This window comes from Enhydra lutris, unplaced genomic scaffold (assembly GCF_002288905.1).
Source record: "Enhydra lutris kenyoni isolate GAN:26980312 unplaced genomic scaffold, ASM228890v2 scaffoldscaffold88, whole genome shotgun sequence".
Taxonomy (NCBI): domain Eukaryota; kingdom Metazoa; phylum Chordata; class Mammalia; order Carnivora; family Mustelidae; genus Enhydra; species Enhydra lutris.
The window spans coordinates 2,181,357-2,251,089 of NW_019154172.1; the positions used below are offsets into that span (position 1 = coordinate 2,181,357).

A 69,733-nucleotide genomic window follows, 5' to 3' on the forward strand; every position below is an offset into this window, starting at 1 on the left:
GGTTAATCATCTAACTCTTTTTAAGGTTTTATTTATTTAATTGACAGAGAGAGAAACACAGCAAGAGAGGAAACACAAGCAGGGGGAATGGGAGAGGGAAAAGCAGGCTTCCCTAATGCAAGGCTTGATCCCAGATCTGGGGATTATGACCTGAGCTGAAGGCAGAGGCTTAATGACTGGGCCACCCAGATGCTCCAGCATCCAACTTTTGATTTCAGCTCAGGTCATGATCTCAGGGTTGTGAGATTGAGTCTGCATAAGGCTCTGCTCCGGGCATGGAGCCTGCCTAAGATTTTTTCTCTCCCTGTCCCTCTACCCCTCTACCACGCCTCTCCCCCTCTAAAAAAATAATAAAGGACTTAATAACTGTCTGTAGCTATAAAAAGTTCCTACTTAAAGTTTCAGCAGAGATGTTCCTGAAATCTTGTTTTGTTGTTGTTGGAAAATAAACAATTTCCTACTATAAAAAGTAGGGCTTTCCCATCCCTTTCCACAATGTTTCAAAAACTGGCCTTAAGGGGCGCCTGGGTGGCTCAGTTCCCTAAGTGTCTGACTTCCACTGGGGTCATGGTCTTGGGGTCCTGGGATCGAGCCCCATGTCCAGCTCCGCACTCAGCAGGGAGTCTACTTCTCCCTCTGTCCCCCCACCCCCGCTCATTCTCTCACTCTCTCTCAAATAAAACAATAAAATCTTATTTTATTTATTTGTCAGAGAGAGACAGAGTATAAGCAGGGGGAGCGGCAGGCAGAGGGAGAAGCAGGTTCCCCACTGAACAGTGAGCCTCATGCAGGATTCAATCCCAGGACCACCACCTGAGCCGAAGGCAGATGCTTAACTGACTGAGCCACCCAGGCATCTCTAAATAAATAAAATCTTAAAAAAAGAAAGAAAGAAAGAAAGGAAGGAAGGAAGGAAAGAAAGGGCCTTAAGGCTCTTGGGAATCCTCCCCTGGAAGGGAGGAATATGTGACACTTTAAACTCTAGGCTAAAGCAGGATCATCATCTCTTGACCCTTGCCTGACAGCAGATTGGGAGCCGGCCAGGAGTTATAGGACCTGACAGGTGGACTGGTGATTCCCCGCTCCAGACCAGTGGTGACAAATTCAAACTATCTTTGGCACTCTTGGCCACTTTCTCTGTTTATCTTTCGCTACTGTACTCCCGCTTTAACCTAGTTTATCAGCTTGCCCTCTCCTCATGATTCAAGCAAATTCCTGTATTTCTATTCTTCAACATACAATATTTTAGTCTTCAGAATGCTCTCTCCTCTTTTTTGTTCTGCTGGATCCTGCCCAATATCTCTTCTAATACTTGGTTTGCAGTATTTTTCAGAGATCTTCCACACATTCATTTGCCATATACTGAGTGGCTAGGCCTCCTGTATTAATTAATCATGCTACTTTTTTTTTTTAAGATTTTATTTGACAGAGAGAGAGAGATCACAAGTAGGCAGAGAGGCAGGCAGACAGGGGCGTGGGGGGGGGGGGGGGGGGGGAGACAGGCTTCCCGCTGAGCAGAGAGGCGGATGTGGGGCTCTATCTCAGGACCTTGAGATCATGACCTGAATGGAAGGCAGAGGCTTAACCCACTGAGCCACCCATGTGCCCCCCCCAATCATGCTACTACTTTTTATTCTGCCTCCCTTTCGCCTCCATGTATTTTTATTTTTTTAAAGATTTTATTTATTTGACAGAGATCACAAGATCACAAGTAGGCAGAGGGGCAAGTGGGGCGCGGGGGAGGGGGAGCAGGCTCCCTGCTGAGCACAGAGCCCAATGCAGGGCTGGATCCCAGGACCCTGGGATCATGACCTGAGCCGAAGGCAGAGGCTTTAACCTGCTGAGCCACCCAGGTGCCCTGCTTCAATGTATTCTTAAAATTTCTTCTTTAATTTCCTGATTATTCTGGAAATTCATTCTATTCTACCTTCCCATTAAACACAAAAGCAGGGATGCCTGCATGGTTCAGTCCGTTGAGCCGCTAACTTCAGCTCAGGCAATGATCCCAGAGTCCTGGGATCAAGTCCTGCTTCGGGCTCCTTGCTCCGCAGGGAGCCTGCTTCTCTCTCTGCCTCTGCCTGCCACTCTGCCAGCTTGTGTGCGCTCTCTCTCTCTCTCTGATAAATAAATAAATAAAATCTTTTAAAAAAAGCTGGATGTCATAACAACCTTGTCTTCAAAAAACAAAACACAAAAGCAGTGACCCTTTTCTTTCATCGTCCTATATTATTGTCCCAATAATAGTAATGTAGTGCTATGGTTGTAAAGTGCTATGGCAGTAATTTGTACTCCCTTTTAATCCTCACAAAACCCTGTAAAGTGTTAATATTCCTGGATCCACTTTGCAGACATAGAAACTGAGGTTCAAAGAGGTTACTTCAGTCCTCCTAAATCAAACAGACCTTAAGTAGCAGGGAAGGTGGCATCCAAGATCTGGGCTAGCCTCAGAAATCTAGCCTCAACGACAATATTAAGTAAGGCCCTATGAGGACTGGGACAGAGGTTCTGAGGGAGAGGGCTCCCAATCAATAATACCGACAAATACACAAAACCCAAACCACAGGTCCAGCTTCAGGGCGTGTTTTTATTTGTTTAGTTGCACATGGTTTGTTCTTGTTTGGAAGAAGGGGTTACGGTCACTCACCTCTCCCGACCTTGCTCTGGCTCTGCCCAGCCCCTCCCTGGAGGAACCGACGTCCGGAGGCTGGAAGCCAAAGCCTACCCAGGAAGGCGGTGACCTCGGAGGCAGGACCACGGCCTCGAGTCGCGCCGCTAACTGCGAAAGACTGACGCGATTGGACCGCGCCATTCCCAAAGCGATAAGGGGCGTAATCTTGGCAGCGTCCTTAAACATGAATAGGAAAAGGGTGGTGAGGGTAACCATCTTCCCCGCCCGCTCTCTTTCTCCGCTCCCCGCCGGGCCCGCCATCCCACAGCCTAATTTACTAAGAGAGTCTTGTGGAATAGAGGGAGGGGGAGAAAGCCACTCACAGCAATTACGGTAACTCGGTTGCTAACACAAACGGGCTCATTTCCATATAATTTGCATGTTCTGGTACTTATGGAAGTACCGGACGTGTCTGTACTTCCTTTCTAACAGGGCACCGGCACCCACCTACGGACCTGCCGCTCTCCGCTCTAGGACAGGAGCCCCTTTCCCTTATCCAGTAAATTTTACTACCTTCTCGGTTCCCTAGCCTCGCAAACACTACCTCTTAACCTCACGAACATTGGCCCCTCCTCCCATCCGTAGGATCCTCCCTTCGTCCTCCCTACCCAGCTTCCAAACGCGTCTTCCCCGCCCCCTTTTCTATTTCTGAACAGGCATGTTCCAGGCAGCTTACCCGACTCCTTAGATTGCTATGGGATTGGTAGGGTCCTGAGCGTCGGAGAAGCAGGAAGGCATATCCCAAGAAGGGTTGCTAGGACTCACAAGAAGAATTGAGCCCTCCTGGGATTTTTTTTATTTTTTTATTTTTTATTTATTTATTTTTTTTGGTGGGGGCGTCTCGCTTTTGCGGAGGGAAGGCGAGGAGGCTGGGCGGCCCGGTCCAACTTGAGGCAGTGCGAAGGCCCCCTCAGGCGGCGCCGAGGGCAGCCCCTAAGCCGGGGCCTGGCTCCGCCGCCGCGGCCGCTGTCAGGGAAGCGCAGGCGGCCAATGGAACCCGGGAGCGGCCGCTGCTGCTGAGGCGGCGGTGTCGGCAGCCCGACCCCGACCGCCCGCACCCCCTCCGTGGGGGGGGGTCCCCAGGAGGTAAGCGACCCCTACCCCGTTAGGCCTCCTGGCCCTGTGAATTGTGGGGGGGAGTCCCTCTCCCACCCTGTCCCGCGCAGCCTGCCCCCGCCCCCACACTTGGATTTGACTACAAAACTGCCCCCTCGGTGGCAGCTGCACCCCGGGTGCCTTCTCCACCCTTTCTCCTCAAGTGTAGGGTCTCCTCTGCTTTTTTGGCTTCCTCTTCTGTTTGGCTCCTCCCTCCGCCCCGGGATCTCCCCCTCATCCCTGTTGCCTCCGTCCCGAATTATTTTCTCCTAAGTCACTAGCCCTTTTCACATCAGGGTACCTCTTGTAATGTCCATTCTTCTTTGCCCTTCCTCGTTATCTGTGTACCTGCCCCAAACCTTTGCCACAGCCTTCGCCTTCATCCCTTTCCCTATTTTTGCCCCCTCTCCTCTTGTCTCCGTGCAGCGCCAGCACTGGATTCCCATTTCCCTGAGCTCTCTCTTCCCTGTGGCCCTCTATTCCTCTGTTTCTGATTCCATTACCTCACTGCCACCCACCCAGCTTCTAGCTTCCAAGAATTGCCTGTTCCCTCCCCTTAAGGAATCTCAGGCCCTCATTGTCATTCCCAAAGTAACATTGACACTGTACTTTGACCTTAATCCTTACCCTTCTCTAGAGTGCTTTATGATCCCTGTAACTTTCTTTTGCTTCCCTTTCCCCCGTCCTCAGTACCCCAACCTCTGGAGGTTTGTTCCTATAGAAAAGATCTGACAGTGCCTCTTCCCATTCAGGATTTCCATCTCTGGCACCTTCTCTCTTGAGTTTCAAGGATTTTGCTAATCCTGTGACCCTTGGTTCTGCTTTCCCTGTGGTCTTTATGTGTTTTCTGTCACATTCATTATCTCTACATACCACTTACTTCAGGATCAGCTAAACCTTGAACTAAGAAGAAAATATGTTGAGAGGATGGACAGGGGGAGGGGAAAGCCTCAGCTGTTTCACTCAGGCTTTTCTGGACAGAAGTGTGTTTCTGAAGGATGGAGTAAGTTTTGAAGTTTATATCAGATCACACTTTGTTGACTACCCAGGATCAGCCACTAGGAGGGATGAACAGGCCTGCATGGAAACTGTGAGATTGTGAGAAATTTTGTTTTGGATTATTTGATTTTAGGCTTGTCCTTAAGAGATCACTGAGTAGAGTGTCTTCCAGATCTACAAGGAGTCAATTTACTGTCTGTGGCTTACTGGAATAGTTTTGGTTGATTCCATAAGGGCTTAGGCCTAGGGTGGGGTTGGGAGTAACTGGAAAAAGAATATGAGACATTAGAAAGAGCTTGGACATTCAGAATCAGGACTCCTGGGTTCAGCATGTGACTTCCTCAGTTGACCTCTAGAGTGACCTTTTTGGGAGAAGGGCCCACTCTGTAGGCATCAGTGCAGTAATAGGCTACTTGTAGGATGTGGGTTGGGGGAAAATTGGACTTGGTTTATTTGTTTACACAATGTTCTGAGTTTCACAAAAGGCTTTCTTTTTTTTTTAAGATTGTATTTAGGGGCGCCTGGGTGGCTCAGTGGGTTAAAGCCTCTGCCTTTGGCTCAGGTCATGGTCCCAGGGTCCTGGGATCGAGCCCCGCATCGGGCCCTCTGCTCAGCAGGGAGCCTGCTTCCTCTTCTCTCTGCCTGCTTCTCTGTGATCTCCGTCTGTCAAATAAATAAATAAAATCTTTAAAAAAAAAAAAAAGATTGTATTTATTTACTTGACACAGAGAGAGAGAGAGATCACAAATAGGCAGAGAGGCAGGCAGAGAGAGGGGGAAGCAGGCTCCCCCCTGAGGACCCCGAGATCATGACCTGAGGCTAAGGCAGAGGCTTTAACCCACTGAGCCACCCAGGCGCCTGCAAAAGGCATTTCTTAGTAGTGGTTTAGCTGACCTGAGAGGTTTTCCTTCATTGTGATCTCTCTATTGGGTCTTTCTAGTTGACAGCTGTGGTAGTAAGGCCATTTGAAAGACAAGCTCCAGGCCTGCTTCCTTTGTCTGCCTTGCCTTTTTTCTCCACTACATGAAGTTGATGACCACCTGTGCTGTTCCTCTTGGACTTGATCCATAACTCCAGATTCTGTAGGTGGAAAGCATGTTTGTGGGAAAGCCTTTTGAGGAAAACGGCTGGAAAAGAGAACTTGGAGTGAAGTGGGGCTCAGGAAACTAGTTGCTCTCTGGTATGCCATGTCTCTCTTGGCCTGTGATAGTGAAGAGGGCATGTGAAGTTGCATTTATCTTCCAACTCTAGGTCTTTTTGGAAGTAATCATACTTCCTCTTCCCACTTCTCCCTTGTCTCTCTCTTAACTATTACCCAGGGTGCAGTCTCCTCATCCTCCTTTTTAGGAGCAGTTTCACTCCTTGGAAACATCCCCAAAGAGAAATTGTATTTCCCCTAGTTTCCCTGCTTCATTCTCAGAGCTGGGTCCACACTGCATGAGAACATGTTTGCTGAATGCCATCCAAAGCAGCAAATTGAGTTCTTTGATTTGGGGAAGAAGTTTGGGAGGAACCTTTCAGTAATTGGCATGAGACAAGAGAGGGCCTAGTCCAAGCACATTTGGGGCTTGCTGCAGGGAGGAACAGTTCAGAGCGAGGTGAATGCACAGGTTACTTTCTTTGCCATCTCTCTGTTTCAGCAGGGGCTCCCAGAGCTGGCTTGGGCTGTCTGACTGGATCTGCTTATACCAGCTCCCATGGCCCTGCATAGAGACTTCTCAGCTTGATTCAATATTGACTTAACTACCCTGAGACCACTGCCTTCCCTACCTTTCTGCTGCTAGCTCGAGACTGCCCTCTTCCCTGATGCCAGTCCCCCCACTGGAGCTTTGGGGAGGCATTCACGTGATTCCTGCTAGGACCTGAGCCTACTTCACTATTTGGCCCCAGGTTTTATGAGGAAAAAGTAGTACTTGATCTTCACTTTGTCCATTGAGGTCAAGGGGGAAAAATGAGCTGAGACCCTTTTAACAAAAGGTTTGAGTTAGACTTTGAGATATGAGGAGGAACTTCTCAACAGCTGAACAAGCAGCCTAAGGTGATGCGGTATCTCTTTGGAAGAGCAGCTTCTTTTTAAAAATTATCATCAAAGGTGGGGTGCCTGGCTGGCTCAGTTGGTGGAGCACACAACTCTTGATCTCTGATTTGTAAGTTCAAGCCCCACGATGAGTGTAGAGATTACTTAAAAAAATAAAATCTTCAAAAGAAAATTATTATTGAAGGCAAACATGCACTTGGTAATAAATCCAATGGTACCTAAGAGTTTATGGTGAAATCAGCAGTCCCTTTCCATTCTGCCCAGTCCCCCTTTAGAGTGAACATCTTAATTATCTCCATGTTTATTTCTGAAGGTTATCACCATAGCATTGGATAAAATGCTTGTGCCTCTATTTCTCGATTTTTTTTATTTATTGTTACAAAAGAAGATTGAACATTAGAGGATTTATACTTCTTGTTTATATAATTGTCATTATTATTTATTAGAAGCCCGTGTAATTTTAAATAACATGTGAACTTCTCTTTCTTTTCCATGAACTTGTAACAGTCTCTTTTAACTATCCACCTTGTAGGATGAAGATAGTGGCTTCACTATCCTTTTTTCCAACTCACACGATCCATCTCAAAGGGAGGAAAATTGAGCTTGCCTATCTGCTTGGAAATCAGATGATCTCTTAAGATAATTCCATGAAAGTACAGGAACCTTTAAAAACACGAGGATTTGTCTGAACCAGTTCATATTTTTCTAGTCCCCCAAGAAGGGAATGGTCATTAGCCTGGTGGGGGGATTGATTTGGGGCTTTCTGCTGTCTTGTCTCAGCAGAGACCAATCCAGGAAACCCTTTAATGGAGATCAGTGGGGGGTTGGAGGGCTCTTTGCCTGGAATCTTTTGAGGTGACGAGAAACAGCCAGGTTAAACGTCCCCTCTCCCTAGAGTTTTTGCAGACATTTACTTAAATGCTAAGTCATACAGAACACAAGCATGTACACCCTCTCTGTCCTCTATAGCCACTGCTGTGCTCAGCCCTGAACAGCCCCCTGATGCATGGATGAGGATTCCCTACATTACCCAATTAGCTGTGGAGCCCAGTCAGTGGTTAACACTCCTCCACTCCCACCCCAGTGCCTAGAAGCCAGCTGCTAGGCTGGGGTGGGGAAGGCTTCTAAGGGTTCCTTCATCATCCAATTGGAAGACCAGTTTAGGCTCCCCGTGTGAAATGTGGAGCCTCAGTTGTTTGAATGTTCTTGAGAGCATAGGAGCCATTTGATATTAAAGGTTTGGATTGTCGTCTTTTTTCCTGTTCTCTTGCAAGGGGAAGGGTGATGAATATAGGACCTCTTCCTTTTTTCTTTTGCTTTCTAGTCCTTTCGTTTTCTTTAGAATGGTTCCTTACCAAAACTATATTGTCTTTGCTTTTGAAAATGAATGAATTGATGTTGAAGATTGTATTAGGACTTAGGTGTTGAAGAATCCCTTTCCTATTTCTTATTGTCTAAATTGGCAAGTCAACACCTCCTCTCCCCATGACTTGTTTCAGATGTAGCCAATCCTTGAGGCTCAGGGATGCGAGGGAGGTCCAGCTCCAATTTGGTAGTTTCTAGTGGCAGAGCCACTAGAGAGGAGTCCAGCTTCCCTACATCTCTTGACACCATCTGGTTCCCTGGGGAATAAGGACTGTGAGATGGGGGTCTGTTCAGTGGAAGAGTCCCCTGAGTGCTGTGATGCGGGATTCCTGGCTAAGCTCTGGGATAAGAAATAATAATAATAATAATAATAATAATAATAATAATGGCATCCTTCCCTCCCCTCCTGGTGCCAGTAATAATCCCAGTAGTGATCAGTTGAGACAGGCATCTGCTGAGGATCCTTGGAGGTCTGAGGTGCTGTATATGGGAGGCTATCTGAACTTCATGTCCCTTGGAAGTTTTGAAAAGTTGATTTCAGGAGCTTTTGATAACTTGGAAGTCTCTGGAGTAGAGGGAAGGGGAAAGATTTGCCAAGCATAGAGACACTGAGGGAAAAATAAAAGCTGGTTGTGTAAAATGACTGAGGCTATCATGTGAGTTTTTCAGCAAACCTAAAAGGTGGTGGTCTCAGTTGAATTAGAATGACCCACTGGTACAGAGTGCTCTGCAGAGTTGTGGCAAGGAGTGGTTAAAGCTTTCTTATTATTTCTGTGTAACCTAAAGTTGGCGAGAAGAGACAGTTCCACATAAGCAGCCATGCTGGTTCTACTACTCAGAGGGCTCTGCCTAATTTTAGGAGAGAGCATGATGAACGAGTTGCCAAATTTTTACTGATACCAAGCTTAAGCTGCATCAGAGAAATTAAATTCAGGGATGCAAACTTCTTGTTTGACAGAGTGGGGAGAAAGATAAACTGAAGTAGCCTTTTTTGGTGATCTCTGAGAACAGAAGAATTCCCCATCTGTCTTCCTACAAGACTTTAGTAGTGACTGCTGGGAGGCAGGGAGCTAGACTATAGTATTGGCAGAGCAGAATAACTGACTTTTTTTTTTTTTTAAGATTTTATTTATTCATTTGACACAGAGAGAGAGAGAGCACAAGTAGTCAGAGCAGCAGACAGAGGGAAAGGGAGAAGCAGACTCTCTGCTGAGCAGAGAGCCTGATGCGGGGCTCGAACCCAGGACCCTGGGATCATGACCTGAGCCCAGGGCAGCCAGCCCCTTAACCAACTGAGCCACCCAGGTGCCCCTGAGATTAACTGACTCTTAACATTTCAGAGGTGCAAGAAGAGGCACTGGAAGGGTGGTGGTGGGAAATGGGGCTTCCCACAGTGATTAGAGAATTTGTATCTCAAGCGTCCTTTCACCAACCCAAAGTTATATGCACCCAGCCTTGCATCAAAGGCAGCGTCACTAATAGTTGGAAACTACCTGCATTTCAGCTCCACAGTAGATTCTGCCTTCCTCTTGCTCATGCTCTTGAGTTAATCTTAGACTCACTCTCATTTGTGTTTTTGTGAAAAGGCCTCTGAGCCTGCTGTTGACTATAGTCAGGCTCTGGAGCTGGGTTGATCTGACATCAACAATGTGCCTCTCCCAGTCTTTGCTTTGAAATTTCCTTCTGTTCTATTATTCTAATCCAAATTTGGTGGGGCTCAGGAGAATCATTCTAGGTGGGCAGTGGCTTTTGTCAGCAATGTTCTCTTACCCCAGAGAGGGATTCTTGGTGATGTGATTCCTGTTCGTCCCTGTTCTTTGGATGTTATAGACCCATGAGCTCTAGCTGAATTCTTTTTGCCTTCTCCCAGCCTTTCTAGTTCTTGGGCTGTGTGTATGGTAATGGAGAAAGTAGTGTTGGGGGTAGGAGAGGGGTGTCATGGGAGATTCTTAGACAACAAGTTTTTGGGAGATTCTTAGACAAGTGTAACTCTGATTGACTTATTTCCTTATAAACAGTGTATGTGTGTGCACACACACACTCGTACACATACACACTGTTTCCTGATTTGTTAGGTGATTAGGATTCACCTAATATTTATTGAGTACTACTGCGTGCCAAGGACTATGCTAGATCCTACACTCATGAAGTTTTCCCGCACAGCAGTAATAAGAAGTAGATGTGTTTTTCCCATTTTGCAGTTGAGGAAACAAACTCAGAAGATACATGGTTTGCATAAGTTTACACATCTGATAATGGCAGAGCTAGGATCTTGAATCCCAGCGCATTTGACTCCCAAGTTCAAGAGTTTATCCACTATAACTAACTGCTACAGCACAAGAGAAAGGGGAAATGACATCATGAAGCCAGACAAGCAAGAAATGGCACACTTCAGCGGGGGTGTTGATGGTTGTTTTAGAGCTGTTTTCTTCTCAGTGAAGCCTGGATGTTATTTGCTGGCCCTTATTCCTTGGGAACTTTGAGTATGAAGGGAAGGTAGGAAAGTATCTGTGTCTAGAAAAACACATCAGGACTTAGATACCGGGGGCATCTGGCTGGCTCAGTGGGAAGAGCATGGGACTCTTAATCTCAGGATCTTGAGTTCGATCGAGCCCCACATTGGGTGTAGAGATTACTTAAATAAAAATAAACCTTAAGGGGCGCCTGGGTGGCTCAGTGGTTAAAGCCTCTGCCTTCGGCTCAGGTCATGATCTCAGGGTCCTGGGATCGAGTCCCGCATCGAGCTCTCTGCAGGGAGCCTGCCTCCTCCTCCTGTCTCTCTCTGCCTGCCTCTCTGCCTACTTGTGATCTGTCAAATAAAAAAATAAAAAAATAATCTTAAAATAAATAAATAAATAAACCTTAAAGAAAAAAAGACTTTGATACCAAATGGAGATGAGATGCTTAGGACTTGTGTCTGGAGTGTTATAGGAGTAAGGAAATATGAGAGGAAAAAAGAAAGGTATTGGCAGGCATGTCAAGAGAAACACAAGACAACAAAGATAGAAAAGCATTTGAAGAGTGAGAGACAAGGGAATAAGACCAGAATTGCTTCCCAGTCTACCTGAAGAATTTGTAAACCTATGTAAATAACGTATAAAGCAGCATTTTGCAAATGCAAGTTAGTAACAGAGGCTAAACGGATAGCTAAGTGCAGAAGGAGGGGAGAGTACTGTGGTGATCAGCAGTGGAGGTAGTCAGGGAAGGCTTCCTGGGAGATGACTTCTCATCTGATTTTGAAGGAGTCTAAGAAGACAAAAGAGAGGAGGGGTCTGGGAAGGTTTCATGGTAGGTGAAAGGAAGACCGAAGGATGCACTACTAACCATTGTATGTATGTGTCTCCCTTTCTGTTCCTTTCTCCCTCCCTCCTATAGCTTGGAAGCTCGAAGTCTGGCTGTGGCCATGGGAGACATGGTGGTGGAACCTGCCCCCCTGAAGCCAACTTCTGAGCCCACTCCTAGCCCGCCAGGGAACAATGGGGGTTCCTTGCTAGGCGTCATCACAGAGGGGGTCGGGGAACTATCAGTGATTGACCCTGAGGTGGCCCAGAAGGCCTGCCAGGAGGTGCTGGAGCAAGTAAAGCTTTTGCATGGAGGCGTGGCCATATCTAACACAGATACCCCACTGGAGTTGGTCAATGGGGATGTTTTGGACAATGCAATCCGTTGCCTGGACGATCCACCTGCCCAGATAAGGGAGGAGGAAGATGAAATGGGGGCCACTGTGGCCTCAAGCACAGCCAAGGGAGCAAGGAGGCGGCGGCAGAACAACTCTGCCAAACAGTCCTGGCTGCTGAGGCTATTTGAGTCAAAACTATTTGACATCTCCATGGCCATTTCATACCTGTACAACTCCAAGGAGCCTGGAGTACAAGCCTACATTGGCAACCGGCTCTTCTGCTTTCGCAATGAGGATGTGGATTTCTATCTGCCCCAGTTGCTTAACATGTACATCCACATGGATGAGGACGTGGGTGACGCCATCAAGCCCTACATAGTCCATCGCTGCCGCCAGAGCATTAACTTTTCCCTCCAGTGTGCCCTGTTGCTTGGGGCCTACTCTTCAGACATGCACATTTCCACTCAGCGACACTCCCGTGGGACCAAGCTCCGGAAACTGATCCTCTCAGATGAGCTGAAGCCAGCTCACCGGAAGAGGGAGCTGCCCTCCTTGAGCCCAGCCCCTGACATGGGGCTGTCTCCCTCTAAGAGGACTCACCAGCGCTCTAAGTCCGATGCCACCGCCAGCATAAGTCTCAGCAGCAACCTGAAACGAACAGCCAGCAACCCTAAAGTGGAAAATGAGGATGAGGTAAAATGCCTGGGAGGGGCAGTGGGGCAAGATGGCATGGAGACAGATGTCTGACATACAATTCCTCTGTCCTTTTCTCTCCTTCCCTCTGTTTCATTTCACTGATAAAAGCATGGGATGTCAGAATGGAAAAAGACCTTAGAAATCATGTATCCCAACTGTCTCATTTTACAGAGGAAGAACTCAGAGACCTAGAGAGATAGAAGTGACTTGCCTCAGGTCATGTAGCTAACAGCAAGGCTGACAATCCTGACTCTGTCTAGTTGTTTTTACTCAACTTCACTGCCATTCCATTAACCACTTACTTACTGAGAACGGTGGCAGTTGACCTTGACTTGAGACCTGGGATATCTACCAGAACCTCTCAGAGTAGCAGCCATCAGGGAGGAAAAGGGATGGTGTGTGTGCTGGGGGGAGGGGTATAAATAGAGCCTTAACTTCATTCTCCTGGTCACTCCTCATAATCCTCTGCCCCACTTTCCAAAGATCCTGCTTTTTGTTGACTTAAGAATAAGGTTCCTTCCCTATCACTGAGGTATCTACAGAATGCCCTCATCCCTGCCTTCCCTCGGGGAAGGGATGTCTTAGCATTTGGGAGAAGCACAAAGGGAAGAGGGAACCAGTCTTGGTGTAGAGGAAATCTTGGGCATGTCCAGAATCTAGTCAGAGACCTGAAAGCCGGAAAGAAGAGGAGGCCACAGGAGCATTTGGGGGTATCCAGAGCAAGGAGGAGATAAGCACATCAGTAGGTTATGCCCACCTTCCATTCCATATCTGGACTGATAGCTTGGAAGTTGCCACTGGACAATTGTCAGTGACCTGGTGTCCCAAGCCAGACAATGATGCCCCAGTCCCCCCTCTGACTCACCACTGGCCCAGCTCTCATCCTGGCTGCCAGCCCAGCCTGGGAAAGAAGGGAGAAAAGAACAAGGAATTTGCACTTGTTGGAAAATGCATATTGCTGTGGTGGTGGCATCTACCCCATGGGGCACATAACCCACCTACGGTTTTGATACAATGGGACTTCTTTTCAGCTTCTTTGAATCTGAGTGACCAGGGAAGGGAAAAGCAGGACAGAGGGAAACTACAGAGCCTGCTTTCTGGGAAATTTCGGGTTTTGTTAGGATAATAATAGTGAAGCTAAAAGAGCTGACATGTATTGGGCCCCTCTTAAGTGCCAAGCATCCTGCCAAGTACTTAACATTTCATCCTCAACAGTCTTAAGAGACAGGGATTATTTTACCATTGAAGAGACAAGCTTAGAGAGGTGAGGTGATTTGCCCAGCATCCCTCAGCTGGGCCTCACCTCAGGTGTTGCTCTTAATCATTCAGCTGAGCCATCTTGCTTATTTCTCAGCATCTGCATTCCCTGGTCCTCAGCTGTCCACTTGGGGAAGAATGGCCTAAGCCCATCTAGGTTTCCACAATTCCCTGCACAGGCAGAAGAGCGCAGACGTTCTCAGAACCAAAATGGACCATTTTCTTTTCTGGTTGAGCTTGGCAGGGAAGTTCAGAGTCATGAGGGAGGTTGTTGCAGAACAAGAAGAATCATCCACATCTGGTGGGACTAAGGTCCTGAAGGGGTTGGGGGCCCCTTCTCTTGGGGTCAAACCTGTAGCAGTATATGTGTGAGCAGCTGCAAGTGAGTCCCTTGATGCCTCCTGTCAGGCATGGCTTTTCTCTATACTCACTTGGTAGTCGCCATCTTAGGACCAGAAAAGCTGAAGCCTCGGGCCTACTCTGTGCTGGTCCTTGGTCCCTCTTCCTTGGATCTAACTCCTTCCGAGGATGGGATTATAGGTGACTATGAGACACAGGTATTCTGTGAGCGCTAAATCCTCTGGGGTGGCTTCTCTGGCTGCCATTCTTCGCTGGCTCCTTATCATGGGTTATTAGATCCAGGAAAGGAAGGAGATACCAGATCCTAGGCATTCCTGGCTTATCTGATGCCAGCAGAATGAGATACCCCAATCCACTGTGTGTTCTTAGGAAACGTGAGAGCAGGAGTGAGCGAATAAATATGAATATCTCTGGGGTCTGAGCGTTGGAGTCTTCAGCACAGAGGTCTGTCCGAACCCCTTTGGCACTTTGAGGATATGTCTGTCAAGGCTTTTGTTCCCCACATACCAAGGGAATTGGTTTTCCTCCTTCTGCTCCTCCTTCTCCCCTGTTATGCAACATTCATTCACTCAACTAATGAGCTTGTACCGTGTGCACAGCGCATGCCAGAGGCAGTGAGGGATGAAGGATGAAGTGCGGCTCTTCCCTCCAAGAATTTGTAATGTGGAGACCCCATTTTATCTACAAGTCTGTGTAGTGTGTGACTCTCAATTTTGTATACTGAAACTTTACAGAATTTATCTGGTGGAGTTTTTGACTCTCTTGAAAAGCTGTTTCCTGCATATAAGGAGGAAGCCTACAGCTTACTAAACAAAGCACGTCATTATCTAAGGAGAAGTTCTGGAGGATAAAGTGAGGCCACTGAGAAGAGGCCCCTGCTCACATAGCTCTCTTCCTGCCCGGAGTCTCCCTGCATGGTCCTTTTCTGCCCAGATCTCACACGGGGGTTCTGTTTTCTTTTAATGATGGATCTTTCACACTCTCCACAACAAGCCAAGGACTCTAGCACAGATTTCTCCCAGCCCCCACTGTTTCAGCCCCCGAAGCCTGCTGCTTCAAAGCAGATTTTTGTCATCCTAATTGGAGGAGTCTGCTCAGGTAGTCTTTCTTCCCATTAGTAGCCAAATGGTAAACATTTTTGCCTAGAATGGGGGCCCAGGGAGCAGAGATGATTTAGCTACCGCCCCACCCCCTGCCCCACATCATGACACTCTAGTAGATCAGCTCTGGCTTTTCAGGACTATAACCTTTGTACAGAGAAATCTGTTGGCGTGTCACACTTGAAGCCCCAGTGGGCCTTCCAGCCTGATGTGGTGTGATTTCAGCTTCTTGGCCTCAGCTTTTCTCCTGGAGCTGACTCAGTATGAGTGACTCAAGCCTACAGCGTAGGAGAGAAGAAAAGATCATGATATACCTCCCTTCCCGCAAGGCTACTAATAAGTCAGCCAGGCCCTGTCTGTGGAAGAATCAGCTGAAGCATTGCTCGTGGAGCTGGTATCCTGCCTGCTGTTCCTTCCCCAACCACCTCATGGATAGAAATTGAACCACTAAGTCCGAATAGGCCCTGACATCCTCACTGCCTCAGTTCTTCCTCCCATCTCTCGCCAAAGCAGAGGAGTTTTTGCCTTGAGATAGTATTTGGCTGCCTTCTCCAAGTGCCCCTCTTCTCAGATTCTTCGAGGAATATCCTGACTCTAGGACCTCCAGCTAGACGAGAATGTAAACTGTGGAATAGAATTAAGTAGATGCTTGAAATGCTGATTGTAGAGTAGAAGCTCAGTGACTACTGCCCTCCTGCCCTGGGAGCTCCCAGGACTCTGTCTCTAAGTCCAGGCCCCTGCCCTCCTGCCATCTGTGCATGCATATTGCCGCCTTCCCCCTGCCCTGGGAGACCTTGGCAGACAGAACTCAGATTCGGCCCATGCACAAGCTGCAGTAGAGCTGCTGATGGCAAGTGTGACCACCAGCCCTTTTCCAGTAAGACACGGCTGGGTGAGATTCAGATAAATCTCCTAGGCTGGAACCTGGACAGTTGCTGCCCCGCTGCTCAGCTTTCTCAGGTAGATGGATCTAGGACCAGCTCCCCAGCTGAGGTCCAAAAATTATAATGTACTGAGTGTGGCATGAAACAGATAGGAAGCCCGAGGAGGTTAAGTAGATAGGAGAGTTAGCCATCTTTTACACCTAGCAACACCTAGCCTAGAGGTGTCATGCTCATGGATCTGGGGTGTCCCTTCTCATGTGGCTCAAGGTTGGGACTGGTCTTCCCAGGATGATAATGAGGCTGGTTGGAAAGGAGACACGCCTGGTACTAAAGTTTAGCTCTTTGACTTCCACCCTGACATTTGCAAGAAGCTGGAGGAATGCTGGCATTCCAGTATGGGGGCCATGCAACTTGTTAAATTCAGTTTCTTTGTGGCTGCTTCCACAGAGAAGGGTTTGGTTGGGAGCATGTGAGTGGCTGAAGAGAAAGGAGGCTGCTAGGCAGTGCACTTACTACCCTGAGGCACCCAGCTGTAGGGTATGTCCTCGAGGGAGAGCTTGGTGCAGGCCAGGAGAAAAGGGGAGAAAGTGAAAAGCCCAGGCCCTCTGTCTCTTCAGCCCTTCTGACCCTATGATCTGAGCCAGCCCTCCAGCATCTCCCACAGGTTTCAAGAATTTGGGCAAGTGGTGTTTCTGGGTTGACTTTCTCTCATTAAAGCAGCCAGGTAGAGATACACGAGAGAGAAGCAGTTACAATCCAAGTTGGAGCTAAATTCTTTGCCTTTGTCTCTCTCCCCTCCCTCCCTGCCCTTCCTCCTCCCCTTACCCTCTGGCCCTTTCCCAGGAGCTCTCCTCCAGCACCGAGAGTATTGATAATTCATTCAGTTCCGTAAGTGGGGCCAGGCTGGGACTGGGTGGCAGGCTCCCCCCTGTGGCCGCATTTCCTCTCCGTCCCCAGGTCTTCTGAGTCCCCAGGCCAAGGCTAGAGTTAAAAGGTGCCTTTTCTTCCTGGGAGATCAGCCCTTCCCTCCCAGGACTTCCCAGCCTGGAGGAGTCCCCTGCCCTTTGTCACCAGTGCCCTGAGCCTAGGCTTAGTCCGGCTCAATCCTTCTCCCAGAAGGAGCTGGGATGCAGTGCGACTCAGCCCCCAGTTCTGGGTCTCTAGAGCAATCAGCTGGGAGAGAGGTAGAATTTACCCCTGGATTGGAGTCAAGAACTGCTTGGCAGAAACCCCCGGGATCCTGTTTCTCCCACCCAGAACCCTTTCCCCATGGCTTCTGCCGTCAGACCATCAAATATTTATTTGGTTCTTCTAAATGCTAGGTGCTGTGCTGGGGAGCAGACCCCAAAAGCAAACAGGATTTGGCCTGAAGGAAAGTTTTACCTCCCTACAGCCAGTTTTCTTTTTTAGTTTCAACCATCTTTCTTCCAGGTCTGAGTTCTTCCCTTTCCCAGCTCACTGCCCAGGAGGTTCCTTAATCCGCATTTTCCTTTCTTGTTCCCTCTGGACTAACCCCTGACCCTCTGGTCCCACAGGGTCTCAGACCTTGTTGCTGGGCAGAGACGTGAGAGGAAATGCTGGGCCCTCTGGGAGTTTGGATGATTTTTTTACATTTTCTTTTTTATTTATCTACCCAATCAGTTTTCTCCCTTCTGTGCTGATCCCCTTTCAGTCATGATTCCTATCTCCTCCCATGTGGCAGAGCCTCTCTCAAGGCCTGGGGTCACATCTCCAACATGCTGAAGGAACATAGCTCCCCCCCTTACCCAAATGCTCCTTTGAGGATGGGAAGGAATTCTGCCTTTTCTAATCTGAGTTGAGTATGAATTGGTTGGGGTGGAGAGTCCTTGGAACAGTGACCATTTGCCACCTGAGTGGATAGATTAGGGATCAGGATAAATGAAGGAGTGAGTTTCCAAATTTCCTCTTCCTTTCTTTTGCTTTCTCCATGAGGACCCTGGGATATTTCCAGGGACCACAGAAGCCCAGTTCTGCTGTCTTCTTTTCTTGATCTCTTTTCAACCCTGTCTCCCAGGGCAGCCCCATTTGATTCCCCATACCCTGTTTCATTATTATGTGGGACCCTGAGCCAGTGCCCAATGAGGCAGAGGCTGAAAAATGAGCTGTTCCTTTGAACCTTGGCTCTTTGCATATGCAAAGGTGGACCCCGGTATTACCCATCTTTCAGAAAGAAGCTCTTTTTTGCAGTGTGAGGGTAGAAATTCTCAGTTCTTAGGAAACTAAGTAGGACCCACAGAGAGGGAGAGAAAGACCTGGTGAGTGAAATGCTATTTTTTTATAAGAAGAGGAAATATTGTTCTTACCTAGCTGAGGGGAGCTGGGATAGGGATGCTGGTGGCTACCTTGATAAAGTACCCCTAATGGTAGAAGGACTTAGGCTCTGAAAAGGGCTCTTCTTTGTGTCCATCTTTTCCCCCACCCTCACCTCACTGCCCAGACGGACTTTGCCCTCTCTGGGAATGATGAAGTGCCCAGCCTGAGGAGCCAGGCTCACAGCAGGGAGTTAATATGGGGAGCCTGTCCCTGAGAGGTAGGGAAAGAGGACCCAAGGAGGAACCACTGAAGGAGACAGACCTTCAGGGCCCTTGTCAAGGGCTGACAGGAGCTATTGCTTTCTCCACCCACTCCCCACACCTACCTCTCTCTGTCTGCTTTTTCTCTCTGGGTTGATTGTTCCCTCATTAACACAGTCTGCTCATCCCCTTCTGATCCCCTGCATGTGCACTGACACCTTGTCAGAGATTGTGGGGGTGGATAGGGGGATGCTGTGAAAGGTAACAAGTCATTTGAATGGATTAAGTCCTTCTTTGAAACGAGTTGTAGGGACTCAGAGTGCCCCTCCCTAGTCTGGGGCACTGGCAGAGGCCCTCAGCAGAGACTCAGCCCTAGGACCTGGAGATAAGTGAAACGCATCAGGTATAAGCAGCTCTTCTCTCTGGATGTTGTCCCCCAACCCATTTTGAAGCCTTGGGACAGTTCGTAACAAATTCAGGTCCAAAAGAAGAGGGGTACCTCCAGTGACACAGGTTCCCACCCTCCTCACCCTCAAGAATCAGCCTGTGGAGGAGTGTGCTGGCTTTTCTACCTTTGCCCAGCTCATGTTGTCAGGGGTAGAATGGTGGCATGTCCCACCAGTGCTGAAAGATAGCTCCTTCCCTAGCATTCTCTAGACTTTGGGATCCATGGCTAGGAGTGGCTGAGTGGGGGGGCCACTTTTTCTGTGGTTTCTTCACCGTCTTTTACTTTGCCCCAACCCCCTGTAGCCCGTCAGACTGGCTCCTGAGCGAGAATTCATCAAGTCTCTGATGGCGATTGGCAAGCGGCTGGCCACGCTCCCCACCAAGGAGCAGAAAACACAGAGGCTGATCTCAGAGCTCTCCCTACTCAACCATAAGCTCCCTGCCCGAGTCTGGCTGCCCACTGCCAGCTTTGACCACCACGTGGTCCGTGTGCCCCACACCCAGGCTGTTGTCCTCAACTCCAAGGACAAGGTAGGTGGGCTCTGGCCCATACCCTACCCCCTATTTGACTTTTCTCCTGTGGTTGTCAGGTTCATGCATGCACCCAGGGATGCTTCACCAACATCCTGGCCTCCACGGTTCATGTGCACATGTCGGTCTAGACTTTACCTCAGTGCTGTTGTGATTCTGAGGGCCTTTTTGTCCCCCTTCTTTGGTCCTTGGTTTTCTGGACCAAAAGAGGCCTAATCTTTTCAGCTTGCCTCTTCTTCCCATGTCTCAGCAGAGAATTGTTCTCCAGTCTCCTTCCAGCCCTTTGGTAGCTCTTCCCCAGCCCTTCCATAACTCTTAGGCTTTCCAGATACAGTGACAGTGGGAGTAGAGACATCTCTTATTTCTAAGACCTTTGCTGATCAGAGTGGGAAGGTAGAAGGAGAGAAGGATGCCGGACTCACGTTGGAGAGAATTAGCTGTCTGCTGATTGGAATGAGTACTAATGGTTCAGATTCTTCTTTCAGAAGAAGTATTGAGGATTAGAACCCTGCTTGGAACAGTGCCTGGCTTTTTCCCAGTCTCTGTCTTTAGACAAGCCCCCAGATGGGTTTCTAGGCCTCTCTGAAAGTGGTAATTGATAGTTTTGCCCGAGTATATCATCTGTACATGTTGAAGCTCAGCTGAAACTTTTTTTTTTAAGATTCTATTTATTTGGGTCACCTGGGTGGCTTAGTGGGTTAAAGCCTCTGCCTTCGGCTTGGGTCATGATCCCAGGGTCCTGGGATCGAGCGCCACATCGGGCTCTGCTCAGCAGGGAGCCTGCTTCCCCTCTCTCTCTGCCTGCCTCTCTGCCTACTTGTGATCTCTGTCTGTCAAATAAATAAATAAAATCTTTAAAAAAAAAAGATTCTATTTATTTATTTGACAGAGAGAGACAGCAAGAAAGGGAACACAAGCAGGGGGAGTGGGAGAGGGAAAAGTGGGCTTCCCACTGAGCAGGGAGCACAATGAGGGGCTCAATCCCAGGACCCTGGGATCATGACCCGAGCCAAAAGCAAATGCTCAACTGACTGAGCCACCCAGGCGCCCCATCAGCTGAAACTTTTTTTTTTTTTTTAAGATTTTCTTTATTTGAGAGAGAGATTGAGAGAATGAATCAGAGGAGGGGCAGAGGGAGAGCAATGTGGGACTCTATCCCAGGAGCTTGGGATCATGACCTGAACTTGAAGGCAGGCACTTAACCAGCTGAGCACCCCTGGCACCCATTGGCTAAAACATTTTAAAGACATATGCACTCTCTTGCCCAAATTCTTGAAATGTATGTTCATAGGACAAGTTCCTGCCCTGAATGTGGCGTTCATGGTATCAAGGGACTGACAGGTGAGGGTTGGAGCTGGGAGTGGGCAGCTGGAAGGACTGTGTCAGCTGAGTTGAGATTTGGGGCATGGTGATGGAGGGAAGTTGGAAATACTGTTCTCACATACACACTGCTCCTCCAGGCTCCCTACCTGATCTATGTAGAAGTCCTTGAATGTGAAAACTTTGACACCACCACCGTCCCCGCCCGGATACCCGAGAACCGAATTCGGAGCACGCGGTCGGTGGAGAACCTGCCCGAATGTGGTATCACTCATGAGCAGCGGGCAGGCAGCTTCAGCACTGTGCCCAACTATGACAACGATGACGAGGCCTGGTCGGTGGATGACATCGGCGAGCTGCAGGTGGAGGTGAGGGAGCTCCCGGGAGGTGGTACTGGGGCCCAGCACCCGTTCTCCATCAACTTTCACTGTATTTGAGACAAGGCAACACACCCTGAGGCAGGCTGAGGCAAGTGCCCATGGGGACGAGGGGGAAAGCTCTGAACATCGCTAGTCTGGAATATTCAGGTGGAGCTCACTTTCCTGCAGAAGGAATTTAGGTTAAATATAAGGATGAACTTCTAAGCCCAAGGGAGTGAGGGAAACTTAAAATATTTCTTGAACATCTGCTATGTAAAGTTGTCTGAGGAAAGTAGAGAATAGGTCACACATTCATTCCTTCAAGAAATATTTATGGAGAGTCTTCTTTATGCCAGCCTGGAGTGCTGTGGACTAGTGAACAAGATGGCCCCTGCCACAAGGAGTTCATGACTTAAAGAGAAAGGGAACAAAACCAGTTAACAGGTAGCTGTAGTATGGTAAGATCCAGGTTGTGCTGGGTCATTATGCCACCCCTGAGGGTGGGGGTAGGACGATCTCCAGACTTGGGCCTGGGCACACCTTAAGTGATTTCCTGAGGAGCAGATATGTCAGCGGGGCCCTGAAGATGGGTAGAAATTCGCTGGACAGAGCATTCCCTGCAGAGGGAATAGCAGATGTGCAGACTGGAGAACAAGACAGCTCAGCTCGTTTGAGGAACCAAAGGACATTACGTGTGGCTGTGATGTGCAGTGTGGGTGAGAAGTGGTGAAGAAGGAGGCTGGAAAGGTTGGCGTGAGCCAGATTGTAGGAAGGATTCTGTCAACTATGGAAGGAGATTTGGACTTGGTGCTGGGGTTGTGAAGAGCCAGAGCTGCATTTTATGTAGGACTGTGACACAAGCAGATGTCACTTTGTGAAGACAGATTCTCTGTCCTTGAGCTTACAGTTCAGTTAGGCAGATTGGATGCAAACATTTAAGGCGAAAAATCCATTTCCAGGATATACAACAAGGCAGTGTGCAGTAAGTGCCTAGTGGAGTTGAGAAGTGATCTGCTCCGGAGGAAGAAGAAGGGAAGGGCCTTGCTGTGGACCCTGGGGTCTGTTGGAATATTTTGTATTTGAGAGAGTTGGGAAGATTAGACTGAATGGCTGAGACTGAAGAAATGGTCAGAGGGTCCTAGTTTTGGACCCTGCAGAAGGCAACTGTAGCCAGGGAAAACTCATAGTAGAAGGTCGAAAATACAGCTTTCTCTGGAGGTCGTGACAGTGGTGTGCAAACCTGAGCACAGTGGGGGTCTTCTGGAGAACTTGTTACAAATCCCATTCCTGGTAATTCTGCTTCAGACGGATGGCGGGATATGGTAATCTGTCTTGTAGCAGCATCCCAGGTGATCCTGATGAGGTGGTTTACACTTAGGGAAGCATTGCTGTAAGGCCCGTGTGAGTGCCCAGGCGTTTGGTGTCCAAGTGGTGAGGATGGCGTGGAAGCAGGGCAGGCCTTCTGGAACAGAGTCCAGAAGTTGGGGGGCTGTCATGATGCAGAGGCGACAGCAAGCGTGCAGAGTGACTGGAGGAGCAGGTGACGGAAGTGAGGCCTGTGTTTGGCGCTTCTGACCTGTGGTCCCCTGCTCTCCCAGCTCCCTGAAGTGCACACCAACAGCTGTGACAACATTTCCCAGTTCTCTGTGGACAGCATCACCAGCCAGGAGAGCAAGGAGCCTGTGTTCATAGCAGCAGGGGACATCCGGTATGGCCAGACTGCCCTGCCCCGCGTTCCTCCTCCTTCTCAGGCACTGCCTGTCTCTATCCTTTCCTGTCTGTCAGCCTCTCTTTCCCTCTTCTCTCTCCTTACTCCATCCCTGTCCTGAGGCCACCAAACTTGAGGCGGTGAAGGTACAGGTTGAAAAATTACTGGGCCACCACAGAAGGAAGTTACATTTAAGAGAACTCCATAGGGAGTAGCATTTCTTGGAGTGGGTCTGAGGATTACATGTATCAGAATCAAGGGAGAGGGAGGAGAGCTTGCTGGAAATGCAGATGTGGAGCCACACCTGATCTGAATCAGCGTCTCTGTCCAGAAATGGGGAGGGCCTAGTAACCTGCATTGCAACATGAATGCAGAACACCAGGTTAGCAAAACTATCAGCCCAGGTTTCTATCTTTGTGTGCCCCGAATCAAGGAAAGAGTGCAGGAAATGCCGGCATAGACAGGGACATGAGGCTCTGGGGTTACCTCCTCCAAGCAAATGATAGAGTTTCTTCCTGCTAGACGGAGGCTCTCGGAGCAGCTGGCTCACACCCCCACAGCCTTCAGACGAGACCCGGAAGACCCTTCTGCTGTTGCTCTCAAAGAGCCCTGGCAGGAGAAAGTAAGGTGAGTTGGATGGGTGTGGTTTCCAAATCTTGGAGGTGGCCTTAGGTACTCACTGCCCCACCTGTCTTGTCCGCCAGTCTCTCCCAAACTATCAGGCTCCCAGGCATCTGAGTCCTTGCTTTGTGGGGAGTTTGATTTGGACTTCAGGCAGAAAGCAAGGTCTGTCCTCAACCGTTTGGCGCCTTTTGTTTCTTTCTTCACAGGCGAATCAGAGAGGGCTCCCCCTATGGCCACCTCCCCAATTGGCGGCTCCTGTCAGTCATCGTCAAGTGTGGGGATGATCTTCGCCAGGAGCTCCTGGCCTTCCAGGTGTTGAAGCAACTGCAGGTAAGAGAGGCAGGGAGAAGTAAAGGGAACTCGGCCCAGCTGAGGTGAGGATGCAGGTTGTTACGCAGGTTGTTCCACAGGGAGCTCTGCTAGGGACCAGCTTCCTACCCAGGTTTAAATTGGATGCAGACCCTACGCCTCCCCCCAACCCCCTCCGAGTACATCCCCAGGAACTACAGCCACAAGAACAGCTCCACAGCGACCCCTCGTGGCCCTTTTGTGACCTGCACCTGCTGTGATCTCAACTCTGGGAGGCTAGATTTGTCCTTTTAGTCTAACTGGTTTGTGGCAGCTGGTTTGCAGGGTGCAGAGATGTTGATCCCCTGAACCTTTGGATTGGTCGCCTGCAAGCAACTTTACTTGTCAATCCTATTCTTTCTATAAATACTGTTGTTTTCTTAAGAGGATTTCTCTGGATCTAAATCCTTACCTGTGTTCTTCGTATTATTTGAATTTGGATTAATGGCTCACATTCTGTAGGCCTGTGAGGTGTCAGTGTGGTTTCCTGTCCTCCCTGCCTTTTGGGGGCTTTCTACCTATACGATGCCTTTCTCACGTACTTCCCTATATCTTGTCGAGCCCTGGGCTTGTCTCAGAACTCCCTGGTCCTCAGGGGCATCAATGGATTTTACTCACTTGATGACCTGGAATCCAAGGCCACAAGGATGGGAACTGTTCATGGTTGGGGACAGAGGGGGATTTTTGCCTCCTCTCCTAGTTCGGAAAGATGATAGTTGCATGCCTCTGTGTCTCCTCACAGTCCATTTGGGAACAGGAGCGAGTACCCCTATGGATCAAGCCATACAAGATCCTTGTGATTTCTGCTGACAGTGGCATGATTGAACCAGTGGTCAACGCTGTGTCCATTCACCAGGTGAAGAAGCAGTCCCAGCTCTCCTTGCTCGATTACTTCCTGCAGGAGCACGGCAGTTACACCACTGAGGCATTCCTCAGTGCACAGCGCAATTTTGTACAAAGTTGTGCTGGCTATTGCTTGGTCTGCTACCTACTGCAAGTGAAGGACAGGTGGGTGAACTCCTTATCCTAACCTTGTCCCTTTGTGAGAGTTCTCACTTAACTCTTCACCACCTCCCATTGCCTAGATATAAAAGTGGAATGAACGACACATTTTAAGCAGAGACGTGTTTGTGTGCCGTTAAGCAGCGAGGCAGACCAGTTAGTGCCAGGGTACAGGGGCAGAGAGGTGAAGGACTTCAGGGAGGAGCGAGGGTTTGAGCAAGGCGGATGAGGACAGAGACACCTGTGAGGGGAAGGACGCTCCAGGTGAGAAGGCAGCTCAGGGTGCCGGAAGATCAGGCTACCCTGCCAGGCCAGGTAAGCAGGCAGCAGCTCCACTCCGTAGGGGAGCTGAGGTCAGGTGAGAAGGGCGGTGGGTATGAGGCTGAGGAGCTTTATTTTGTAGGCAGAGGAGTGATGAGAGCCAGCCTGTGTTTAGTGACTGCCCCCAGGGCTCAGAGGGTGAGAGTGGGGGTACCTGGGTCTTTCACAAAGCAGGAGGTCCTGAGGCCTGGCCTGATGGTAGCGGCCGCCCACAGAGCAGAAAAGAGAAGATGGGTATGAGGAACATGCTGGATGTACGGTTGTGCTCCCAGCCCTGAACTCTCCTTCTTGTTCCAACATATGAATTTCAAAACTTTTAAGTATCTCTTGTTTTGCCCAGAGCTGTCATTTCTTCCAATATCACATTGACCTCTGTGAGCTCCCGCTTCATATATAGGTGAGCACATCAGACAGAGAGAATGATACCACCTGGGGTCTTGCTTTCTAAGACCATCTCCAGAGAGTGACTCAGGGTCAGCGCCCTGAGTGCTCCTGTGAGTCGTGCCACTCACCAGGCAGAGGGCAGCCTCCTGAAAAGGCCGAGGTGCGGTGGTCTGTGCTCCTTCGGTTCCTAGTGACATGGCAGCACATGCAGACCTAACTCACAGGGCTGCATATCAGAAATCTAGTATCGGTTAAGTGCCTGCCATTCTTATATGAAAACCCTGTCAGGCCGGCATTTCCTTGTGAGGGAAGTAAGGGCCGTGGAGCTTTCAAGACTTGTGGTTATTCTCCACTGCCCAGCCCTATAAATGAGCCCGGCAGCAGCTCTGCATGTGCAGGCTGATGGGAAATGTAACTGTTGATAAGGAGTTTGGTTGCAAGCTTTAGATTGTCCCTGAAGAAGCAGGGTTTTGAACCCAGGGCCAAGGGAGCCTAGACTTGAGCCCCAGGTTGAGTAAGTGGGTGGCATGGAGGCAGGGGCTAGTCAGACCTCTGGGCTTTCCTGTAGAAAACCAGTATGTTGGGAAGGTTAGAGTCAGTCCCTTCAAAGAGCGGGAGGGTACTGCAGCTGATAGACCTTTTATAATAACTCGGAGAAAGAACGGATGTGGTGAAGCCAGGAATGGAATCTGCCAGTGGAAAGAAATGGCAACAGTGAACGGGCCTCAGACTGGAATCAGGTGGGGTCTCCTTAACTGCTTCAGGATGAGCCCCAAACAACTTTGCAGCTGGAGCTAACACCAGCAGTTAGGAGAGAAGCTGCCCCTCCGTAGCCTTGGGACCTTGTGTACAAAAGTCACTTTTTTTTTTTTTTTTTTTTTTAAGATTTTATTTATTTATTTGACAGAGAGAGATTACAAGTAGGCAGAGAGCAGTCAGAGAGAGGAGGAAGCAGACTCCCTGCTGAGCAGAGAGCCGGATGTGGGGCTCGATCCCAGGACCCTGGGATCATGACCTGAGCTGAAGGCAGAGGCTTTAACCCACTGAGCCACCCAGGCGCCCCCAAAAGTCACTTTTTCTCCCCCCAAGCCTCTCTTTCGTCACCTGTAAAATGAGACATTGGACGAGGACATCTAGAACCTTTCTTGCTCCCAAGATTGTGTCTTTGTTGGTAAATTTGCCATGCTTTCCCCAAGGGGAAAGGACTGAGTAGGGACTGGTTCTCTCTCCATCCCCCTCTTCTGGCCAGTCAGACCAAACCTAGAGGAAGGTGGCTTCAGACCTGGAGCTCTTAGCCTAACAAAGCATCTCTTGACACAGAGGCTGTCTCTTATGCTGAATGGGCCAGTCTCATATGCTTAGCATTTTAAAGGTTTGACAGCGAGATCACAAGTAGGCAGAGAGGCAGGCAGAGAGAGAGAGAAGGAAGCAGGCTCCCTGACAAGCAGAGAGCTGGATGCAGGACTCGATCCCAGGACCCTGAGATCATGACCTGAGCGGAAGGCAGAGGCTTAACCCACTGAGCCACCCAGGTGCCCATCACATGCTTAGCATTTTAATTGTTCTTTCTTCTGCTGGCCATTCATGTGGGAATCACAAAGACCTGGGATTTATCTCCCTCTAACTCTTCTTCCTGCAGCTTCCCCCTAGTAATTGCTTCCTGAGATTTTTTACATAAGTGATCTTACCGAATGGTTAAAGCCTACTCCTCTACTCCTTGGAGCCCCCACACAGTAATTAACATTTAAACTCCATTCAGCCCGCTCTCTTGTGGAGGGTCTCTGCTCTGCAGCAGGCTGACAGGAATTACCAGTAAAACTCAGGTAAGTAGGTTTGGAGTGGAGGCCTCCCACTGAGCTTGAGGGCTTGGCCTCTTGAGAGGATTGGCTAGAACTACAGAGTCCTTCCCTTGCTTCCAGGTTCTCTACTCAGTTGGGATCAGTTTGGTTGCTAGAAGCATGATTTTTAGAAAATGGAAATATTCTTAAACTGGTTTTAAGTTGTTAGTAATGACAATTTCAACAAAATCATAATAATGGGAATTTCAGACCTCAGAGCCTTTGACAGCAGTTTACTTTTCTGATTTTCCTTCTTTGCTCTGATTAGTTAGGTCATAAGAGGTAGGCAGCAACAAACTTGGCAGGAAGCTCACTTAACCTGGTATCACATGGCCAGGGTGTTGCAGCTTGAGGCCCCTGCCTCAGTCAGACTGACGACTGCCTCTTTCTCTCCTCTGCCCCCTCCTCAGACACAATGGAAACATCCTTTTGGATGCAGAAGGCCACATCATCCACATCGACTTTGGCTTCATCCTGTCCAGCTCACCCCGAAACCTGGGCTTTGAGACGTCAGCCTTTAAGCTGACCACAGAGTTTGTGGACGTGAGTCAGGAAGGAGAGGTGCCTCACTGTGTTCTTTCTCTATCATGGGAGAGGGAGCTGTGGGCTCCCCCCAAATTAGGGACCAACAGAACAGAAATGGCAGTGAGTCATGGTGAGGCTAGGTGTCCTGGGAGGCTTCCTGCCTGATAGAAGAGTGGGGAAGTCGGAGTTTGGCATGTTTGCCCCGATGGAGGAAGTCCTGGCTGGCTTGTGAACCCCCGTGCACACATACATCTCCCTTTGCAGGTGATGGGGGGCCTGGATGGCGACATGTTCAACTACTACAAGATGTTGATGCTACAGGGGCTGATCGCTGCTCGGAAGCACATGGATAAAGTGGTGCAGATCGTGGAGATCATGCAGCAGGGTGAGTGGGGAAGAGGCCATGTGTTTGGGGACAGGGCAGTGCCCACAGTGCTTCAGGTTTCCCATTTGATGTTGGGGCCCCAGGGCATGGAACCTCCAAAAAGTGGATTCCACCTCAAGACTGGGGGCAGTGTTTCCCATAGGGTGCCATTTGTCCTTTGGGAGTCCTCCTGACTCCTGATGGAGCTGGGTCCCAGGGATGGGAGGGGTTAGGGGGTACAGACTGCAGAAACTTATCTTAGGCACCCTCAAGGAGAGAACAGCTCCATCTCCAGTCTCGTGGTCCCTGTCTCCCCATCCCTTGTCCACCTGATTTTTTGTTTCCTTCCATCCCTCTGGCTCTGCTCTTTGCCAGCCCAGGTGTTTCCAGTAACCGCTTGCCTCTCTGTTGGCCCTTGACTACTGACAGCCCTGTCCCCAGTGCCCCTTCTGTGTCCCCATACTTACTCCTCCCTGTGAGCTGAAAGTATTTCTTCTCTGCTCTTCTTGGTCTATTCTCCCTGAGCCATTTCCTCACTGCCTTGCAACCTAGAGTCTCTTCTCTCTGAGCTCTTTCGGGTCCTCGTCTCCATTCCCCCCTCCTCAAGGCTGCCTTGTACACTTGGGCTAAGCTGCCAGTCTCCTCCTCCCCCCCCATCCCTGCCCCCACCCCACAGGTTGTCGCCGTTGCTCGGGAGCATCCCCGTCTGGCCCCGTGATGACGGTGGCCCAGGTCATCTGTGAGTGTCAGACGTAGCATAGGCAGAGGCCTGCAACCAGATAAGTGCCCAGCTCAGGGCCCATTCCCCAGACCCTCTTCCCAGCCTTCCCTCTGGGTCCTGAGACTCTGCTCCCTCTGCCCTTCCGGGGAGGTGGCGGGGGGGGGGGGGGGGGGGGCAGTGTAGTGCTAGCCCTCTCCCCCTCTGCCCTCACACCCTCACCTAGAGGGGCTTAGGAGTATGGGATGAAGATGCCCCCCCCAACTCTGGCTTCTCTTCCCAGGCAGAACTGCACCCACAGTCGGGGGGCTCTCTGATGTGGGAGGGAAGGGGCGCTCCAGACACCCCCAGTTCTGTATTAGCCACTGTGGCTGCTACCACTGCCCCTCCCCACTTTGCACTCCATGACCCTGTGCCCTCCCCGCTTCCCCCAGGTTCTCAGCTTCCTTGCTTTCATGGCTCCAGCACCATCCGCAACCTCAAAGAGCGGTTCCACATGAGCATGACCGAGGAGCAGCTCCAGCTGCTGGTGGAGCAGATGGTGGATGGCAGCATGCGCTCTATCACCACCAAACTCTATGACGGCTTCCAGTACCTCACCAACGGCATCATGTGACACCCTCCTCCTCAGGCCCAGGAGTGGTGGGGGATTCAGGGTACCCTCCCTGGGAGGGCCCTTGTCTGAGAAACCCCAAACCAGGAAACCCCACCCACGGGCAGTGGAAGGCAAGAAATACAGAGGATCATGTGGTAACTGTAAAGCTTGCAGGGGGGGCGGGTGGTGGGAGAGCCAGCTGTGGGGCCGACTTGCCGGGCCTTCCCTGCCCCCAGTGGTGTCATCGTCACCATCTGGTAAGACTGTGGGACTCACTGCCCTCCAGAGAACAGAGGTGATAGATGTGAGGGGCACTGGGGCCTGCCTTCTCACCAGGGTCCAAGAGGTTCTTTCCACAGGCCATCCTTCCCCTGTTCTGGGTCCCATGAGTAGGGGGAGGGGGAAGAGTAGGTTCTTGGTACTTGGGACTTGATCCTGTGGTTGGCCTCTGGCCATGCTGCTGCCCAGCTCTATCCCCTCCCAGCGACTGGCCTAGGCCGAGTTCCCTTGTTAGGTGGGCTCTGGCGTAGGGTCCTACACCTATAGAGGTTCCCCGTCCCAGGGGCGGGGAAGGGAAGGATCACGACCCCTCCAGTGGATGAGGCTATAGGCCTGGTCACAGGGAATTCCTTGGCCTGATCCCTTTCCCACACCCAGGGAAATATCTCTCAACTTTTTATTTTTAATTTTTGTTTGAAATAAAGTCCTTAGTTAGCCATCTGTGTCATTTCTGGTTGTATTTTTTTTTTCAGGACTTGGGGGGGTAGGTGAGGAGTAAGAGCAGATGCTTCAGTGTCCTGGATGCCAAAGGCAGAGAACTGGTTGAGGAAGACTTACTCTTTCCCTGCCTATCTCAGTCAGTGTCACCTTGTCCTGGGAACGGCCTCCCCAACTTTGACTCTTGCCCTCTCCCTGCCAAGCCCACAATGTTTAGGTCACATAAAAAGAGAAGCCTAAATGGGGATTAAACCATGAGCAGTTTTAATGGTCTGGTTTTCTCCCTCCCATTTCCCCACTGTTAGTATTATTACTACAAGAATAAAGGATTCCTGAGAGCCTGTCCCCCTCCTCTCCCTCAGCGCCCACCCCCGACAGGACTCGTCCCTACCAAACCCCCCTGGATTTTTGGGTTAGAAAAAAAAAAAAAGTGAAAGGCACTGCAGGGGTGGGGTGGGGGGCTCAAGTGCCAGAGAGTTGGAGGTGCAGGGGCAGGGCCAGGCCCTTGAGGGTTGAGAAGCATCCTGAGGGCCCCAGCAGAGGCCTTCCCTGGGCCCAGCTAACAGGCCTAGGAAAGGCCCTCCTCCCACCCCAACCCACTTTGGGGTCTACAGCAAAGGGATAATTAGTGTTGGGCTCAGAAAGGAGGAGTGGAAGGCCCACTCTACTAGGACCCAAGGGCCAAACCCAAAGGGGGGGGGATTGCAAATCACTATAATCCTCAAAAGCCTGTTGTGTTTGGGGGTTGGAGGAGAGGAGCTGAACAAAACGTGAATTAGAATGAAATCCCTAGCCTGGGGACAACAGCAGCAGTGACCCAAGCTCCCAACAAAGAGGGAGGGGAGGAGGCCAGTCAGTCCAGGTTTGGGCCTAGTTGTCCCCACTGCCCCCTTGCCGGGCCCTGATGAATGCCATGCCGTGTGTGCGGAAATGGGTCTTGAGGTTGAGCGGGCTGTCACAGCTCTTGCCACAGACCTTACAGGTCAGTGGGCCTCCAGAAGCAGGCAAGGGTGACTCTCCACCCTCTGGGTCAGACCTCAGTGGAGGGGGGGCCTCTTCTTCCCCATCACCCAGGCCCAGGGCACTGGCATTACCCGCACCCCGTTTCTTCTTATGGCTGATGAAACGGTGCCTGCTCAGAGAGCCAGGGGAGGCGAAGCACAAGCCACAGTCGAGGCACTGCTGGGCACCACCATCCACCCTCAAGCCCACCATGAGGCTCTGCTCCACTGAACCACTGCTCCGGTAGCGCAGGGGACCATGGCCTCCAGAGCCAGGCCCACCCCTAGGGGACTTGGCTGGAGGTGTTGTGCTGTCTGGCTCTTCACTGCAAGAGTCAGAGGACTGGCGGCGTTTCCGTCCTGGCCCCTGGCGATGAGAGGGAAGAAATGAGGCCTCCCTATCACCCCACACTGACCCTGGCATCCTTGCCTTGTTTCCTGAGGCCAGGGCCTAGAACCCTGCAGTTTCCCAGTCCCACAGCTCCGAAAGAGCAGGCCGGGCTTCTGCCTACCTGGGCTCTGGCACTGGGGCCCCGAGCCAGGGTGCTTCCCCGGCCAGGGGACTGGGCCCCAAGCGGCAAGCCATGCCGGACCTGGACGTGCTTCTCCAGAATCAGGCGGCTGCTGAAGGTGCGCTTTCCCTCTGTGCAATACCTACAGGGAGAGAGTGGGTAGCGTGGGTGCCGGGAGAACAGCCCAAAGACCAAGGCCTGTGGCTTGAGGTTGCAGGGTTTCCCAGAGCAGAGGGAGGCCTCAACCTTTGGTCCACTCACACAAGTCACAGTTGGAAGGTGCTCAGTGGGGCTGAGGACACGGGATAGGCAGGTCACTCGCTGCTCAGAAAGAGGAAGGGGACGCAGGAGGGGAGGTGCGGATGAAGGGGCAAGCGTTACCTGCATGGGTAAACTCGCTTTATACCCTCATGATTGACCCTGACATGGCGCCTCAGGCTGGGGGCGGAACAGAAGGAGCGCTCACACAGGCGACAGGGAAACTTTTTCACTGACTAGGAGAGCAGAGGGTAGGGAACCTCAGAGCCAGGCTCTAAGACCCCCACCCCCACAGCCACCCAGACCAAGGGGACACCCCACTCACCTTGCCATGCTCTTTCTTCATGTGAGCCACATACTCGTCTCGCTCAGGAAACCAGGAATGACAAAGGCCACAGGTCCAGCCTCCAGGGCCCCCACCCCCACCCTTGATGCCTTTGTTCCCTAGTTCCCGTCGGGGCCGTTTGGTCGCACGAGGGGGCTCAGGAGAGCTGGGCAGTTCTTCCTCTTCTGAGGATGAAGACGATTCCTCAGTAGGGGCAGCTGCTCCTCCCCGGGACACAGCCAAGTCCTCAGGCTCAGCCTTGGGGGTCACGAGGGCACCTGCACCCCCTTTCCCAGCCGTCTCCTCCCCGGGGCGCCCGGACTGATGGGTGTTCTGTGAGAGGGAGACAAGGGGGTGGCCACTGTGGGGGAGGGCGTGGCTCTGCTGGAGGCCTCATTGCTCCCCTACCCACACTCCAAGGGTTATGTCACCCCCGCCCCAGGTCACCACAGCGAAGCACCCCACCTCTGTCCCTTAACTCCTATACCTTAAGATGTTCCAGCATGGTCCTTTTTTGGGCAAAAAGCAGAGGACAAGATGGGCACTTAAAGACGCTGACACGCTGGGGCAACAGATGCTGGTCGAAGTGTGAGGAGAGGAGGGGTTTGTGAGTGAAGACTGTGTCACACATGGCGCACTTGTAGATCATCCTGTGTGGGTGGAGAGGACAATGCAGACACCCTGCCCATCAGGGCCCCAAGCCCGCTCCAGCCCACCCTACCCCCTGCCAGGTCTCACTTGGCTTGCTGCGTGTGGAAACTGGGATGCTGGGTGTACAGGTGGGCATGGGCGCTGGGCGCAGACTTGAAGGCCATGGGGCAGATGGGGCACTTATGGAAAACCTCGCAGTGCGACGTCTGGATGTGGGACTTGATGGAGTTCACGCCCCCGAACACCACCGCACAGCTGGGGCACCTAGGGGGCAGGGGGCGCGGAGGTGAGACAGGGCGTCTCTGGCCCGTACCCCAGCCCTGTCATTCCTGGGAACTGCTGGACTCCAGAGCTGATCGACGGCGGTGGTGCATGACCGAGGTGGGGACAGGAGGGGTATGCAGACCCTGCCCCTTGACAGAGGCCTACGGAGGCCGAACTGGAGCTCTCCCCCCTAACTGTGGGGACAGGACACAGATCTCACACTGGGGTTCAGCAGGAGAGAGGGGGCTCTCTCTGACAGGCCAGCCAGAAGGCTGGCGCTGGGACGCAGGGGGCCATGAAGTGCTGGAGGGGTAGGAGGCTGGGGAGGGGCGCCGAAGATCAGTGGCAAGGCCACGGGGAGAGGCAGGAGGCACCTGTATCCCACACGGCGAGACAGATGTAGACAGGCCTCCCGCAGGTGGGTCTGAAAATTGGCTTGCAGGAAGTTGCCCCCACACTCAGGGCAGACGTGGGGAGGCCGGTTCTTATGCATGCGCTGGTGGGCACTGAAGCTGCAGCGGTTGGGGAGCATCATGGGGCAGGTCGGGCACACCTGTCAAGGGGGTTCAAAGAAGGCCGGTCAGTGAGGAGTGGCCCAAACCCCCCAACACCTTCCCAGATCCTACTCCCACGGCTTCGGGCTCTACCCCTGGGAGGGGCCAGAGGAGAACACTCACAGTGCTGTTGGCCCCCGGGGCAGAGGGCCCGAGCTGCTGGAAGTGGGCAGCCATGCCGGCCTTGTCCCGGCACTGCTCCTTGCACTCCAGGCAGCGAAAGCACGTGTAGGCCGAGGTGGCAGGGGCGGCAGGCGGCTCAGACAAGAGAGGCAGCACTGGAGCCTCAGCAGCAACCACGGTGACGGCAGCAGCAATGGCGGCCCCATCACCCTTGCCCAACGCAGGCAAGGCAGGAGGTCCGAGGGCTGGTGGGACAGCCAGCAGGGGCGTGATGTCCGGCTGGCCCACCATCTGGTCCAGGGCGACGGGCTTCATGACCAGGTGCGAGCACTGCATGACGAGCCCTTTGTCCTTGTGCTCTCGGGCGTGCAGCAGCAGGCTGCATTTGTTGAAAAAGACGAGGCGACGGGCACAGTGGTTGCAGGTGACCTCGATGCGCATGCTCCGGCGGTCATAGTGCCGCGCCAGACTCTTCTCCAGTGAGAAGGCGTCCCCGCACTCAAGGCAGCGGTAGCCCGTCGGAGGCAGGGCCAGCCCAGCCTCAGCTGGCGGACTCAGGTTGGGCCGGTAGGCAGGCAGCAGGTTCTTGCTGTTGAGGATCTTGTTGAAGGCCTCCACCAGACTGGACTGCGTCCTCGAGATCACTGTGCCACCCCCAGCCCCTGGCCCAGTGGCCGGCTTGGAAGGCTGTACCATCACCACGGAGGCACCATTCACCTTCTGCCCCCCAGCCCCCAGCCCTGCCCGCCCCTCCACCTTGGGCAGGGCTTGGGGCACCAGCCCTAGCACATTCTTAGCCATCGTCTTAGGGCTGGTGGCAGCGCCCCCAGGCAGAACCACAGCTTTTCGGGCCACGCTGGCAGCCATCAGCATGGCGGTACTGGCGTTCTGGATGGTGGCCACAGGCAGCACGGTGCCCTTTAGCCTTGTGCCATCCCCCAGCTGGACGCTCACTACCTTTGGACCCTCAGGGGTCGAGGTTGCAGGCGACAGCTTTAGGAGGCCAGCCTCAGCCAGGAGGGTCCCCTCAGCCAAGGGGGTAGGAGGATCGGGGTCTGAGGGGACCCGGGTTACCGTCCTTGTGATATTCCCGCAGGAGGTCTTAATGGTCTTGATCCGCACCTTGAGAGGCCTCGAGGAGCTGGAAGAGGCAGGGGAGTCATTGCTGTCCTCATCTGCAGCCTCAGCTCCACTGGAGGGACTCTGGGGACTTTTAGGGGAAGGCTTATCCACTGGCCCCTCCTCTTCTTCTTCCTTCAGGGGCTGACAGCGGGGCACTTTGGGGGAGGCAGCAGGGCTCTGATGCCCTGGAGACTGCTTAAAGAAGGACAACCCAGCAACCTGGGGAGGCGAGGCACCGGCAGAAATGCCCGAGGCCTCCGGGCTCACGCCAGAGCCAATTCCGGCTAGGCCCTGAGGATGAAGGGGGCTGCAGCTATCTTGCTTCGTGGTCCCCAGTGGTGGGGGAGAACCAGGTGGCAGCAAGGCTGGGCCATTCTCCCGGGACAGCTCAAAGGGAGAGGGGAAAGGAGGCGGGGTCATGGTCCCTTCCTGAGGTGGGGAGGGCGCAGAGGGTGGGAGGGTGTCAGGGCGCTCCCCTGGCTCGGGCCCAAAATGAGCAAAGAGGTCCAAAGGAGCTTTGCCTTCCATGGCTTTTTCTTTCCAGGTACCCCCACTGGGAGGAGCTGGAGAGTGGGGTGTACCTGGAAGAGATGACTCAGGGCCCCCAAAACCATTTTGCATCAGATGAGGCCCCACAGGTACTTCCTTAGTCACCCCCTCAGCCCGGGCCCCCTCCCCTCCTGAACTCCCAGCTGGGGACTCAGGCTGCTCAGGGCACACGGTGTTCTTGACAATAACGCTGACTGCTGAGATGTCTGGCGGTGGCAGGCCATGATCAGAGGCCTGGGCTGGAACCTCGGGGCCATCTCTGGCAGCTGCTGCTGTTGCTTCTCCAGAGTCAACTCCTACACTGGGTTCTGGCTTTCCTGGGCCACCAGGCCCTTCGTGTTCTTCTGGCCCAGAGTGGATGGCTTCATTTGTGTCAATATCGGGGATGTCAAAGGCAGCGAGGAGGTCATCAAAATCAGGGGTCTTCATGTCCCCCATGGCAGCAGGTCCCAGACCTGATAAAAAAGAAAGGAAATAGCAAGAAACTGAGCCCTCTGGAGGCAAGAACCCTGGCCCTCCTCCCTCGGGATCTCCATATTTATCCTCTCAGGACCATGCACAGTCTGAATTGGCTACACTTTTACCACAGCACAAATCCTAGAGCTGGTGGAGACATCAGGTTTGCCAAACCCTAAAACTGAAATGTAGGCTAGGCACACATCCCAGGGAAGACACCAAGATAGAGAGAAAGCATAAGAAAAGGAACTTCTGAGAGACAAGGGTTATAGAGACGGCGGGAGTTCAGTGAACATCTTGGTTAAAACCACCTCGGGCCCCTCCTATGCCCAGCACAAAACCCATCAATTAATCAATACCACTATTAAGGAGGAAGATGTACACGATGCTCTGGGTCTAAGGGTTCATTCATGGCAGCGTGGGATCCATTCATAATTCTTCATGGATCTTCTGGGTATCCACAGAGATCTGAAAGGCCATGTGTACGAAGGGACAGTAACTTAAGCAAAGATGAAGAAATGATTCTAGTTCCAGCTGCATCAATAGCCTGATGTCCACCGCCTTACTTTTGAGAGGGAGGCAAGTAACCCACACATCACAGGGTGATTCTGAGCATGATATGAATCATAACCCTGAGAATCAGAACCCAGAACAGGATTTATTATTACAGCTGGGACAAACAAGGACATGTCAGGTCAAGGAGGAGCTGGGAAGGAGTAAGCACTGGGAATCTAGGCCTGGGGTCAGACACAAGAGTCTGGGGTCAAGTCCAGGGACTTGGGGTCATCACTGGCACCTGGAGATCTAGCCTGGTTAACAAGAAGTGGACTCAGGGAAATCACCCAAGAGACCAAGATGGAAAGAATAAGACACAGAAACAGAAAGAGACAAAAAGAAAAAGACAGGGGAAGACCGTGACGGCAGCCTAGTCACAAGGGCCCCAGCCTAGGCCTCTCCCGTCACAAACACCTGCCACTAGCTCACCTACCTTCCCCAGAGTGCCTCTGCCTTCCCATGGCCCTCCAGGGGCCAGCCCCTCCTCCCTCCCCATCTTGCTCTCTCAGGGCCAAACTCCAGGGTAACTTATCCAGCAGGGCTGCCGCAAAGGGGAAAAGCCAAACCCCCTCATCCCTGTCATTCCTGCTCTGAGCTCCTAACTCACACTCCTCACCCTTTTCATTTTCCTTGGCAACACCAGTCCAGGAAGTCTTGCCCAACCCCAACCTGGCCCAGTGCTTGCGCCCGCAACACACACACACACACACACCCCACCTCCACCCCCCCCACAAGATGCATGTGGCACTAACCAACATGTCCAGCCCGGAGCTTGTGGGGGACCCAGATCTGTTCCTCACCAGTTTCTCCCCGCCCCCCCCCCCCGGGTGTTTCTAGATCTAGGAAGAAAAAACTGAAAAAGTCTCCTGTCACTACACATTCTCTGCCCAGGATGCAAGCCATTTCTCAGGGCCAATTCTCTCACCTCCTGCCAGCCTTTAGACCGAAACTGGAGATAGTCCCAGCAGGTGGCAGCTGGCAATGCTGGGACGAAGGTAGGGTGGAGGAAGAGGGTACCAACAAGAGGAAGAAAAGGAAGTTTCCCCTCACCAGCCCCTACTTAATTCTACAGTCTCTGGGTTTAAACAAAGCCCTCCACCCTTTGCCTCTGGCCTGATGAAGAACTAGGGCCCTCCCTCCTCTGCCTGCTTCTCTCCCCACCAGGAGAAACCCGAGCTACCTTCCACCCCGGCCCTCGGAAAAGTGGGCTGGTGGTGGACTAGGGGAAAACATCTGCCCACTCGCCCTCCCCAAGCAACTCCCCCCTCGGCGTCCAAGTGACTTAGAGGTCATGCGATAGCCAGGAGCGGACAGTCCGGCAAGCAGCAGAAGCTCAAGGCCGAAGAGGCTTCCCCCACCCCACGGCCGAGGCCTTTCTGCGGCTGCTGTGCCCAGACTCTCGGGCTCCGGCCCTCCCCCCTTTCCCTTTGCTCTTCCCCAAAAGCCAAAGGAAGGGGCTGAACAGGAAGAGGGTGAAACTGGCCTGGGTCGGGAGGGGATTCCACTGCTCTTTGCCTGGCCGGGGACCTGCAGAGCAGGGCGAGGGGCCGGCGGCCGGGGGCGATTAGGCTGCCGCCAAGCTGGGCAGCGGGCAGAATTAAGTCCCTGCCATCTGCTGAGGGCCGGCGCCGGGAGCATGTCCGGGGTTGCGGGGAGGGGGCGGGTGTACAGAGAAGAAGCCACTGGGGAAACTGAGGCGCACCGCGCTTCTCTCGCTCCCACCGGCGTGAGAAGGGAAGGACCGGCCCCGGCCAGGCCAGGCCCCTGGGGAGCTGCCGCACAGCACCTCCCCGCCCAGGACTTCACCGGAGTAGGGGAGGCGCGTGGAAAGAGAGGAGTGGGGAGGGGACGGTCTCTGCGTGACTCGCAGCTCTCCGACCGGGGTCTGTCCCAACTCCGACCTCCTCCCCTCCCGTCCCAGCGCGGCAGCCTCCTCCTCCCGCAGACTCCCGCAGACTCCCGCGGCTCCCTCGAGACTGAGGAGTGATCCGAAGGCGCGCGGCGGCCCGGGGCACGAGCCCGAGTCCCGCCCGGGCCCGGACGCTGACCCGCGCCTAGTCGGGGTGCAGGCTCCGCTCCGGCCTGGCCCTGCTCCCCCGCCCCCGCCCCCTAACACGGACACCATTTTAGGTCGCGACATCCCGCAGCCACCAGTCACCGGGCCGTGCTTCGGACGCCTCTCGGACTCGGGGCGCCAGGACTTGGGGACCCCGACCCTCCCTCCACGTTTACCCGGCTAGGGACTGTGCTTTCAACAGGCTGGGAGTTTCGCCCATCCGCCTCAAGGGATGGAGGTAGCGGAGGGGCCTTCCTAGAAGCCGCCCCAGGGGGGCGGCGCGGAGATGGGGGTAGTTGACCAAGTGGGGGAGGGGCGGGGGTATTTACCCGCCCCCCCGGGGGCGGGGCCAAGGGCGGGTATTACCCCAAGCGCGCTTACTTGTTCCACTCCAAGTGCGAGCCGAGACCCGGCGGTCTCTACCCTGCTCCCACGACCACCGCCGCCGCCGCCGCCCTCCCCGAGGCCGCCGCTACTTCCTGCTTCTCTCCCGTTTGGCCTCCCCCTCCTTCAGCTCCCTCCGCGTTCCAGGTCTGGGGCTGCCCGCTTCCGCACTCGCCATTGGCCAATACCCCCGTCCTTCAGCACTGCGCCCCTCCCAGGGCCGCACTGGGTTGGCCGTAAGAACTGCCGTTCGGAACTAGCCCCGCACAGTCCTCCCAGCCTCATTGGGCAAGGAGCCTAGTCCTTCTGAAGATGCCTCTCCCCATTGGTTGTGCCGGGCCCACCTGCCCCATCAGGGCATCTCAAAAACGACTGGCTTCCGCTACTGTCGCTTAGAAAAAAGCCAATCTGATGCCCGGCTTTCCCTCTAGAGGCGGTGACTATCCCAGGTGCTTCTCCGCCCCCTCACTCCCTATTGGCCGCAATCTTTGAAGCCCGCAGTTCACTTATGCAAATTAAAAGAACTCTCAGCTTCTATTTGGTGGGCACTTTGAGGAGAACCTTGCCGACTCTGAACGAAGCCCAGATGCGTAGATCCGTTTGCTCTGTTTTCTCAAGCTAAACCCCAGTGTCAGTCATGCTGTGCAGAAGTCACAAAATGGGACGTTACCCAAAACATTACGTCATCTGGTTGACCAGTTCCTTGCCGTTTTCCCACTGTCTAAATCGTCCTATAATCTAGGTGGATGGGGTTCTCGCGCGGACCAGTTCCTGGGCGATGGCGTCACCCGCACCTTCTCCCTCTGCAGGAGGGCTTGCAGGAGGGGCGGGATTAGTTAGGAGTGTGGAAGGAACCGGCACCTGGAGCCCGGGACGGCCCTGCAGACCGGAAGTGGAGGAGAGGTGACGTTAGAGAGCTGGCGTGGCCTGGGCCATTTCCAAAGGGATCTTAAAGCGGTATGCAGGTAGGCTTTCTAAGCACGCAGATAGGGTGTGAGCCGGCTCTCGCTTCCATTTCCCATTTAAGAGCTCTCCTCTCCCCGCCCCCCGCCTCCAGCACTGGGTGGGGGGTGGAGTCGAAGCCGGTTTTCCCGCGCTTTGTTACCACGCCCCCTGGAGGCGGGGGAAGGGGAGGGGATGTTCGGCCACAGAGTTCCGAGGATAATCCGAATACATTGTGCAAACCCAGCATTCCCCGCCCCGCCCCGGCGTACTGGCTCTCTTGTTTGCGAACCTCCACAGTTTGCGGCGCTCGAAACCGTTCACCACCGGGATGCGGTTATTAAAAGTGGTCCTGGGGCGCTTGGGTGGATCAATGTGTTAATGCCTCTGCCGTCGGCTCAGGTCATGATCTCGGGTCATGTGATCGAGCCCCGCACCCGGCTCTCTGCTCAGCGGGGAGCTTGCTTCCACCTCTCTCTCTGCTTGCCTCTCTGCCTACTTGTGATCTCTGTCAAATAAAATATTTTAAAAGATAAAATAAAAGTGGTCCTGTTACCCTGCCCAGGGTCACTGGACCTCTGGACCTCGGGATCGAGAACTCTCCGGCGCACCCTGAGAGCATGCATGAGTAATAGCGACGATATTTATTAAGATGTGAATCCGAGCCTCTGGGAGGAAATCTTGGGAAATCTGTGGTTCCATCGGACAAGTCGCTCGACCTCCCTGAACCGGATTTCACATGGATAAAATGGGGATTGTAATACCAACTGACAAGATTGTTTTTGTGAGGATTAAACGCGTGTACAAATGCACCGGGGTGGCTCGGTGGGTTAAGCGTCTGCCTTCAGCTTCGGTGGTGATCAGGGTCTTGAGGATCGAGTCCCGCGTGGGCTCTCTGCTCAGCGTGAAGCCTGCTTCTCCCCGACCCTCTGCCCTTTCTCCCCGCTCGTGCTCTCTTTCTCAAATAAAGTTAAAAAAAAAAAAACACGTTTAGGACGTAAGGTGCTTTGTAAAGTGATGGGCAGATGGAATTAGTGCCCCCCCTTCTGCCACCTTGTTGGAGGTTTGCCTGCAGTTACTCCAGCTCCTAGCGCTCTTACACCTCTGAAAAACTAGAGTAGCTTCCTGGATGTGGCCAACTGGCATTCCGTTCCCTCCTTTGCATCTTCCTGGGTGGAATAATAGTTATTACTGATGCACAGGTACTGTGTGTGGGACCCATTATAAGAACTTCATGTATATTAACTTACATAATCCTTACCGCAACCGCATGGGGGAGGTATTGATATTATCTCCATTTTACTGGGGAGGAAACTGTGGCACGACAGGTTAGGTTAGGTATTAACCAAGGTCAAAGACAGTGGAGTTGAAATTCTAAGGGTCTAGAAAGCTAAACACTGTTTCACAGATTACTTTTGCCAGGAGAGTTCTGAATAGAAGTTTGTTCTTCAATTAGAGGCACTATTCACTCACTTAAATTTTTTTTTTTAAGATTTTATTTATTTATTTATTTGACAGAGATCACAAGTAGGCAGAGACGCAGGCAGAGAGAGAGGAAGGGAAGCAGGCTCCCTGCTGAGCAGAGAGCCTGACGCTGTGCTCGACCTGAGCCAAAGGCAGAGGCATTAACCCACTGAGCCACCCAGGCGCCCCCACTCACTTAAATATTTTAATTCTAACCAATATTGAGCACCAGCTACAAGTAAGAACTGTTGTAGGCACGGAAGATACAGCAGTGAACAAAGTAGACCAGAATCACTGTCCTCCTGAAACATACAGAGAAGACAAACAATAAATATGATAAAATAAATAGAATCATGTTAAAATCGATAATTGCCAGGAGAAAAATCAGCCAAGACTATTAAACTATGAAAAGAAATGCAGGAAGTTTAAATGCACATTGCTAAGTTAAAGAAGCCAACTGAAAAGTCAGTATACCGTGTGATTCCTACTAGATGACATTCTGGAAAAGGCAAAACAGTGGAAGCAGTAAAAAGATCAGTGTTTGAAAAGCATTCAGATGGAGGGAGGATTGAATTGGTGGAGCACAGTGGATTTTTAGGCAGGGAAACTATTGTCTCTGATACTGTCATAGTGGATACCCAACATTATACAGTTGTCAAAAGCCCTACTGTACACTACGGACTTTAGTTAATAATAGTATATCAGGGGGCGCCTGGGTGGCTCAGTGGGTTAAAGCCTCTGCCTTCGGCTCAGGTCATGATCTCGGGTCCTGGGAGCCTGCTTCCCCCTCTCTTTCTGCCAGCTTCTCTGCCTGCTTGTGATCTCTCTCTGTCAAATAAATAAATAAAATCTTTTTTAAAAAATAATAATAATATATCAATATTAGTTCATTAATTGCAACAAATGTACCATACTAATGCAAGATGTTAATAATAGGGAAACTAGGGAGAAGGAAGTACACGGTAACTATAATTTCTACTCAATTTTTCCATAAACCTAAAACTGCTCTAAGAAATAATCTATTAATCTGTTTTTAATGTGAAAAATAAAGCAGGGAAGGAGGACAGGAAGTGTAGGAGGGTTGCAATTTTAGATAGGACAGACAGTAAAGGCCTTTTGGAGAAAGTGGCATTTAAGTAAAGGCTGAAAGTTAGTGAGTGAGCCATGCAGCTATTTGCATAGCTATCTGTAAGAACATTCCAGAAAGAGTAAATACTAGATCTTGAGGTGGGAGTGTGTTCCCGAGGGGGAAGGGAGTGGGAGGAATGGATCAGGTCATGGGATACCTTGGGGGCTATTGGAAAGACTTTGGTTTTTTTCTCAGAGTGACGTAGGAAGGAGACATGACATGGGCGCCTGGGTGGCTCAGTCCTTGGGCATCTGCCTTCGGCACAGGTCATGATCCCAGAGTCCTGGGCTCAAGTCTGACATTGGGCTCCCCACTCCGTGGGAAGCCTGCTTCCCCCTCTCCCACTCCCCTGCTTGTGTTCCCTTTCTCACTCTCTCTCTCTCTCTGTCAAATAAATTAATTAAATATTTTTTTTTTTAAAGATAAAGGAGGGGCGCCTGGGTGGCTCAATGGGTTAATGCCTCTGCCTTCGACTCAGGTCCTGATCCTGGGATCGAGCCCTGCATGGGGCTCTCTGCTCTCTGCCTCCCCCTCTCTCTCTGCCTGCCTCTCTGTATACTTGTGATCTCTGTCTGTCAAATAAATAAAAATAAAATCTTAAAAAAAAAAAAAGATAAAGGAAGGAGACGTAACATAGTGGCCTGACTTACTTTTGGGTTGGATGTGCAAGGAAATGCAAATCAAAACCACAATAAGATATCACCTGTCAGAACGGCTAAAATAAAAAACACAAGAAACAACAAGTCTTAATGCAGATGTGGAGAAATAGGAACCCTCATGCAGTGTTGGTGGGAATCCAGACTGGTGCAGCCACTGTGGAAAACAGTATGGAGGTTTCTCAAAAAGTTAGAACTACCCTATGATCCAGTAATCACACTACTGGGTATTTACCCAAAGGATATAAAAACACTAATTCAGAGGGATATACAAGCATCCTATGCTTATTGTGGCATTATTTACAGGAGCCAAATTATGGAAGCAACCTAAGTGTCCATTGACAGAGGAATGGATAAAGAGGATGTGGCATATACATAGAGTGGAATATTATTCAGCCATAAAAAAGAAAGAAATCTTGCTGTTTGCAATGACATCAATGGAGCTAAAGAGTATAATGCTAAACGAAATAAGCCAGAGAAAGACAAATACCGTGTAATTTCACTCATATATGAAATTTAAGAAACAAAACAAATGAGCGGTGTGGCGGGAGAGACAAACCAAAAACCAGACTCTTAACTACAGAGAACAAACTGATGGTTAACAGAGGGGAGGTGGGTGGAGGGATGGATGAAATAGGCAGTGGGGATTAAGGAGTGAACTTATGATGAGCACCAAGTAATATATGGAGGTGTCAAATCACTCCATTATACACCTGAAACAAATATAACACTGTTAATTACCCTGGAATTAAAATTTTAAAAAGAAAAATCTGTCTAAATAAATAAATAAAACTTTAAAAAAAAAGGTTTTATTTGTTTATTTGTCAGAGAGAGCACAAGCAAGGGGGAGTGGCAGGCAGAAGGAGAAGCAGGCTCCCCACTGAACTAGGAGCCCGATGCAGGACTTGATCCCAGGACACTGGGATCAAAACCTGAGCTGAAGGCAGACGCTTAACCGACTGAGCCACCCAGGTGCCCCAAAACCTCATTTTTAAAAAGATGGATGTGGGGTATGAGAAAAAGAAATTCAAAACATTGAGACCTGAGGAAGTAGAATGATGTTGCCAATTAAAAAAAAAATTTTTTTAAGTAGGCTCCACAACTAACATGGGGCTTGAACTCACACCCTGAGACTACGAGTCACATGCTCTACTGACTGAGCCAGCTAGGTGCACCTGGTGTTACCATTTCTTGAGCTGGGAATGCTACCAGGAGAAGCCCATTTCAGGGAAAGGTCAGCAGCTTGATTTCAGTCATGGTCAATCATATGACACTTCCAAGTAGAGATACAAATTTGGGTGTTATCAGCTTATAGATACTATTTAAAGTCCTGGTTAGAATGCATGAGTTCACCAAGGGAATGTATTAAGATAAAAAAGGAGGGGGCACCTGGGTGGCTCAGTGGGTTAAAGCCTCTGCCTTCAGCTCAGGTCAGGATCCCAGGGTCCTAGGATCGAGCCCCGCATCCGGCTCTCTGCTCCCCGCCCCAACTACTTGTGATCTGTCTGCCAAATAAATAAATAAAATATTTTTAAAAAGAAAGAAAGAAAAGAAAAGAGAAAAGTCCAAGGGCCGAGCCATGGGGAACTCGAGTCTGAAGGTCAGGGCAATAGGGGAACCAGTAAAAGGGACTGAGAGAACTTGGGAAGAAGACAAAGAGAGGGGTGCCTTGATGGCTTAGCAGGTGGAGTATGCAGCTTGTTTGTTTGTTTGTTAGTTTAAAATTTTATTTATTGGGGCGCCTGGGTGGCTCAGTGGGTTAAGCCGCTGCCTTCGGCTCAGGTCATGATCTCAGGGTCCTGGGATCAAGCCCCGCGTCGGGCTCTCTGCTCAGCAAGGAGCCTGCTTCCTCCTCTCTCTCTGCCTGCCTCTCTGCCTGCTTGTGATCTCTGTCTGTCAAATAAATAAATAAAATCTTAAAAAAAATTTTTATTTATTTACTTGAGGGGGAGGGGTGGAGTTTATTTTCTTTTTTAGGATTTGATTTATTTATTTGAGAGAGAGATAGAGAAATAGTATGAGCACAGTAAGAGGCTCAGCAGGGAGCCCAATGTGGCGCTCAATCCCAGGACACTGGGATATGACCTGAGCTGAAGGCAGATGCTTAATGACTGAGCCACCAGCCAGGGGGAGAGAGTCTTAAGCAGACTCCAAGCTGAACACAGAGCCCTATGCCGGGCTGGATCTCACAACCCTGCGATCAGGAGCATGGGAATCTTGATCTTGGGGTTGTAAATTCAAGCCCCATATTAGGGGTAGAGATTACTTAAAAGTAAAATCTTTTTTAAAAAAGGAGAAAGAGGGACGCCTGGGTGGCTCAGTGGGTTAAGCCGCTGCCTTCAGCTCAGGTCATGATCCCAGCGTCCTGGGATGGAGTCCCACATCGGGCTCCTTGCTCAGCAGGGAGCCTGCTTCTCCCTCTGCCTCTGCCTGCCACTCTATCTGCTTGTGCTCACTCTCGCGCGCTCTCTCTCTCTCTGACAAATAAATAAATAAAATCTTTAAAAAAAAAAAAAGAAAAGAAAAAAGGAGAAAGAGGGGCGCCTGGGTGGCTCAGTGGGTTAAGCCACTGCCTTCGGCTCGGGTCATGATCTCAGGGTCCTGGAATCGAGTTCCGCATCGGGCTCTCTGCTCAGCAGGGAGCCTGCTTCCCTCTCTCTCTCTCTGCCTGCCTCTCTGTCTACTGTGATCTCTGTCAAATAAATAAATAAAATCTTAAAAAAAAATAAATAGAAAGAAAGAAAGAAAGAAAGAGAGGAGGGGCGCCTGGGTGGCTCAGTGGGTTAGGGCCTCTGCCTTCGGCTCGGGTTGTGATCCCAGGGTCCTGGGATTGAGCCCCACATCGGACTCTCTGCTCTGCAGGGAGCCTGCTTCCCTCTCTCTCTCTTTGCCTGCCTCTCTGCCTACTTGTGATCTCTGTCTGTCAAATAAATAAATAAAATTAAAAAAAAAAAAGAAAGAATAAGAGGAGAACGTTTCATCCTTAAAGCCATATAAAGTGTTTCTTTTTGTTTGTTTTTTAGGAAAACATTTCAAAGAGAAGGAGAAAAGAATGCTCAATTGTCAGATGCCACAAAAGATCAACTAAGATGAAGGCAGAGAACTGACCAGTGGATTAAGCAAAATAGAGGTTATGGGCCAGCAAGGTAAAGACAGATTAGGCGGATTGGCGGGGAAAAGAGCTTTTATGCAGTGGGTTCAGAATGATAGTGGAGTGGGAACAGGGACTATAGACAGTTCTTTCCAAGGAGGGAAGGAGAGAAATGGGGTGGTAACTAGAGGGGAAACAGAGGTGAGGAAAGGACTTTTTCAAGATGAAGAAATTGCAGAGACACCTGGACTTAGTTCATGGAATTGAGACCCGCCTCCCTGTGGCTGCCACTCCCCCTGCTTGTACGCTCACATTCTCACTAGCTCTCTCTCTCTCTGACAAATAAATCTTTAAAAAAAAAAAAAAAAAAGAGGAAGGAATTGAAGTATGTCAGTACACTGAGGGGAAAGATCTTATACTGATGAGAATCTGGGGTTGCAGCAATAGAAAAAAGTTCCTGGAGCCAAATGGTTAAAAAGATGAGAGGTTAAAAAAAAAAAAAAATGAGCGGTGGGTCTAGTTCAAAAGTGGAAGGCCAAGGCTAGTTCACCCAGAATAATAGGAGAGAAGGCAGAGTAAGTGGCCTGGGAAGGAAGCAGTAAAAGTCTCTCCAGTTGCTTCTGTTGCTTGGTGGAAGAAACAAAACCATCCTTAAGAGTGAGGACTACAGAGGAGCTGGAGGGTTGAGCAGAGGGAAGGCAGGAGATAGGCATCAGGAGCAGGTTGGACTAAGAGGCCAGAGGGTTGAAGGTTAATTTACAAGGACACTAAAATCAAGAAATAGTGCAGGAGAGAGGGACAGGGTGGCGTGGGAGCCCAGATGGCTGCATCAAGGTGAGGTGGTCTAGTTTAATCAGAAGGTGCTGCTGTGTGTGTGTACATTACTAGCTCCACAAAGGCTCCCTCTTTCAGTAATTATTACTATCTGCTTCTCCTTCTCCTTCTTTTTAGGTAGAGGGAAGGGGGAGGAGAGAGAGAGAAATCCCAAGCAGGTGTCAGGCCCAATTCAGGGCTTGATCTTATGACCCTGAGATCATGACCTTGAGTCAAAATCAAGAGCCAGACACTTAACTGACTGAGCCCCACCCAGGCACCCCAATTACTAATCTGCTTCTATCACCATTGATTCATTTTTTGTGTTCTTGAACTTCATACAAATTGAGATCATACAATATCTAATTTTTGTGTATCTAGCTTCTGTCAACGTTTTGGTTGTGAAATCTTATGTTGTAGCAATAGTTTATTCTTTTTATTGCTATGTAGTATTTCATTTTATGGACAGACCCACAATTTGTCCATTCTACTGTTTATGGACATTGTGGTTATATCCAGTTTTTGGCTATTCTAAATAAAACTCCTGTGACATTCTTGTACCTGTATTTTCATGCACAGGTGCACTAATTTTTCGAGTATGTAGCTGAGCCCTAGGGGATGTGTATGTTTAGCTTTAGGAGATAGTACTGGTTTTCCTAAATATTCCAGTTTATACTCCTGCTAGCCGTGTGTGAGTGTTCTGGTTGCCTTAACGTTTCCTCACCAACATTTGGTATTGTCAGTCCTTTCATTTTAGGTATTCTGGCGGTTATGTTGAAGTATTTCATTGTGGCTTTAATTTGTATTTCCCTGATGCAAAATGATATTAAACAACTTTTCATTATTCTTATTGGCCATTTACAGCTTATCTTTTGTAAAGTGCTTGTTCAAGTCTTTGCCCATGATTTTATTGCAGGTTTTTTGCTCATCAATTTGTTTTTTATGTATTCTGGACACAAGTGCTTTGTCAAGTATGTTAATTCCAGTTGTTTTCTTCAGTCTGTGGGGTGCCTTTCCACTCTCTTAATGATATTTTTTGGTGAACATAAGTCCTTTCTTTTCATTGTGCTGAAATTCACATAACATAAAATTAACATTTTTTAAATTGAACAGTTGATCAGCGCTTAGTATAACCTCGATGTTGTGGAAACACCACATCTAACTCCAAACATTTTCATCCCATCCTTTCACCCGACACCCTTTAAATAATCAACCTCATTCCCCACCCTCCCAACCCCTGACAACCAGCAATCTGTGTTGTTCTGTGAATTTATCTATCTGGATATTTCATATAAATGGGATCCTACAGGGGCGCCTGGGTGGCTCAGTGGGTTGAAGCCTTTGCCTTCGGCTCGGGTCATGATCCTAGGGTCCTGGGATCGAGCCCCACATCGGGCTTTCTGCTCAGCAGGGAGCCAGCTTCCTCCTCTCTCTCTGCCTCTGCCTACTTGTGATCTCTGTCTGTCAAATAAATAAATAAAATAGTTTAAAAATAAATAAACAAACAAATAAATAAATAAATAAATGAATAAATAAATGGGATCCTACAATATATGACCTTTTATGTCTGGCTTCTTTCACTTAGAATGTTTTTTAAAAATCACCCAAGAGGAGAGCCTGGGTGGCTCAGTGGGTTAAGCCTCTGCCTTCGGTTCAGGTCGTGATCTCAGGGTCCTGGGATCTAGCCCCGCATCAGGCTCTCTGCTCAGCAGGGAGCCTGCTTTCTCCTCTCTGTCTTTGCTTGCCTCTCTGCATACTTGTGATCTCTATCTGTCAAATAAATAAATAATATCTTTAAAAAAAATCACCTAAGAAGTTCTTAATTTTAATGAAATTTAATTTATCAACCCTTCACTGAGGTGCCTGGGTGGCTCAGTGGGTTAAGCATCTACACATAGCTCAGGTCATGGTCTCAGGGCCGTGGGATTGAGCCCTGGCAGGTTCTCTGCTCAGCTGGGAGTCTGCTTCTCCAGCTCTCCCTCTGTGATTTCCCTCTCTCTCTCAAGTAAATAAATAAAATCTTTTTTAAAAATTAAAAATAATTTAATTTAATTTAATTTAAAAAAAAAAACCTTTCATTTATGGTTAGTGCTTTTGTGTCCTGGTTAAGGTCAAGAAGCTTTTTGTTTTTTGTTTTCTAAAAGTTTTGTTTTACTTTTCATATTTAAGTTTATGATCTATTGTGAATTAATATTTGCATAAAGTGTGAGGTTAGGGATCAAATTTCATTTCTCCCCTCATATGGATATTCACTATTTACTGAAAAAACCATCCTTTCCCCACACCAAACTGCAATGAAATAGTATTGTGTTCTTGAAATGAATGGTTCCAGTAGTAACCAGTAGCTTCCTGATATCCTCCCAACTTCCTAATCATGACAAATATAGCAGTTTCCCTGGCAGACTAGTTCTGCCATTTTCTTTCTTTTTTTTTTTTTTTCTTAAGATTTTACTTATTTATTTGACAGACAAGAGATCACAAGTAGGCAGAAAGGCAGGCACAGAGAGGGAGGAAGCAGCCTCCATGCTGAGCAGAGAGCCCAATGCGGGGCTCAATCCCAGGACCCTGAGATCAGGACCTGAGCCTAAGGCAGCGGCTTAACCCACTGAGCCACCCAGGCGCTCCTAGTTCTGTCATTTTCTAAGAATCATTCCTGGAAGCCCATACTAGAGCCCTCCCTTGCAGCCCTTTCAAGTACTTTGCAAATATCTAATTCAATAAATTGAATTCCTTTCTTCTTAATATCGGATTTTGTTTTTTGTACTGAACTCTGAACCATCAAGCCCTCACACTTGAGTGTATTATTCATCGGGCTTGTCTCCAGTGCGGTTGGTCATCTGTTGTTGCCTGGAGCTTAAATTTGTCCAATTAGGGACGCCTGGGTGGCTCAGTTGGTTAAGCAGCTGCCTTCGGCTCAGGTCATGATCCCAGCGTCCTGGGATCGAGTCCCACATCGGGCTCCTTGCTCGTCAGGGAACCTGCTTCTCCCTCTGCCTCTGCCTGCCATTCTGTCTGCCTGTGCTCGCTCTCTCCCTCTCTCTCTCTGACAAATAAATAAAATCTTTAAAAAAAAAAAAAAAATTTGTCCAATTATCCCAACAGCTACCTTGTTACAGGGTAGATGGAACTGTGGTAACAAAGATGAGAAAAGTCTTCGTGTGGTTTTAGACTGTGGCCCCCTGAGGGAAAAGTGAGCTGCTGAAATGACCATCAGTGAGTGTGAGAGCACACTCCAAGTCTGCTCAGCCTCACCCCCCCCATGACACAGAAGTCACCCAGGTAGACTCAGCTTTTAGATGCTGGAAGTACTAACACACCCTGGGTCCCAAAATCCCCTCATTAGTCCACACCGTCTCCCTGAGGGCCTCACTCACAAGCATCTATCCCCTTGACCTAAGAGCTCGGCATGTGTGTCACTCACTCAGCTCTCCCACCTGAGTTCCAGAGGGCCACCCAGAAATGCCATAGATACTTCCAAGGACCCGTGATGGGAACCAAATTCACCACTTTCTACCAAACATTCTCTCATCCCTGGATCTGCATCTTAGGGAAAGTTAGCAGCGCTAACACACACAAACCTGGGAGGCCTCTTCCACTCTTTCCTCTTCCTCATCACCATGGTGACCAAGGCCTGTCAATTCTAACTCTTTAGATCTCTCAAATCGACCCCCCAGACCCATCAACACAACCCTTGTTCCAGCCACCATCATATCTAATGTTCGCAACACATTCCTTATCATTGCCCACCCCAATTGAGAATGTTTTCCTATAAACAAAACTAATCATATTCAGAAGACTAAAACCCCTCCTCTCAAAACGGCTGATGATAAAGTCCAAACTCCTTGGCACATACGAGGGTGAAAGACATTTTTACACCAACAGAAACAGAGAGTTTACTACCAGCATATCTTAACTGTAAGAACTCTTACAGGATTTCTTCTGAGAGAATATAAACTCTCCCAAAGAGAAGGTCTACAAAGCAAAAAATTAGTATGAGAAAAAAAAAATTAGTGAACTTGCGGGTAAAGCTAAATCAACACAGCTTATATATGACAATAATGATCATATCTAAATTATGTGGTTCAAAAGCAAGACAGACTTTTGGGTATAGAGGGTATATTGTATATACTCATTTATTTTTGCTCCTTCATGAAATCTACTGAAATGATAATAAAGGCATTTTTAAAAAGACCAGCTCACAAAGACAGAGATCGGAAAAGTGAAATTTGGGAAGCTGGAAAGCAGGTGAATGTGTGTAACTGATGGCATAGGCCAAGGAAAACCAAATTCTAAGTCAGTGGGCAGAGCTGGAAGGGCAGTTGGTTAGATGCGGGTGCAGAACGCCTTGATCGGGAGTCAGCAACACCAGGTGCCTCTGACGGGGATGATAAAGGCGTGGTGAAAAACAGGGAAATTCTTTGAAAATCTAAGGAAGGTTGTATTCCAGGTTCCCTGATGTATTCCATGCAGTTCTTGTGACTTCCTCCTCTGCCGTGGTAGAAAAGAGAAGTCTTAAGCTCCGGAGAGGGCCAAAATATGCTAAAAACAAGAGGGCCAAAAGAACATTTACATCCTGAATTCTGAGAACGCCAGCCCTTTCCCCAAACTCGGGACCCAGCATGCTAGCAATCTGAACCCTACTTTCCAAGAAAGAGACTGAAATATGATCAGAATCTGATCAGAAGATACTGACATCAAGGATTCCCCCAGGAATATGTCCAGACAGATTATGCTAGAAAGAACCTGAAGGCTAACAGCTCTCTGCTGAGGCTCAAAAATACTGTCTCCCACACATCCCGAGAAAGTAAAACTTAGAAAGGGAAGGTAAAATCCTGCCCTGCCATCACAGAAAGCCAGCAAGGTTAACAGAAAACACTCTTTCTCCCAGTATGTAGCCATAAAGTTCATAAGGACTCCCTTCTGTGACTGCTGCTTTCTCCCTCACCGAGAAACTTTTGTTTTCTAAACTCATGGGCTCTAAGAAACATTGCTTGGGATTTTGTGTTGTGGTGAGCACTGTGTATTGTGTAAAACTGATGAATCACAGACCTGTACCCCTGAAACAACTAATACATTATATGGTAATAAAAAATAAAATAATAAAAAATTAAAAGTACAATTAGAAAGAGGTAAATAAAACTATTACTATTTATAGGTGCTATCATTGTCTACCTTGAAAATCCAAGAAAATCAAATGAAAAACTCCTACAAATAGCAACATAATCCAATAAAATAATGGAGGGAAATACAAAGAAATCATCAGCTTTATTACATACAAACAATATATTTTTAAAAGATTTTATTTATTTGACAGCAAGAGAGGGAACACAAGCAGGGAGAGTAGGAGAAGGAGAAGCTGGCTTCCTGAGCGGGGAGCCCTATGTGGGGCTCAAGCCCAGGACCCCGGGATCACCACCTGAGCCAAAGGCAGACGCTTAAGGACTGAGTTACCCAGGTCCCCCACATACAAACAATAATTAAAAGAAAAAAAGATATCAGTCAGAAAGATAGATAGATAGATAGATTGCTTTTTGAAAACCTATCAGTAAGAACGAATCCTTCTCCTTCCACCTGAAGGATCCAAGTCACCTTGAGACAGAGAAGCAGTGCTGATTTACAACCCAGGCACAGAGCTTCAGATCGGGGATTTCCCAACACAGTATCTCACATCTGTTTACTTCTCAGTCCAGCCCTGATATTAACCACTTTGCATGGATCTCTGTTTACCTTGAGCCTATTAAGAACACCGCTTCATTTAAATTTCACCTAAGCCTCACCCTTGCCCCGAGGCCTGTAGTCTCTTCCTTTGTTTGGTAACAGAGCTAGGGTTCCTTTGGCCTGAGGTCTCCCTCAAGGCTACACACGCAGATAAGCCAAGAAGCCCAAACTAGCGGTTGGCTGGTTGGGCTAGAACAACTCTTCGAAGAAAACTGGAGGCTTTGGCCCACCAAAGCAAGAGAGAGTAAACCAAGAATGAAGTCCGGTGGAATGTGGGAAATGGGATTCGACATAGGCAAGAAGCCAGAGAATTGCAGGATGAGAGTGAGGGGAGGTCACAGGGAAGAAGGCAAAGAAGTCAGAGAGAATCGGCCCAGGAGCCCCCAGGAAAGACTTCCGTGGGAAGGTGAGATTGAGTGCTTTCAGATGAAATGTAGACAGTTGGAGAAGAGTTTGGAGTCAGCTGGTAATAAGTAGAAGACAAAAACACTCCAAGGAAGGAAAAATATCTCAGGACACATCTATGAATAGCATTTACGTAGTCAAAATAATGACAGTTCTGAATAGTCCTTTAACCAAAGTTGTTATATGGAGGAAGTGGGGGAGGGAGGCAGAGGCTATGGAAGATCCTCCTCTTTCATTTTAGAAAACCATGCATAATATTATAAAGTAAAAAATAAAGTATTCATAATATAAGATGTTATTTAGGGATATGGAGATAACTGGTAAACTACGGGAAACAGGTCTGGGTGGCTCAGTGGGTTAAAGCCTCTGCCTTTAGCTCAGGTCATGATCCCAGGGTACTGGGATGGAGCCCCGCATCTGGCTCTCTGCTCAGTGGGGAGCCTGCTTCCCCCTCCCCCTCTGCCTGCCTCCCTGCCTACTTGTGATCTCTTGTCTGTCAAATAAATAAATAAAATCTTAAAAAAAAAAACCAAAACCCTACGGGAAACAGGAGTTGAAAGTGGTTGAAATGGGAAACGGGGAGAATGGGCTGGGATGTGTTGTTCATAAGTATTGTAACTGTTTACGTCCAAATTGTAACTTAACAATAAAAACTAGGGAGGTGCCTGGGTGGCTCAGTCCATTAAGCGGTTGCCTTCAGTTTAAGTCATGATCCCAGGATCCGGAGATGGAGCCTGCTCTGCAGGGAGCCTGCATCTCCCTCTGCCTGCCTCTCCCTCTCTATCTCTCTCTCATTCTCTCTCTCGCTCTCTCTCTGACAAATAAAAAAACTAAATCTTTTTTAAAAAATCAAATGTAAAACTAGAAAAGACAGAACTTTATAAAATCTTGAGCTTAACTGTATATTGGTTGGGAGGGACTGATTAAAGTTACTCTTAAGGTTTTAATTTTGATTGTTAAATTAAATGTTCATGTTAAAATTTTCATTTAGGGGCACCTGGCTGGGTCAGTCAGTGGACCGTGTGACTCTTGATCTCGGGGTTGTGAGTTCAAGCCCCACAATGGATGTAGAAATTACTTAAAAATAAAATCTTTAACAACAACAAAATAACAAGAAAAATAAAAAACAAAATAAAAATTTTCATTTAAATATCACTAGAACAGAAGCAGAGTATATAATTTCCAAGTACGTAGGGAGAAAAAAAGGAATGGACGGGGACTCAAATAGCCCAAAAGAAGACAAGAAAGGAGAATAAATAAAAGGCTTAGGAAAATTCTGGACGCATAAAAACCACCAAAAAAATTTGCTAGAAATGAATCCAATGATATCCCAATTACAATCAATGTAAATAAAGTGAATTCTCCAGTAAGAAGGCAGTTTTTACTTACTAGACTAAATAAAAATTAATACCCAGCTATATATATTAATTATAAGAGACATACCTAATAAGAAATATAAGGCCTAAAAGTAGAACAGAAAATATATATGTACCAGGCAAATACAACCAAAAGAAAGCTAGTGTAAATATATTAATACCAGATAAAATGAAATAAAATTTATGACAGAAGTACCCACAGGTAAAAAGAGCTACTACGTTGATATAAATTTCAATTCACTACAAAGACACAATAATTATAAATCTATATGTTCTTAATAATACAGTTTCAATCTTATCAAGAAAAAATTGACAAAACGCCCTGGAGAAATGGATGAATCCACCCAGTTGTGGGAAATCTTAACATAGATCCCTCAGTTAATTGATGGATCAGGAAAATAGAAAAAACATAGACGTGGGTATGTTCTTCATTAAGTATATAGAAGTTACAAATTGTAACTTAAAAATAAAAACTAGGGAGGCGCCTGGGTGGCTCAGTCATTAGGCATCTGCCCTTGGTTCAGGTCATGATCCCAGCGTCCTGGGATCGAGCCCCACATCGGGCTCCCTGCTCAGTGGGAAGCCTGCTTCTCCCTCTCTGACTCCCCCTGCTTGTGTTCCCTCTCTCACTGTGTCTCTCTGTCAAATAAATAAAATCTTCAAAAAAGAAAAAAAAAAAAAGAACATAGAAGATCTGAGCAACACAACCAAAGGTTTGGACCTAATGAACTTATATAAAACCCTGCAGCCAATTACTAGAGAATACATTTTTTTCTAGAACACATATATTTTAAACAGATTTATTGAGGTACACCTGACATACAATAAGCTGCACATATTTAAAATGTAGTTTGAAAAGTTTCAACTTAGTACACACTCATAAAACCATCACCACCATCAAGAAGATCATATTCATCAATCCCAAAAGTTTGCTCATGCCCCTATTATCTTGGGTGGCAACATAACTTGTTATTTTCCACCTCTTACAGCTACTTGTGACTATGAGACTACATTCTATGTACACAAACACACTGTAAGGGCCTATTCAGCCAGAGCAGCCCCACCCCGGTTGAACTGCCATTTTGCTGTAAAGCTTAAATTGACCTTGCCCGCCCCCACCCCAGGGGAACTTATTTAAAAGCAAGTCCGGGAAACTAGTCCCAGGTAACAAAGTCCAAGTGCAAGGGTGGGTCACCAGGTGGAGGTATTCAATCAGTGGGGGCACATACTGTCTCCTAGCTACCAAGGAGTATGGGCCCCCGCCCTTTGGGAGCCTTTTGGCGCCAATCCTAACCAAGGTATGATAGGCTAAATCAAATGTCTACTAGGGTAAATTGTAATTCAGTTGGTCGCCTAGCATCACTGTGGAGTTTCCTGTGTGTGTGTTACAATCTCATTGGCCACCTGTGTGTGGCCAGGCCCAACCACAGGCCTTTACTCTATAAAAGTTAGTCTGGAAAGCAGGGAGGGGTCGTCCTCTCTGTAGGGGCGGCCCCAACTGGTCTTTTTGACGGTTGCTCTGATTCCTGATGCTTGAAGCGAAATAAAGCTTTGCTCGACCTTCGCTTTGTATCAGTCTCGCTCCTTTAATCACAGACCCATTATTGGGGTACCCAATTTTGGGGGGACCCAACAACACAAAAGCCGTGAGTGGTGTTTACTGGATGAATCTTCCAGAAATGCTCCTTTAAAGAAGGGGCAGGGATGCCTGGGTAGCTCAGTTGGTTAAGTGTCTGCCTTCCACTCTAGTCATGATTCCAGCATCCTGGGATTGAGTCCCACATCCTGCTCCCTGCTTAGTGGAGCCTGCTTCTTCCTCTGTCTGCAGCTTCCCCTGCTCCTACTCTCGCTGACAAAATCTTAAACAAGAAAGGAAGGAAGGAAGAAAGAAAGGGCAGACAGCTGGCATATACCCTCTTTAATCCTTTCAATCCTTTTTCCCTTCTCCCCACTTTCTGTTCCTGTCTGGAGCACAGACGTGATGGTTGAAGGATCTTGTGATCTGGAGGCAAGATGCAGATGGAAAAACCAGGCTGAGGATGGTAAACAGGGAAGCTGAGGACCATCCCCCCAATCCCCCCCACCACGATGCTATGTCAGCAGCACTGGGCGATCTACATCCGGGCTTCATTACCTTGAGAGAAAAATTAACTTCTGCTCATTTAAGTGTCTGTTTCCAGTCTCAATAACAAACATAAATGCAGTCCCAAACTGATGGAAGTGGAGTGGTATGTAAAATGCGGCATTTGCTTATGGGAAGCATGTCACCTGTCGTTTAGGGAGGATCCGTTCCACTGCAGGCTGGAAAGCTAGCAGCCCCTAGTACTTGCAAACCATTTGGGCCAAGAGTTAGTTGCCCATTGCATCTTAGAGAGCCATTGAGTAAGGGTTTCATGTTCTGGTTTGTTGGTGCTGCTTTTAGCAAAATTGTGCATGAGACATGAAACTATGCTTGAACCAGTCTGTAAACATAAAGAAAGGGAAGGGAAATAACACTGCTAAGGAAAGCATTATCTCTCTCTCTCCACACACACACACACACACACACACAAACACTCAGGAACATAAAAGTTTGAGGGAGAGTGTCTTTTATATGGAGGCTGCTGGACTGAAAAAGACAACTGCTTCTCTAACCCGAATTGAAGCAGTTCAAAATGGCGGCTGCTAAACAGTCACTCACCAGGAGATAACACTCTTTCAAGCACTTTTGCTTAAGAGTTCTGTGCCGGACTTGACCATGGTGCAAGACTCCCTGCGAAGATCCGAGTAACGGTGTCATCTTCCCTATCAAGCCTCCAACAATTGGCAGCGTTTCAGGGGTGGGGTTGGGGGGATGACACAGCTGCCAATATGCAAAATATGAGTTTCTAGCCTCGCCTCAGTATGATACATTTGCCACGGTAACTCATGTTTAAGAATTGACTGGAAGCCTACTAATTCTTTCAGGAAAATATGTTAACAAAAACAAAAACAAACAAACATCCCCACCTGGCCTGCCTCACCCTATGGCTATAAACTAAAGCATCCGGGATCCACAACTCGGAAGTAGCTCCCTCTAGAGGTGGCTGCCCAAACTGCGTGGTCTTTAAGGAGAGTATCCCCCACTGGGGCCCCTTCAGGTGGGCTTTGAGGGATGGTAGGCAAAGAACCACCTCCCTGAGGGCAGAGCAAGAGTCCATGGAGAGCATTGGAGATTTTCCCAAGGGGCAGAACAAGGGTAAGCCAGACAGACCAATGACCAACTAAGGAACTAATTCTTCCGTCAGGGCACCTACCTGTTATTCCTCATATCTATTGCTGTCTAACACATTACTCCAAAACTTAAAAATAACAATCATTTATTATCCCCACAGCTTCTGTGGCTCCAAAGGGTTTTGCTGGGCACCCTGGGTCAGGGTGTCTGGTGTGGTAGGAGTCACACAGCTGGAGCTGGAACAGCCAGGGGATGATTGGGCATTTCACTTTGTATATTCTTGGGGCTTCTCAAGGGTTGTCTGTGTAGGCTACTTTGGGGTTCCTCACAAGATGGTGGCCTCCAGACAGCTGGAGTGCTAACTTGGTCCTAGAATCAGTGTTTCAGCAAACTAGGCAAAAGCTGCATTACCTTTCAGGATCTAGCCTTAGAGGTTACAAAGAATCACTTCTGCTCTCTATATTGTTCAGCGAAACATTGGCATATCCAGGTTCAAGGGATGAGAGCATAAGCAAACCACTCAATGGTCTATGGGCTGGTGACTAGCAACTCCTGGGTGTTTCCTATGCTCTGCTGAAAAAAAGAGATCTTTGCTTATGGTTAATTTTTCTTATTCCACCATTGTGGAATAAGATGAATTGGAAGTTGATAATTTGTCTTTGGTTCATAGGTTGCTAGGGGCACCTGGCTCAGTTGGTAGAGTATGTGACTTTTGATCTTTGAGTCATGAGTTTGAGTCCCACGCTGGTTGCAGAGATTACATAAATAAATAAGTATATATTGCTGGAACACGAATAGCCACATGAGAGATATTGAGTAGCTAAGGGGAGGTACCGCTGCAGAGTCTAGTAGTCACCTGTCTAAACTCCATTCTCGGCATTACTGGGTATTTACCCAAAGAATACAAAAACACTAATTCAAAGGGATACAGACACCCCTCTGTTTATGGCAGCATTATTTACAATAGCCAAGATACGGAAGCAGCCCAGGTGTCCCATCAATGGATGAGTGGATAAAAAAGATGTGAGATATAGATAGATAGATAGATATAGATGTGTGTGTGTGTGTGTATAATTCAGTCATAAAAAAGAATGAAATCTTGCTAACTGGAATGACATGGATGAAGTTAGAGAGTATAATGCTAAGTGAAATAAGTTAGTCAGAGAATGACAAATACTATATGATTTTACTCATATGCGGAATTTAAGAAACAAAACAAATGAGCAAAGCAGAAAAAGAGACAAACCAAGAAACAGGCTCTTAACTACAAAGAGAAAAACTGATGGTTACCAGAAGTGAGAGAGGTGGGGAGATGGGTGAAATAGGTAAAGGGGATAAGGAATAGACTTATCATGATGAACAGTGGGTGATTAAAATATAAACTTAAGGGGCACTTGGATGGCTCCGTCAGTTGGGCATCTGAGTCTTGATCTCAGCTCAGGTCTTTATCTCAGTGTCTTGATCTCAGGGTCATGAGTTTGACCCCGGCACTGGGCTCTGCACTGGGCATGGGGCCTACTTTTAAATCAATCAATCAATCAATCAATTAAAAACTTTAAAAAAAAAACCTCCATTCTCCTCTACTTTTTTAGTAAAATAATTCATGTTTCCTGTGTTCCCTTGCAGCTAAGGGTAGCCATGTGAAACTCTGGCCAATGAGATGTAAGCCAAAGTTGCTGGATAACACATATAAGAAAGCTTTTTTTTCCCTTAGATTTTATTTATTTATTTGACAGAGAGAGAGAGGTCATAAGTAGGCAGAGAGGCAGGCAAAGAGAGAGGGGGAAGCAGGCTCCCAGCTGAGCAGAGAGCCTGATGCAGGGCTCGATCCCAGGACCCTGAGATCATGACCCAAGCCAAAGGCAGAGGCTTAACCCACTGAGCCACCCAGGCACCCCTCCCCTTTTTTTTAATAGTAGCTATACCTGTTTTCTTTTTTTTTTTTTTTAATTTTATTTATTTATTTGACAGAGAGAGATCACAAGTAGGCAGAGCAGCAGGCATAGAGAGAGGAGGAAGCAGGCTCCCCACTGAGCAGAGAGCCGGATTCAGGGCTTGATCCCAGGACCCTGAGATCATGACCTGAGCGGAAGGCAGAGGCTTTAACCCACTGAGCCACCCAGGCACCCCTATAAGAAAGCTTTTTAAAAGGAACATAAAGGGGGACCCTGGCTCGCTTGGTCAGTGGAGTGTGGGATTCTTGATCTTGGTGTGGTAAACTCAGTCCCATCTTGGCCACAGAAATTACTTGAAAATAAATAAATAAATAATTGATTAAAGTTTATATTAATCATTTTGTGCCATTTCCCCAACCTCCTGATTTCTGGCTAGAATGCAGATATGATAACTGGAGCTCCATCAGACACCTTGGACCATGAGTTAACCAAAAGAACAACAACAACAAAAAAAAATGAGAGTAAGAAAGTAAAAATTAAAAAAACCAGAAAAGCACAAGGACAAAGAAAGGGAAGACTGGAGCAAATGAAAGATGTAATTTTGAAAATGGAAAGTCATATGTGTGAGGTTTTAAATCCTTAAGTTTGGGGACGCCTGGGTGGCTCAGTTGGTTAAGCAGCTGCCTTCCGCTCAGGTCATGATCCCAGTGTCCTGGGATCGAGTCCCACATCAGGCTCCTTGCTCATCAGGGAGCCTGCTTCTCCCTCTGCCTCTGCCTGCCATTCTGTCTGCCTGTGCTTGCTCTCTCTCCCTCTCTCTCTCTGACAAATAAATAAATAAAATCTTAAAAAAAAATAAATCCTTAAGTTTGAATATTTTCCATTCTACTCATGAGGTGTAGAGCTAGAATCCAAAACGGTATAAGGTAATTGGAGTCTTAGAACTTGTAAAGACTTAAAAAATTAGATCTTAGTCCTTTGAAAGCAGGGTCAGGAGGATTGGAAAATTCCTTTTTGGGGGACAAGGACTGACCCAGGAGAAAAGTTTACAGGAGCTCAAAGACTGGTCCCTCCCTCATCTACTACACGATGAGGCCCACCAGCTGACTTTCTGGACCCTCTATGAGCTTTCAATTTCTCTTTTGGACCTCATGCTCAAGTCGGAGCAGATAGCCAAGGATTAACAGAGATCTGAAGGCAGCCTCAAACATGAAAGACAAGAAAAGGAGCCAAGAGGATAACAGATAATGAAGGGGTCAGAAGACAATTACAAAACACTGCAATTAATATCCTCAGAGGGGTCCCTGGGTGGCTCAACAGTCGGTTAAGTTTCCGACTCTTGGCTTTAGCTCAGGTCAGGATCCCAGGATTCTGGGATTAAGCCCTGCGCAGGGAATCTGCTCCTCCCTCTGCCCCTCTCCCTACTCATACTTTCTTGCACTCTCTCTCTCTCCCTCACAAAAACAAATTTAAAAATCTTTAAAAATCAGAGTTTTTTGGGCTGCCTGGGTGGCTCAGTGGGTTGGGCCTCTGCCTTCGGCTCAGGTCATGATATCAGGGTCTTGGGATCGAGCCCCACGTTGGGCCCTCTGCTCGGTGGGGAGCCTGCTTCACCCACCCCCCGCCTGCCTCTCTGCCTACTTGTGATCTCTGTCTCTGTCAAATAAACAAATAAAATCTTTTTTTTTTTAAGGATTTTTCTTTTTTTTTTTTTTGAGATTTTATTTATTCATTTGACAGACAGAGATTACAAGTAGGCAGAGAGGCAGGCAGAGAGAGAGGAGGAAGCAGCCTCCCTGCTGCGCAGAGAACCCGATGTGGGGCTCGATCCCAGGACTCTGAGATCATGACCTGAGCTGAAGGCAGAGGCTTTAACCCACTGAGCCACCCAGACACCCCTAAACAAATAAAATCTTAAAAAAAAAAAAAAGGAGTTTTGGAAGAGAGAACAAATCGAGTAGTTGGCGGGAAATTATTAGAGAAATAATTCAAAAATATGTTTCTGAACTGAAGGACATGAGTTTCCAGATTGAAAGGGACTAACACACTAAATATAAAAAACAAAGAAACAATTTTTTTTTTGAAAATGAAACACCCAAGGGTATTTCATTATGAAATTTCATAGTAAATATTTAGTGAAACTTCTAAAGGCTTCCGGAGAGGGGCACCCAGGTAGCGCATTTGGTTAAGTGTCAGACTCTTGATTTTGGCTTGGGTCATAATCTCAGGATCCCGATATCCAGCCAGAGCCTGGCAGCAGGCTCTGAACTGGCTATAGAGGCTACTTAAGATTCTCTCCCTCCCTCTTCTTCTGCCCCTCCCCATGTTCATCTCAGCTCTCTCTCTCTCTCAAAAAAGAAAAAAGAAGTTTAAAGGCTTTGAGAGAGAAAATCAGGTTGGCATACAAGGGATACTCAGTTGCATACACAGAATGGCATTGGATTTAATAACACTCCTGAAAACTAGAAAATGATGGGGATAATGCCCTCAAAACTCTAGATGATTATTATTTTTAATCTAGAATCCTATACTCCTCCAAGATGTTTCCAAGCATGCAAAGACAGGAAATTTTCTTTCTGTGCTCCCTTCCTCAGGAAGCTAGTGGATGATGAAGTACTAAAACAGAGGATGAAACCAGGGAAAATCAAAATATGGCATCCTGGAAATAAAGGGTTGACCACACAGAAAAGAAACAAAGGGATTCCATGCATGACAGTGTAGGCAAGAGCTAGAACAACTTTGCAGCAGGCCTCCTGTGACCAGGCCAGCTTGACAACACATGAGGTCAACAGGCTACCTACTGTGTTTGACCAACCTGAGAGATTTATACTTCTTTTTTTCTTCAAGATTTATTTATTTGAGGGTCGCCTGGGTGGCTCAGTGGGTTAAGCCTCTGCCTTCGGCTCGGGTTATGATCCCGGGGTCCTGGGATCGAGCCCCACATCCGGCTCTCTGCTCAGCAGGGAGCCTGCTTCCTCCTCTCTCTCTCTGCCTGCCTCTCTGCCTACTGTGATCTCTCTCTGTCTGTCAAATAAATAAATAAATAAATCTTAAAAAAAAAGATTTATTTATTTGAGAGAGAGAGCAAGCAAGCATGCATAGGCATGCATGTACACACACACACACACACACACACACACACACACACACACACGAAGGGAGGGGCAGAGGGAAAGAATCCTCAAGCAGCCTCTCTGGCTGAGCTTGGAGCTCAATGCTGGTTAGGGGATTGACTCTGGCTCTACCTCAGGACCCATGAAATCATGACCTGAGTTGAAACCAAGAGTCTGACACTTGACCAACTGAGCCACCTAGGCATCCCAAGAGGTTTACACTTCTGACAGAATCTATGAAACAAAATGAATAAACAAAAACCCAGGGCAATTGGAAATTCCAGGAAAAACAAAAATTTATATAAGGCAAAATTAACCATAATTATTTGGCTTAATTGTGAATAAAATATATACAGTCATAAACATATAAAAATAAATACTGGGCACCTGGCTGGCTCAATCAGCTAAGCAACTGCTTTCAGCTCAGGTCATGATCTCAGGGTCCTGGGAGAGAGCCCTGAGTTGGGATAACTGCTCAGCGGGGAGTCTGCTTCCCCCTCTGCCCTTCACCCCACTCTCACTCGCTCTCTCTCTCTCATAAATAAAAAAAAATTTTTTTTTAAAAAGAATAAATACTGGGCGCCTGGGTGGCTCAGTGGGTTAAAGCCTCTGCCTTTGGCTCAGGTCATGATCTCAGTGTCCTGGGATCGAGTTCTGCATGGGGCTCACTGCTTGGCGGGGAGCCTGTTTCCTCCAATCTCTCTCTGCCTGCCTCTCTGCCTGCTTCTGATCTCTGTCTGTCAAATAAAGAAATAAAATCTTTTTAAAAAAAAGGAATAAATACTAATTGATTCTAAAACTGTGGTCTCCTGGGGTTCAGCACCAAAACAAACAAACAAACAATAAATACCCAATAACTATGGTCTACTATTGGAAGAGGTGATGAGTGTTGCTTGTGGAGTATTTAAAGAATGAAATCCGAATCTTCTATCGTAGAAAGTGTACTAAGTGAACTAAAGATTTTACTGATTTTTATTAAGCAAAATTGGTGATAAAATTTCGAAGTGACATTTTCTCAAAGCAGTAAGTCAAAAATTTATTTTGTTTCCAATGAGCTATGGCTTTAGTTTTTTGTTGTTGTTGTTTTAAAAAATGTAGAAATTACAAAAACATGGATGAGCCTAGAAGGTATAATGCTAAGTGAGATAAGTCAGTAAGAGAAAGACAAATATCATATGATTTCACTCATAGGTGAAATTTAAGAAACAAAACAAAGAAAAAAAGAGACAAACAAGAAAACCAGACTCTTAAATACAGAAAAGTGGTAGTTGCTAGAGAGGCAGTGGGTAGGGGAATAGGTGAAATAGATAAAGGAATTGAGAGTATATTTATCATGATGAGCATGGAGAAATGTATAGAATTGTTGAATCACTGTATGGTACACCTGAAACCAATATAACATCTTGTTAATTATACCTCAATTTAAAATGCAGAAATATTCTACATTTACTATAACATTTCTTTTTTTTTAAGAATATTTTATTTATTTATTTATTTATTTATTTATTTATTTATTTGATGGGGATGAGAGAGAGAGAGAACACAAGCAGGTGGAATAGCAGGGAGAGAGAGAGGGAGAAGCAGACTCCCCGCCGAGCAAGGAGCCTGATGTGGGTCTCCATCCCAGGACCCTGGGATCACAGGTAACTTCCTATCCTGAGAGGATAGTAAGCCAAAGGCTGACGCTGAATTGACTGAGCCACCCAGGTGCCCCTATTATAACATTTCATAGAGGTTTCTATGTACACTAACGTATCCATTAAAAAATGTATATTTTGTCCATTCCTCTCTCATATAGTATGAAAATAGTGTGATCTTTGAAACATCTTATGTCAGTTTTACCAGAGATAATGATTTTAAAATGCAGATTAGGGGTGCCTGGGTGGCTCAGTGGGTTAAGCCTCTGCCTTCGGCTAGGGTCATGGTCTCAGGGTCCTGGGGTTAAGCCCTGCATCCGACTCTCTGCTCGGTGGGGAGGCTGCTTGCTTCCCCCTCTCTCTCTGTCTGCCTCTCTGCCTACTTGTGATCTCTCTCTCTGTCAAATAAATAAATTAAAAAACCTTTTAAAAAATAGGAGATTAATTACCATAAGATATACTGAACCATTATGTCTCTGAGATCCAGCATTGATTTCTGGCAGAGTGCCTCAGTGATTTTTAGGTGTCCTAATGGAATCTAATAGAAAAACACATCCTGGGGGCGCCTGGGTGGCTCAGTTGGTTAAGCAACTGCCTTCGGCTCAGGTCATGATCCTGGAGTCCTGAGATTGAGTCCCACATCAGACTCCCTGCTCGGCGGGGAGTCTGCTTCTCCCGCTGATCTCTCTCTCCTCTCATGCTCTCTCTCTCTTTCTCTCTCAAATAAATAAATAAAATCATTAAAAAAAAAAGAAAAAAAAAGAAAAACACATCCTGGATTAGTCTAAGGTATTTTCAGTTACAATAATTTATTTTGCACTGTACTTATCCTCTCAGGATAGGAAGTTACTTTTCTCTCATAGCTCTGAGGTACTGTTGATTCTATCATTCTTTCAAACAATATCTCATTCTGTTATTTCATCATTATTGTCTTAACTTAATAGTCATGTTACTCAAATTTTTCTATACTTACTTATCAGATAATGACTTTGTAGTTTATTCATATCATAACTCCATTTCATTCTCAGGAAGTTCAATAGAAGAATGCTTCACAAGTGTTGATCAAAATATGACAATGAAGGGCGCCTGGGTGGCTCAGTGGGTTAGGCCGCTGCCTTCAGCTCGGGTGGTGATCCCAGGGTCCTGGGATCAAGTCCCACATTGGGCTCTCTGCTCAGCGGGGAGCCTGCTTCCCTTCCTCTCTCTCTGCCTGCCTCTCTGCCTACTTGTGATCTCTGTCTGTCAAATGAATAAATAAAATCTTTAAAAAAATATATGACAATGAAGAATAAACTAAAATCTGATGAACAATATACTTTAAAAAACTAACATTTGTTTTCCCTCAAGGCTTTATTTTTTATTTTTTAAAGAAAATTTTTTTTATTTTTTAAAGAATCTATATTTTAATATAGATTCTTAATGACTTATTTAAGAGAAGGGGGAGTGCAGAGGGAGAGAATCTTTTTTTTTTTAATAAAGATTTTATTTATTTATTTGACAGAGAGAGTAGTTACAAGTAGGCAGAGAGGCAGACAGAAAGGGAAGGGGAAGCAGGCTCCCCACTAAGCAGAGAGCCCAATGCGGGCTCAATCTCAGGACTCAATCCCAGGACGCTGAGATCATGACCTGAGCCAAAGGCAGAGGCTTAACCCACTAAGCCACCCAGGTGCCCCAGGAGAGAAAGAATCTTAAGCAGACTTCACACTGAGGGCAGAGCCCAGAGTTGGGGTTGATCTCACAACCCTGCGATCACAACCTGAGCTGAAACCAAGAGCCCATCACTCAACAGACTGAGCCATTCAGGCACCCTTCCCTCAAGGACTTCAGATATAATTCCATGTGTATTTTATCTAATTGTTGCTGATTAGAAGCCTGTTGTCAGTCTGTTTATCTTTTCTTTTTAAGATTTATTGACTTGTTTTTCAAGTAAGCTCTATGCCCAATATGGGACTTGAACTCATGACCCCAAGATCCTCATGTTTTACCAACTGAGCCAGCCCCTTTTCTTTTCGTTCTTTGGTAGATACTCTATTGATCTTTTCTTTTCTTTTCAATATTTAGTTTATTTATGTGAGAAAGAGTGAGAGCACAAGCAGGGTAAGGGGCAAAGGGAGGGGAGAAGCAGACTCCCCACTGAGCAGGGAGCCTGTCATGGGACACGATCCCAGGATCCTGAGATCATGACCCACGCCAAAGGCAGAGACTCAACCCGCTGAGTCACTCAGGTGCCCCTTCTTCTGCCTATTTCTTTCTTTTTTTTTTTTTTTTAAGATTTTACTTATTTATTTGACAGAGATCACAAGTAGGCAGAGAGGCAGGCAGAGAGAGAGAGAGGAGGAAGCAGGCTCCCTGCTGAGCAGAGAGCCTGATGTGGGGCTCTATCCCAGGACCCTGGGATCCTGAGCTGAAAACAGAGGCTTTAACCCACTGAGCCACCCAGGCGCCCCTCTTCTGCCCATTTCTTGACTGGATTATTTGTTGAGTATTGAGTTTGATAAGTTATTTATAGATTTTGGATACTAGCCCTTTATCTGGTATGTCATTTGCAAATATCTTCTCTCATTCTATTGGTTGTCTTTGGTTTTGTTGACTGTTTCCTTTGCTGTGCAAAAGCGTTTCATCTGCTGTGCAAAAGCGTTTCATCTTGATGAAGTCCCAATAGTTCATTTTTGCCCATGCTTCCCTTGCCTTTGGCGATGTTTCTAGGAAGAACTTGGTGCCCCTCAAGTCGAAGAGGTTACTGCCTGCGGTCTCCTCAAGGATTTTGATGGATTCCTCTCTCACATTGAGGTCTTTCATCCATTTTGAGTCTATTTTTGTGTGTGGTGTAAAGAACTGGTCCAGTTTCATTCTTCTGCATGTGGCTGTCCAATTTTCCCAACACCATTTTTTTTTTTTAAAGATTTTATTTATTTATTTGTCAGAGAGAGAGAGAGAGAGGGAGAGAGAGCAAGCACAGGCAGACAGAGCAAGAATGGCAGGCAGAGGCAGAGGGAGAAGCAGGCTCCCTGCTGAGCAAGGAGCCCGATGTGGGACTCGATCCCAGGACACTGGGATCATGACCTGAGCCGAAGGCAGCTGCTTAACCAACTGAGCCACCCATGCGTCCCCCAACACCATTTTTTTTTTAAGATTTTATTTATTTGACAGAGAGAGATCACAAGTAGACAGAGGCAGGCAGAGAGAGAGAGAGAGAGGGAAGCAGGCTCCCCGCCGAGCAGAGAGCCCGATGTGGGACTCGATCCCAGGACCCTGAGATCATGACCTGAGCCGAAGGCAGCGGCTTAACCCACTGAGCCACCCAGGCGCCCCCCAGCACCATTTTTTGAGGGGAGTTGTCTTTTTTCCATTGGTCATTCTTTCCTGCTTTGTCGATGAATGGTTGACCATAGAGTTGAGGGTCCATTTCTGGGCTTTCTATTCTGTTCCATTGATCTATGTGTCTGTTTTGTGCCAGTACTATACTGTCTTGATGATTACAGCTTTGTAATAGAGCTTAAAGTCCAGAATTGTGATGCCACCAACATTCCTCTGGGTATTTGGGGTCCCTTTTGGCTCTATACAAATTTTAGAATTATTTGTTCTAGCTTGGTGAAGAAGTATTTTGATAGGAATTGCATTGAATATATGGATTGCTGTAGGTAGCATCGTCATTTTAACAATATTTGTTCTTCCAATCCATGAGCATGGAACAGTTTTACATTTCTTTGTTGAAAGAAATGAAGGAGGAGAGATCACAAGAAACACCTTGTTGTTGTCTTCCTCAGTTTCTTTCATGAGGGTTCTATAGTTTTCAGAGTATAGATCCTTTACCTCTTTGGTTAGGTTTATTCCTAGGTATCTTACTGTTTTGGATGGAATGTAAGTGGGATCAGATCCTTAGTTTCTCTTTCTTCTGTCTCATTTTTGGTGTATAGAAACTGATTTCTGTGCATTGATTTTATATCCTGACACTTTGCTGAATTCCTATATGAGTTCTAGCAAGTTTGAGATGGAGTATTTTAGGTTTTCCACATAGAGTGTCATGTCATCTGCAAAGACTGAGAGTTTGACTTCTTTGCCAATTCAAAAGCCTTTTATTTCTTTTTGTTGTCTGATTGCTGAGGCTAGGACTTCTAGTACTATGTTGAATAGCAGTGGTGGCATCCCTGCCATGTTCCTGACCTTAGGTGAAAAGCTCTCAGTTTTTCCCCATTGAGAATGATATTCACCGTGAGCTTCTCATAAATGGCTTTTATGATATTGAGGTATGCTCCCTCTATCCCTACACTATATAGAGTTTTAATCAAGAAAGGATGCTGTATTTTGTCAAATGCTTTTTAAGCATTTATTGAGAGTATCATATGGTTCTTGTTCTTTCCTTCATTAATGTAGTGTATTACATTGATTGATTTGTGGATGTAGAGCCCCCTTGCAGCCCAGGAATAAATCCCACTTGGTCATGGTGAATAATCCTTTTAATGTACTATTGGATCCTATTGGCTAGTTTGGAAGTTTTCCTTCCATTTCTTTCTTTTTTTTTTTTTTTTTTTTTTTTTTTTGCTACAGCTTCAGAAGAATGGATGCTAATTCTTCTTTAAATGTTTGGTAGAATTCCCTTGGGAAGCCATCTGGCCCTGGACTGTTGTTTGTTGGGAGATTTTTAATTACTGCTTCAATTTCCTTGCTGGCTATGGGTCTGTTCAGGTTTTCTATTTCTTCCTGTTTCAGTTTTGGAAGTTCATATATCTCTAGGAATGCATCCATCTCTTCCAGATTACCTAATTTGTTGGCATATAGTTGCTTATAATATGTGCTTATAATTGTTTGTATTTCGTAGTTGTGATCTCTCTCTTTTCATTCATGATTTTATTTATTTGGGTCCTTTCTTTTTTATTTTTGATAAGTCTGGCCAGGGTGGGTATCAATCTTATCAATTCTTTCAAAGAACCGGCTCCTAGTTTTGTTGATCTGTTCTACTGTTCTTTTGGTTTCTATTTCATTGATTTCTTTATTAATTCTCTTCTCCTGCTGGGTGTAGGCTTTATTTGCTGTTCTTTCTCCAGCTCCTTTAGGTATAAGGTTAGATTGTGTAT

General features: G+C 48.1%; 2 protein-coding genes across 5 annotated transcripts; one reads left to right on the forward strand and one right to left on the reverse strand.

Annotated features, from left to right (window-relative positions):
* The first annotated feature begins 3,618 nt into the window (after positions 1–3,618).
* On the forward strand, positions 3,619–30,419 carry LOC111161946 (phosphatidylinositol 4-kinase beta). 2 transcript variants are annotated; one of them, XM_022526026.1, is made up of 12 exons: positions 3,619–3,754; positions 11,541–12,477; positions 16,925–16,969; positions 19,366–19,593; positions 21,054–21,281; positions 22,871–22,980; positions 23,503–23,607; positions 23,811–23,934; positions 24,695–24,960; positions 27,908–28,040; positions 28,287–28,407; positions 29,539–30,419. In XM_022526026.1, exons 2-12 carry the CDS (start codon positions 11,569–11,571, stop codon positions 29,718–29,720), a joined length of 2,451 nt encoding a protein of 816 aa, XP_022381734.1. In that variant the 5' UTR covers positions 3,619–3,754; positions 11,541–11,568; the 3' UTR covers positions 29,721–30,419. The 2 variants fall into 2 exon arrangements, with proteins under 2 accessions (XP_022381734.1, XP_022381733.1); XM_022526025.1 differs by lacking the exon at positions 16,925–16,969 and having other exon boundaries at positions 3,708–3,754.
* Positions 30,420–30,657: 238 nt separating this feature from the next.
* On the reverse strand, positions 30,658–39,310 carry LOC111161945 (zinc finger protein 687). 3 transcript variants are annotated; one of them, XM_022526022.1, is made up of 9 exons: positions 39,224–39,310; positions 34,105–36,230; positions 33,802–33,980; positions 33,251–33,427; positions 33,000–33,162; positions 32,513–32,845; positions 32,311–32,423; positions 31,930–32,071; positions 30,658–31,784 (listed from the first exon to the last, which is right to left on the reverse strand). In XM_022526022.1, exons 2-9 carry the CDS (start codon positions 36,211–36,213, stop codon positions 31,287–31,289), a joined length of 3,714 nt encoding a protein of 1,237 aa, XP_022381730.1. In that variant the 5' UTR covers positions 36,214–36,230; positions 39,224–39,310; the 3' UTR covers positions 30,658–31,286. The 3 variants fall into 3 exon arrangements, with proteins under 3 accessions (XP_022381730.1, XP_022381731.1, XP_022381732.1); XM_022526023.1 differs by lacking the exon at positions 39,224–39,310 and adding an exon at positions 36,591–37,395; XM_022526024.1 differs by lacking the exons at positions 32,311–32,423; positions 39,224–39,310 and having other exon boundaries at positions 31,684–31,784; positions 34,105–37,396.
* Positions 39,311–69,733: the final 30,423 nt, after the last annotated feature.

What these genes read in the sequence shown, in the direction of transcription:
- LOC111161946 (XM_022526026.1), top strand. Translation starts at nt 11,569, where the DNA reads ATGGGAGACATGGTGGTGGAACCTGCCCCCCTGAAGCCAACTTCTGAG. An exon ending in CTACTGCAAGTGAAGGACAG is followed by an intron (nt 24,961 to 27,907) that starts GTGGGTGAACTC and finishes CCCCCTCCTCAG; the next exon opens with ACACAATGGAAACATCCTTT. An exon ending in TGACCACAGAGTTTGTGGAC is followed by an intron (nt 28,041 to 28,286) that starts GTGAGTCAGGAA and finishes CTCCCTTTGCAG; the next exon opens with GTGATGGGGGGCCTGGATGG.
- LOC111161945 (XM_022526022.1), bottom strand. Translation starts at nt 36,213, where the DNA reads ATGGGGGACATGAAGACCCCTGATTTTGATGACCTCCTCGCTGCCTTT. An exon ending in CCCCGGGGGCCAACAGCACT is followed by an intron (nt 33,981 to 34,104) that starts GTGAGTGTTCTC and finishes CCCCCTTGACAG; the next exon opens with GTGTGCCCGACCTGCCCCAT. An exon ending in AAGCGAGTTTACCCATGCAG is followed by an intron (nt 32,072 to 32,310) that starts GTAACGCTTGCC and finishes CTCTCCCTGTAG; the next exon opens with GTATTGCACAGAGGGAAAGC.